The following is a 60948-nucleotide window of genomic DNA, read 5'->3' on the forward strand; positions in this document are numbered from 1 at the left end:
ACCGTAAAACAATCCCCAGCATATTCAGTTGTCAGAACATATGCTGGAACTTCCAAATGGGACTAGCTTCTATGGTCAGATGTAACTAAAAAATGAGCTTTTAGCAGCAAACACCTCAAGAGGGTTTTGTGGAACGGCAGGGATAAAAAAAAGTATGTACACAGATGAAATATCCAGAAAATTGACTGGGACTCTGTTAGAAATCTTATAATGGGCCCATGCGTCTGGATCTTCCAACTGGACGATAATCTTAAAAACAAACCTTAAAAAAACAACACAAAAAATGGGTCCACTGGGCAGTGGGCAAAAAAACAAGCTTCTGCTATCGGGCCATTCCAGTTCCCTGACCTGAACCACACATACAAAATGGAGTGCTAGGTTAACTGAAAGGAGAAGACACCGTCCATGGAGCTGGGACAACTGAAGGGTCTGGAGAGGGATTCTGGATGAAGGAATGGTCTCTGATCTCTTGTCGAGGTGATTCTCTAACCTCATCAGGCATTATAGGAGAAAACACCTATACTATATACAGTTGCATCTCAAATAATTAGAATGTCGATGAAAAAGTTAATTTATTTCAATAATTCAACTCAAATTGTGAAACTCGTGCATTTAAAATACAATTCAATGCACACAGACTGAAGTAGTTTAAGTCTTTGGTTCTTTCACTTGTGATGATTTTGGCTCACATTTAACAAAACCCACCAATTCACATCTCTAGTAATGACTAGTGAATATTTCAGTTTTTCGAGTATTGCATAGTATTTTCATGTATATGATGACATTATTAGAGATAGTCATGAGTAGGTTTAATGGTTTATTTGATTATTTCATGCCAATAAGGGGGATGAATTTTTTACCATAAATTTTTTGACTGACATAGTGTGTTCAGACCAGAAGTTGGGATGTTTAGTATGATTGTTCAGAAAGGCCTGTGATTTATAAAATAACTAAATAAAATACTAATTATAAAGCTATCACTTTAGTGGTAGGGTTGGACTGAGCCATAAATAAGGATTCATAACACAGCTGAGTAGTTTCACTATGTCCCCTTCATTAACACTGTTATGTAACTGGCTTCTACCCTGAGGGCGGGGTTGGCAGTGTCTGCTCCGGATAGATCCTAGTCGTGTCATATGAGAGTACACTCCAAATGTTTAGAATCACTGTCATCAGCAGAGGAAACCAAAGATGCAGAGAGGATCCCAGCAAAAAACATTTGTTCCCAATAGCAGAACAAGCATTAGAACAGCTAGAACAGGCATTTGTAATCTTCATACATCATCAGATACATGGTGTTTTTAAAACGGAAACTCTCTGTGAAGCTATAAGTCCAGCTGTAAATCCCAGAAAATAATGCTAAGATTTTCTTTTTTTTCTTCAGTTCTCTTATGATGTAATGGGCTTTCACTGGTGGGTTTTGAACTGCCAAAGCTGATGTAAGTTATCATACAGTTTATTTTTTTTAACACGACAAAAGAACAGCCATTGAATGAGGTATTTAAAACATAAATTGTGTGAATTATTCCTTAAGTGGACATTCATTTTTGTCCGAACATTGTGACGGCAGCTGAAGATGGAATACTAAAACATGAGGAGTTCATGCTGCACTGAAAAATTGGATCCTCGGAGAAGCGTCTGATTGCAAAGCCACAAGTCGTGTGAGAAAACTGCTCTCAGTTGCCAAACCTTAAACTTTATAAATCATCTATCAAGGATTACCAGGCCTCGTTAAATAGAGCAGAAAGGCTTGAACTCTTTACTGGAAGTGAAATCGTGTCATCTCACTGTTTTAACCAGATTCCCCTTTTCTCAGGCGGCCTCCTTAGACTTTTTTTTAAGCCAGTCTGTTGTTCTTTGAAAAATCAAAATAAATGTCTCTTTGACATTAAACATAAACAGAAGCATTCTGAAGAATTCCAAATATGAAGTCTGTAAACATTTCATTCAAATGCAGATTTTTTACTCAAGACCTAACCATAGTTAAAAGGAGTGTTTCACCGCCAAAATGGAAAAATTTGGTCATCATTTACTCCATCTTCAATTTTATTTTTTCTTCAATGAAATTTCTGGAAGTCATGGGGGACCACGCAACAGTTTGGTTACCCATATTCTTATAATGATAGTGTGTCTTTTGTGTTCAGAAGTATAAAAAAATTCATAGAGGTCATGGAACAACTTGAGAGTGAATAAAAGATCACAAATTTTTGATTTTTTGGGTGAACTAGGTCCCCCCCCTCAGCAAGTCACTGTCATGACTATATTCATATCCTTTGTAGTATAGAGACGCACAGCTCAACTCTAGTTCTTTTCTCACAAGCATCTGCATATTTATCTTTGAATGCATCCAAAATGCTGTTGCTTGAATGTCTTTAATGCTGAGAGTCTTGTTCGCTGGCTACCTGTAGCTGTTCTGGGCTAACACTATTCTCAAGGGTCTGATGCTTCACTTCTTCAGCGTCTTCTATCAAGCTGTACACCCCCAGTTCAGCCACCCTCATTGATGTATAGCCCGCACATTGATTTCTATAGCATAAGGTGGCTCTGCAGAGAAACACTGCATTGTTGCAATGGGTAAGAAAGATGGGGGCACAACGGTAAGAAAGCACTTGGGTCATTTCTGATACAGTTGTGCTGGATAATTTTTAAGATTTCTTTTAATCGTTTAAATTGAAAAAAGGTTACCGCTGAACTTTCCAGAAATCATATTTTCCAACTTCAGGTCCAAAGTTTCATTAAAAAGGATGTCAGGAAAATTAAACTGGTCAGTTTTTTGAAGGGAAAATATCCACAGTATACTGGGGACTAATCGCAACCACGAAAGTGGCAGTGACACAGCAAAAATCCCCTCATATACTATAGATATAGTGATGGCGGCGGTATGATACTCTAAACATTTTGGGTAAAATGGTCTATACTTCGAAGAGATGACACTTTTCGCCGCCAGGAAAGCGGTGAAAAATGACAACAATAACTACATTATAGCTAAATATTTAGCATTACACACTATGCTAAATCTATCCCTAGTCAAATGACTGTATTCCTATTAATATATCTACATTAGTAAGTCTATTAGCATCTACAGCAAAAAAATAGCACAGTTCAAAACGGTGGAATATAAAGATGGACAATTTCTGAGGCTTCTAAATGATCCACATGATCACAATTTTGCGTAAAAAACCTGTTTGTAAAGAATCTTTTATCATTCTTATTGATAATTTGTACTTTTTATCAATAGAAAAATGCCCACCCTCAGTTTGTGGTACACATGAAATCTGGATTTACATTAAAAGCTATCAGAATTTTATCTTACATTTTTGGCCATAAAATATACAGTGTAGATTAAAATTAGAGAACAAACCCTGCGATTTGTGGCCGTGGTGGTGGGCCACTCCTAAGGCCCTGCAATAGGAGGCTGTCCAGATGAAAGCTAAAGGGATGACAATTTTAGCCATCGCAAGAGAAGTTAGTCATTTCCAAATCTGTGACTTCTCGAATATTACAGGTTAACAATGGGGACACTGAACGGTCAATGTAATTCCCCAGAGAAGAGCAAAGCGTATGAGGAAGATAGTCAGCAATGCGGAGACTCTCAATCGGGGACAAGTGGTTCAGCACCTGCAGCTGCGAATTGCTCGCCATTGCTTCCAGTGCTGCAACCATCCGGCTAAGGCAGTGTCCGCTATCCGGCATTTTAAGAGAATTTGGACTGAAAGCCCACCTCTGCATGGTCGGACCAAGCCTCTTCATCAGCAGAAAGGAATCAAAAAGGCTAAGCTCAACCTTTGCTGAAGAGCATGTTATAGTTCACTTTAGTGATGAGAAGCAAGTTTAATTTATTTGGGTCTGAGGGGAAAAAATTGTTTGGCATCAAACTGGGGAAAGACCAAACCCGAGGAGTGTTGTAAAGAAGTCAGTGAAAGGAGGAGGGAGGGTCATGCCTTTGGGGATGTTTTCTGCAGCAGGAGTTGGGACTCTTATGCAGCAAAACATGGCATGTGGATGCAAATTTTTATCCGAACCTCCCTTCAAAGAAACATGCAGTTCCTTCGCTGCAAGCATCTCCCAATCAGCCTGCATATGTTTCATGGCAAGAAAATGGCAGCTGTTAGGTCCTGTAATTAACATCTCCTCAGCACACTGACGTTACACTGACTTTTTTTTCTCACTGTGGGAAGCAGACCCTTATCTCTTGAAACAGGAAGGATTCATTTACACAGGTAATATAGCATTAGCAGACCTCAAGAGTGAAAAACCGCCACAAAAAAGTGGAAAGGGAGAGCCACTCTGGGAATATCACTTTCTTAGTCTCTGATACAGGGAGACACAAATCATATGCTGAATTGATTGTGTTGAGGTTCCAACAGTGCTTTTTAGGATGAGGGACATGAAAATGTTCTGCCTTCTAGACTATAAATGACCAACAAAGCAGTAAATAGATTCCCAATCTTTATTGATTAGTTATCAAATGCAGGTATGAAAAAGTTGTCTCAATACTCGATTTATTACTTTGTAAAGGAGTAAGGACTCTACAGCTTGTTTGTTGACAGTTGATTCAATTGAAATTGAATTAAAACCTTTCAAAGCCTGAAGCAAGTGAAAAACACCTCACATTATGTCACGTGAAATAATGTATATGGAAATATACACGATTTTCATATCCTCGTTCTGGAAAGGTTTTGTAGTAATATCTGCTGTTGGGAGTATAACACAACCTTTACTCCATACCCGAGGCACTGGCACAGTGTTTTTTACCGCAAAGACAAGTCGGTACACAAGTACAGGTAATAATCACACTGTGACTAGTTAAATCTTGCGCTGTTAAAAATATAGGTAAAAGAACTGCTCCTCAAATGTGATGAAAACATAAAAACAAGACCTATTAAAGTCTCATTTAATACTGGAATCACTTGACAAACTGCAGAGAAGTAGTGCTGGTATCGCTTAAAATGAAATAAAAAGACTGGAAAAAAAAAACTACATCATTAAAATACATACCAATGAAAATCTGTAGAAATCCCTTTTATTGGATTTTTGGGCATTGAATAATCAGGTCATTCACTCAGGTGGAGAAGCTACGGGTTTTTCAAAATTCTAATACTATATTTAAAAAGTAATGAATGATGAATTCAATTTTAATGGCCAAACGCTGGTCTACACACAAGTCTGTTCATAAACATAAAACCTTTATTTTAAAACCTAAACACTTTAAGTACTATTTCAAACTTTAAAAACAATATAAAACAACTGGTTTGAAATCTTGTTAAGAAAAGAGCACATTATAAACAGTGAAAATACAATACAAAAGTAAAATACATTCAAATCATCCCAATCAAAGCACTGGACAAACACTTGACAGGTAAGAAATGCTGTGGTCTAACTCTTTCAGTAGTGTCTTACCAAAATTCATCTAAAAGTAAAAAAATGGAATTTAGGACAAAATCCACATCACAGTTGACAGTCAAGGTCCAGGTAATAAAGCTAAAACGGTCAGTGTAGTGTAATTGCATCATTTTGAAAAGAAAGACCACAGCAGAAAGAGCATCTAGACAGTCTGAGGGGTTAATAAGCAGCCCGGTGCTTCACTGTGACTGAGAGGAGGCTGCGAGTGTGAGGGCTTGAGGCTGAATCTGCCTTCAGCTTGAGGATGTGCTGCTGTAGATGCATGACCCAATCCTCCTGTACCGGAGAGCTGACCCTCGGAAGACCTCCTCACAAAACCTATCATCATGCACAGATGATCACTTACTGTTCTAGTCTTTTAGCGCATATTTTTATTATTTATGGACATTTCATTACAATAAATGCATTTTGACACAACTATTAGGGTTTGGAATGTGCCAAATTTATGATGTAATAGTTTGGCTAAACGTCGCCTCCGCAGAAGATCATCAACACCTGCTTCTACATCGCTGCCTGTTTAGCCCTCGCCTCAGCCATTCGCAGAGTCTACAGACACAGAAACCAAACGATAAACTTAATTTGATGAACTTTATTTTTAATGAAGTGCCAGACTTTGTTAACTACATTTTACTGTGGATTCGCTTACAAACAAGGCACAATTGACACAGGATTTTCATAAAGACTAAAACTAAAAAAAGATGCTGTGCAGTCGACTATATCGGATCAGACAGTAATCAAGTGTGTTTATTACATGGTCACCATTGCTTTGTCTGTTACTACAGATCGCTTGATATGTGCTTAACATCTATTGGTTTTTAATCTCGAACAGCAGCGTCCAATTAGGAAGGAAACATACACAACTATTAGCCAATCACAGCAGTGGGTGTTTACTTCTGAGTGTACAATCCACCATGCCTATTCAAACGGAGCATTCTGATGAGGTGGTAAAAACAGAACAGAAAGTAGCCTATTACTTCTAAATGTTTTTTAATGGAACAGGCACAAAATAAAAAACAAAGGCAGTTCATGACCCCTTTGAAGGTCTTTTTTCATTTAGAACTGCCCTTCAGAAGCAAAATAAGATACTTGATAAATGTTTCCTACAAGATAAAATCATTGTAGTTAAAATGTGTCTTTTTTTGGGAACATTTTGGACTAGTTGTGTATCAGTCCCTCAATTGTCCTCTCTGTGTAAAAAAGATCTCAAAAATCATACCGTCACTGTTGAAAATCATACCGCCACTGTTGTAAGATGCTGGAAAAGCAAAAGAATGTGCAGGATCTAAAGGATTGTTCTGAAGAAAAGTGGGCAGTTAAACTGCTCAGGACAAATAAGGGACCCATGAAAAATTATCAAAATTAAAATTAAAAAATCATCCATGTTAAGACACACAGTATAAAGAATTAAATTATGTATACTTTTGACATGTTGATTATACTTTCATTAAATTCAACTTTTTGTCTTATGGCACATATATTAACATCTATTAAAAAATACATTTCGGCTACTGAATAAGCCACTGAATAAAAAATAAAAAAAAGGTAATTGCAGTTTCTCACAATTCTGATTTTTTCCTTGCATTTGCAAGTTTACATCTCACAATTCTAAATTTTTTTTTTTTCTCAGAATTGCACGATATAGAATTTTGATTCTTTTTTTTTTAATAATGACTGACTCACCATTCCGACTTTTGAATTCTGACTTTTTTCCTCAAAACTGACAAACTCACCATTCCGACTTTTTTCTTATCTACAGTTGTAGGTATCTTTAACCCCCCTCCACATAAGCACTGCGTCCAAAAAATCAAGCATGTACAATGCTGATGATATACAACATAGGCACTGTACCCATAAAGAAACAATACTTTTTGACCAAAACATTTGTAGACCCCTGACCTAGAACCATCTGGGGTGTAGATGACAAGGTGGAAGAAAACCACCAGGTTCACTGAACACAAACTGATTAGTGGTCTGAACTCACCTGCACTTAAGGGGAGAGTTACAACTTCCTACAAGCTTTACAGGCTGGTCTCCTGGTGGTCTAGGCACCAAGGGGATGTTTCCAGCCCGAGGAAGGCTTTAAGGATCGGTTTCCCTGAACACTCCAGAGTGAGTAATAATGCTGGAGGACGCCGTCACAGCCTTAAAAATGGGCAGTGATTCTCACCATGCCTCTTAATGTTTCTATTGGTGGAAAACCAAAAAAGTAATGACAAAATTCTGCAGCCTTTGTTTAAAAAGAAAACCTTATAAGAATTTCCTTACCTCGAGGTGGTGAACGAAAGTTTAGTCACTGCTGCGGCTGTGTGGGGATCTGGATCACGGCTGTTGACGATAAGTTCTATGATGAAGCCCGGTTTTTGTGGTTTCAAGAGAGTGGCTCATCCCTGCTTGGCCTTCTATAGTTGCTTGGAGAGGCACTGGGCTCTGCCCGTGCCCCGCCGTGTCCGGCTGTGCTGACGTTTTGTGCGACCCCCGCCCCGACGGGAAGCCGGAGGGGGGAGAAGAGGAGGGAGGGGAGGGGCGTGCGGGAGGCACCAACGAGGAAGGACAAGAGACAGGGAGAGAGAGAGGAGAGCGAGAGAGAAGAGAGCGAGGAGGAGGGAGATGAGGGGGGGGTAGAGGGGGGAGACGAGATAGATAGGGAGAGTGAGAGAAGAGAGAGAGAGAGAGAGAGAAGAGAGAGATGATGAGGGGGAGAGAGAGAGCGAGAGGAGAGCTAGAGAGAGAGAGAGATATATATAGATGAGTATATAGTATATAGAGTATGTGTATATTAGATCTATATAGATGAGAGATAGAAGGATATAGTATCTAGATATATATGAGTATGATAGAGTTATGTATTTTGTATTATTTTTCCAAATTTAAGGTTAGTTCATTTGGACCCAAGGGATTGTATGGAGGATGTCAAGTTATCAAAAAATACGTTTAGTAAAATTCTTATACTAGTTATACTCACACAAACGGTTGGGACTAAATAGTGGTGAGAACTATGTAATGACAAACCACTGCAGCATGAAACTGATATTTTTGCATCGAAAGTTAAAGTTTATGCAAATAAAAAAGGTTGTTTAAAAATAACATTGTATTATCACTGAACCCACTCTGACTTTCCACCCATCCATTCTTCCTTTTTCAGTTGATTTTTTCAAATTTAAGGTTAAGTTCACTTTGGACCCAGGGATGTATGGAGTATGTCAAGTTATCAAAAATACTTTTAGTAAAATTATTAATACTAGTTTATACTCACAAACGTTTGGGACTAAATTTCATTGATAAATATGAAAATGTATGCCTACTGACAAACCATTGCAGCATGAAAACTTGATATTATTTTCATCTGAAAGTGAAAGTTTATGCAAATAAAATAAATGTTTGTTTAAAAATAACATGATATTATCACTGAAAACACTGACTTTACACACATATACATTCTTCATTTTTCAGCTGCTGATCATATACAATATGATTTTAGTTAAAAATTATTAAGTTATGATGTTTTATAAAATAACCATTCTTCAGGTCCAAACAGACCTGGAATGTGAAAACAGCATACAAATTTTAAATGCATTTATGAGGGTTAGAGTTGACATTTACCTGAGAAATTAAATTGCTTAAGATATTAAAATTAGTTTTAAGATAATATATCTTACCCTTTTTTCATGTCTTAAGTGTAAATCTAACAAACTTGACTGTGGTTTATGCTTATAACAATTCAAAGCACTTTCCTTAAAAGATAAGTAAAACAAACTGGAACTAGAATGATATCAAGTCAACAATTTCACCTGGACTCACCTTCTTAACAAAAGGCAAGTCCCCCCTCATGTAGCTTTTATGGAGCTCTGCTACCTTCCCCGGCTCCCTCTTCATCCAGGCCGCAAGGGTCTCAATAGGAGAGCCGATGACCTTCCAATCTACTCCCTGCTGCCTCAGGTGGGCTCTTGCATGGCTGGCCAGTGCCTTTCGATTCTCAAATTCAAAACCGCAGAGTTCACAGGTGGCATCTGTGGCAGAAAGGGTAAACAGTGGAGAACACAAGATATGAAACAGACATTGCACCAACCTTCAGAATAACACCTGGATGGAGTCAGCTTTGGTCAGTTTGCCCTTTGTGACTTAATTTGACTATATGTAAAATAATAATGAGAGACGCACATATGAACGTTCCTCAAAAGCCTGATGCATCATATTTGATTTTTCTGAAAAATATATGGATAATGTTGTTTCAGTCCAGCAAGTGTTCACTACGCTTATTTTAATGTTTAATTCATAAAATTCATTAGATTTCACAGCAAAAAGACAACCCTAACCCTTGTTTTTCTGCATTTTAGGAGGTTATAATGTTACTGAGAGACAAATAATCATGCAATTACAGTGTACCTGTAGACATGCTGTCTGAGGCAGGTTTCTCTGTTTCCCCTGGGGTCAGAGTTAACGTCTGAGGTGAGGATGCTGTTTTTTTCCACTGCGCTGCCGCCCCTGGTTCTGATTTGATTTGGGATGCCCGTTCAGTGCCCTCCCGCCTCATGAGCTCATACAGGGCCTCTATGGGTGGGACTTTCAGGGACCACCTTGCCTTAGCTGTCGTAGCGACCCGCGTGCGTGACAGGATAGAGCTTTTGCATGAGTATCAAACATCTCGCCGCAGTAATCACAGCATCCTAGCGGCTTTGGGCTCCTGCTTCTCAGGCTTAGGGGCTGTGGAAAGCTGGGTGACAGAAATCATCATAAGTGAACAAAAATAAAGCACATTATACTTGCTGCTGAGAGTTACAGGGTTTATGCAGGTTTTATGAAGGTACATTTAAGATGTTTTAGATCTTTTGTGACCAAGAATTAATTGAATGAACACTATGTAAAAAATGGTCTGCAAATATAAATGTTCTAGTATTAGAAGTATTAAAGTTTAAAACTGAACTTCTAACAGACCTGGCATTACGCTTAGAAAAGAAAAGAAAAATACTTAGATACAAGTTCTCTGGCATGCAAGGTATCTATTGGCAAGACTTATAACAAAGGGGAAAAAAACAGGTATCATCTACTCAAAAGGTAGCTGATATCAAAGAGAAAATGGCTTTCCCAACCCCAATTTGATTGCAGATATTTGTTCTGTTTCAATCATAAATTCACTTAATTTTATTTAGTTTCTCAGAAAACCTAAAACAAGACTTTAATCTCTTCATTTTGTATCTCGGCAAACGATTTTTTGATTTTGCTGATGTTTGGATATTTGTATTGAATTTGAATTTTTTTGTTTTGTTTTTTGGAGTGGATATAAAATTTTATGTCATGACCAAATTTATATGTGTTAAAGTCAACCGGCCATGCATTATAATTTTTTTTCTTTTTGTTTTCTCGTTATAATGACTTAATTTTCTTAGTCCAGCACGGGTTCACTACGATTATTTAATGTTTAATTCATAAAATTCATTAGATTTCACAGCAAAAAGCAACCCCTAACCTTGTTTTTCTGCCATTTTAGGAGGTTATAATGTTACTGAGAGACAAATAATCATTGCAAATTACCGTGTACTGTAGAACATGCTGTCTGAGGCAGGTTTCTCTGTTTTCCTGAGGGTCAGGAGTTAACGTCTGACGTTGAGGATGCTGTTTTTTTCCACTGCGCTGCCGCCCTGGTTGGATTTGATTGGGATGCCCGTTCAGTGGCCCTCCCGCCTAATGAGCTCATACAGGGCTCTCAATGGGTGGAACTTTCAGGGGACCACCTTGCTCCCAGCTGTCGTAAGTGACCACGTGCGTGACAGGAAGAGCTGTACGAGTATCAAACCATCTGCCGCAGTAATCCAGCATACAAACGGTTTTGGGCTCTGTTTCTCATGGTTAGGGGCTGTGGAAAGCAGGACAGAAAATCATCATAAAGTTGAACAAAATAAAAGCATTCTACTTGCTGTTGAGAGGTTACAGGGTTTATGACAGGTTTTATGCAGAAGTTACATTTAAGATGTTTTGGATCACTTTCAGACCAAGATTGAATTGAATGGAACCACGATGGCAAAATGGTCGCAAAATATGAAATGTGCTATGTTAGAGAAGTGATTTTAAAGTTTAGAAGCTGAACTTATAACAGACCATCCATTACCGTGTAAGAAAAGAAAAAGAAAAAGCCATAGGATACACAGTTCTCTGGCATGCAAGGTATCTATTGGCAGACTTATAAACAAAGGGAACAACAAGGTATCATCTGCAACAGGATCTAGAGCTATCAAGAGAACAAATGGGTTTTCCAACCCACTGACTTGAATATTTGTTCTTTGTTTCAAATAAACAAAATTCACTTAATTTTATTAGTTTCTCAGAAAACCTACAACAAGACTAATCTCTTTCATTTTGTATCTCAAGTAAACGTATTTTGATTCAAAGGATGTTTGGATATTTGTATTGAATTTGTTTTTTTTTTTTTGTTTTGTTTTTGGAGTGGATATAAAAATTTTATGTCTCATGACCAAATTTATGTATTGTAAATACCAGCTTTTAAGTTTTGCCACACAATGGAAAAATACTGCTTTCTTGCAATCTATTTCGGCTTAAAATGTTGCATCTCACACACTGAGCATCCATGTCTATAAATAGTTAAATAGATGCACGAAAGTGAGACTAAAGTAAACAAACAAACAGATGTAGAAATTATGAATTCATAGGCATATGTAAAAAAAATGTATTAGTGTAAAGTCAAATATTTAAAATATCTTACATTAATTAATTAAATAATAGCACTCCTAAAGCTAAAAAAAAATCCAGGGAAACTGAAATGTATAAACTGCATTTTTTACTGTGTCGACTGAATTAATTGCAGGAATTTGGTGCCGACAAAAACGCATAACAGAAGTGAGTTATTTTACGGCCACCGATCACAGTGATTTAACTGTGTTGGAACAGACTGTGAGGTGTTTAAAGGGCTGGGGTGGGAGTGCTTTGTGCTTAGGAGACTCTATGATAGAGATATCAACTTCCACAGGCGCGTCCTTTGTTTTGGGGACAACAGTCCTGGAGCCTTCTTGGCCTTTGGCACTTTGGGTGAGTAACTAGAGCAGGTTAGAAGGCTTGTGATGGGTTTTAGGGGATGGAGGAGAGGGGGTACAAGCAGGTGGGGTACAGAGGGGATACAGGTGGGTCCAGTGAGGGCGTCCCCAGGGACTGAGAGATCCTGCAGAGACTACCACGTTGGCCATAACCTCTCGCAGCGTGGCCATGGGACCCCCACGGGCAGGACCACTCAGTGACTCCCAGCCGGACGCTGAGGGTGATAGCGGGCATGACTGGCCAGGCTCTGACCCACTCTTCTTAAACTTCTCGTGACAGAATTCACAGTTGACATCTTTAGATGACTCACCTTTGGTGTAAGAAAGAAGAAAGTATGTCAGGACAGTTTTTTTTGTGACAGAACTGTATCTTATGGTACATTTGATAATTAAAGACTGACCAAAAAACAAAGTTTGTTAGATTTTGGATGTAAAATCATGCCTTAATTCCCCCTGTTAAGAAGTTTTAAGTTAACTGTATATTAGATACACTACTGTTCAAAAAGTTTGGGGTCTATAATTTTTTTCTAATACATTTCTAATGGATTTATTTAATCCACAAATCCGTTAAAAAACAATAATATTGTAAAAATATTAATACAATTTAAAATAACTGTGTTCTGTTGTAAAAATATGTTAGCCCCCTCTGCAGTCATTTATTTCTGATGGCAAAGCTGAAATTAACATATGAGGAATTTCTTACTCAAAGTATTCATTTCCTTTCTGGCCTCAAACTCTGGGTTGTCAGAGTACATGTATATTGTTATTGACCAAAATAAAAATTAAAAAAAATATTTTGTATAACAATTTCAAAATCAGGTTCCTTAATTTTTTGACCAACACATTTCAATAACTTTTTAATCACATTCAAAAAGAGATTTTTGTAAATTTGAAAATTTCTAGTCTTTTCTAGTTCTAGTCTTTAAAGATTTTAATTTAGTGTTATGAAGAATTAAAACTAGTGTTCCAAAAAAAATAATAAAGAGTGATTTAAATTCTGCTTTTTTGCCAAGGGGCAAGCTGCTGAAACATCTAGAGAAATCTTCTTCACTGAGGGAGGTGATTTCAATTCAGGTTTTCTCGCTGAAAGGCAATTCCTCTGAAAACATCTGTAGAAATCTTCTTCTTTTTGTTTGGGGGGAGGGGATACGAATTCTGCAGTACCACTGAGGGTGAGACGCCTGAAACATCGTGAGAAATCTTCTTCCTTCTTCTTTGAGGTAGGTTGTTTTCAATTCTACTTGGCCACTGAGTGGCATGTTCCCTGAAAAGCCAGTGAATCTTCTCTTTTTTGGCTGAAGCGGGGATTTAAATTCTACTTTGTCCTGAAGGGCAGTTTCCTGAATGTCCTGAGAAGTCCGTCTTCTTTTTGATTGAGGATGAGTTCTACGAATGGATGTCATCCTTTTAAACGACAGAGGAGCAAGAGGGGGATTTTGCTAATGGAAAGGAGGTGGCGGAGGGTGACGCGTAAACCTCAAAGTCCGACCCTTCCACCTGCCCTGGCACCTGGCCTTTTCCTTAAAGTCCTCACTCTGTATATTTTAATGGAGCATGTCCTATTGGGAGCACATTGTGGAGTCCAAATTCACACCAAAATGCCGCAGGTGAGACCCGTGCGTGGCTGGAGCGACCTTTCGGGTCTCGTAACACTCGTCCACAAAACTCACATAACCATGGACATCAATCCCTCAATGAGGAATTCAGGCCTCGTTTTTCCGGTAACAACAGCACAACACACATTTCATAGTTGATTGGAATGTTACAAGCAAGGATGTTTTCAGCATTTAGACGAGCTTGCTTTATAGAGTACAGCTAAAAGTTTGCTCGTCCAATCACATTACCAAAAACATTTTAAATACTGTTACTTACCTAAAGTTGAGATGGGGCGTCTGTTTCCTGAGGGGCCCAGAGGGGCTTGGTTGAGCCAGTGAGAGGGAGGTAGAGAGGACAGGGCATTCACTGTGAGCCTGATTATTCCAACACCGTCTTTATGATGAGACACGATTGGCTGAAGACAGGGAGTGGACAATACAATCTTCTTTTGAAGATGCTTTATGAGAGGTTTCCCTACAGCAAAAGGCGAAGAAGACTGCGACCAGATGGAGCTGCTGATCCTTTAACACAGCAATAGCAGGAAGACGAGGAAAAGGGCATATTTTTTCTTTACAAGGGTGGATATTTTTAATCGTCAGTTTGGGCCCAGCGTTCTTTTTTGAGGTTGGGGGACTTTGTTTTGTATTTTTTAACAGGGCTGACCTGTTTTTTTTTTCTCGGCTTTGGTAGAGGTCCACCTCTTTCCTCTTTTCATTAGCTGGCACAGGAGGTCTATAGGAGGCTCCACTAACTGTCGACACAGCCACTCCCAGCTGCCTGAGGACATGATAACCGGGGCATGACTGAGAGACCTCGAGCCTGGATTCAAAACTGGTCCCACAAAACTCACAACTATGGGACGAGTACTGTAAGAATGTGAGAGAGAAAGGCATATGTGATGACGCTTTTTTTTTTTCCCGCTAAAAGGGCATGCTTGTGTTTTTTTGACTGTAACATATAAGGAATCATCACGCTGATTAAAAAAAATTGTCAGTGATTTTTCAAAGGCATATTCACCCAATAATAAAGGTCAGGTCCTCATGGTTCCTCATTTTATTTTTTATGGTTAAAACTTTTTTTTTAAACTAAACTGTTTATTAGAGTGGAGGCTGGAATACACAACTTTCAAACAGATTTTTTTTTTTTACACAACACACTTGCCGATTTGGCAAATGATTTACAGAAAAAAAAAACTCGGGGGGGGGGGGGCATCATACACTAAATGGGCATGATACGTGATCCCATGCCACACAAGATTTTCAGGGTGTTTCAAACACAACAAAACAATCACACAGAAGTGGAGTTTTATCATCTGCCTGTGTGTTGGTGTACTTACAATCAGAGTCATCCATGTCTTTTATCCAAGTTCTGTCTCCGAGGGAACACTCTTTAGAAACGGTGGCAGTGCTATGGATCTGGGGTTTTGCTGTGGTCTGTCTGGTGCTGTCTTCTCCATGTGCTGGAATCCTCCTCCTGGCACTTAGAAAAACAGCTGATATAATTCAGACAAATTTATTCTATCATAATGCATCAACTTATCAGGTATTTGATAACATCTTGTCGGGTTTTTTATATATGATATGTAATATGTATGTACAATGTTTAAAGTGTAGTGATGTCTGAAAAAACATGGTCACAAAAACTTGTTAACCATTGTTACCATAAAATACAATAGTAACTAAAGATATCAGTACAATAATAGTATTACATTAGTAACCATTATTAGTGAGCGTATAGCCATCACTGTAAGAAACAATACTAAATTAAAATAAAATGAATAAAACTTAAAAGCGTCCTTATGTTGTTTGAGAAAAATATGTATTTATCTAGATTTATAAAGCAAAAATGTTTTTTTTCGGGAACTACAGTATGGCGATGTAAAAGGTCATGTTTACACTTTACTGTAACACTGGACAAGCCTTTCGTTTCCTGCTCTCGTTTAAACATTTCTATCTCTCTGTAACATTACATGGCTGAATTTCTGCACTAAATCGTTTATTTTAACGAGTATTTCTACTGAGACTTGTTAATGTTTTGTGCTGTGATGATTAAACCAAGAACAATTCCCATTTCGTTCAACCATGTATCACCCACAATGGACGCGCACACATGCAGCTAGCACGAGCTAATTACATTTATCACGCACTGCAAGTCGATTAAAACAGGTTTGGTAGTCTGCAAAGGCATAATAACATCTGGTCTGGTCGGCTACATGTCGCTAACTACATTGAAAAACGATATGTTGAAAGCAAATAATGCTCAAAATTACCTTTAAGTTGCGAGGTTTCTCTTACAGGAGAGAATGCAGGCACTTTAATCAAAACAGCACAGTCGAGCTGCAACAACCAGTCAAAATCAATCGATAGCTGATTTAGAAAACGCCACACGAGGGCGAATCACAGGGGCTGTGGCTGATGTGTTTTTTTTATACAGTCTATGGTAGTTAGAACTAGATTGTGCGCGGTTTTGCATACATAATAGCTATCGTCATTTAACTGCACTTTTAAACTGGAGATTTATTTAACATCCCTTATGTTAAAAACTCGAAGAAAAAATGTCACACAAAGAGAAAAAATGTGTCTATGAAGATACAGGTAAGCTCGCTGCAGGTGAGATCTCCTCCACAGTATTTGGTAAGCAAGATTTTCTTGTATTTTTTTAGTTAAGAATTTGTCATAGATGTAAATATAAAGTGATGTTTTTATGTATTTTTTAAACAATATATTGAGCTCTGGTTGAGACACTTTTTGTGTCCAATACTGCTACAGTAATGTAATGTCTTTGCCCTTTTGTAAAGATTTACCTGTTTGGGTGGCATTTCTTAGCAGCAATTACTGAGAATGATGCAATGATATCATAATCTTGAATTTAATTTTTTTTCTTCTCTTTCAAAAATATATATAAATATGGTTTTTGAATGAGAACTGGATTACAACTGGGAAACTGTATCCTTCAATGTGATTTATTCGCAGAATAATAAAACACCATTTAAACCAACATTTTGTAAAATGTGTATAGTGCTTGCTGTTTCCAGGAGTGGCTGTGTGTTTTCCACTTAACACATACATCCATTTGACTTTGTTGCTGTCTTTTGTTCCAGTCCATAAGGCATCATGCTTTGTATATGTAGTCCGATAAAGCATCATGCTTGCACACTTGGATGAGTGAAACTGTGGTGCTTTGGCTCTTATAAGTTGATAACTTCCCAATGGTGGGGAGACTTTTTGAAAAACTCACTCTTTATTCTGAAAAATAAAATGAAAAACCTTTTTGAAAACAGGATTTTTGTAGATACTCAACATGTAAATTATTAGTAAGAATAGATTCGTGAATAGTTACACACCGTCACAGTTCACAACATACTGTAAGAACCAACATGAATACAAATATTACCTTGGAAAGAGTATTGTCCTTGACCTCTACTTACTTTATTTTTAGGTTAGTGCCGGTGTATTGAGTTTGCCTGAGCTCAAGGTCACCTTTACAAAAATTATTACAGTAAAAAAGAAATACATTGTGATGTTATTGGCGTTGGTTTTGTTACAATTAATGCACAATATTCTTTTTTGAAAGGCTACAAACTAAATCACCTACAGGTAAAGCTTTTAAAAGTCTTATGCAGATCCCTTCCTTCTTTAATTTTGGTAATTATATTTTTTACTGCAGTAATTTATTGACATTTGTGATAATGGATTTGGTTGTACTTGTGACAGGTAGGTATCTATAAAGCCACAGTGTTATCAATGAATAAAAGAAATCTGACAAAAGCTAATATCCATGCAAAGAGGCACGATGTAAACACACCACAACCAGTGTACTTCCTGTTTTGCATCGGTAATTGATGTAAGCTTTTCTCATTCCATCATCATTAACTGCATATAGTTTGGTTCCCATCTTTTCAACAATCCAGCAAACTGCTCCTCCTGTTTAGCAGACCACGACAATAAAAAAGGTTAACTTAGGCATATTGTATGTACAAGCCCTGAATTAATGATGTACGTCTAAAAAAAATAGAAGTGAAAACCATACAGCTTACCAAAACATTCATGCGGTTCTACTGCAGCTACAGCGACATTAAGCTTTCTTTCATCTTCCTCTCTCTCTTCTTCTATGACGCCGAGTCTGCACAAACACGGAAGCAGAAAAGAGAAATGTTCCCAGTAGTCTTTTTTTTTTTTTTTTTTACAAATAAACACATTTGACCTCTTTTTTTTTTTTTTTTTACCTAAAAATTTGCGCTAGCCATCTGTTCTTCGCAGGATGGCTAACAGATTCCGAAGTTTCCTGAACCTCTACCTGTAGCTGTGTTATTCTGTTCTTGGGTCAGGGACTATGAAGTCTTCTAACCCTTTTGGCCATCTCCAGCTCACGCTCGGGTTACCTGCTCCACGCAACACGCAGCTCTCCCCCAACTCTTGCGCATGCTATGAGACAACCCAAACTCTGTCAACATACTGTGGCACTTATTACACCAGTTCCATCCTTTTATTACACAAGTTAATTCTGACAAAGCATCAAAGTAGTGGTCAAAATATTTTTACTCTATACCAGCCTGATTACACCACTGACTTTCTCATAGTGGTGATTTTTCAAATGATATTACTGTGCTTTATGAGGACACTCGATGGTCCTGAAACCAGATGCATTTAGAGTATTGCAAAATAGACCCACCCTGTCTAATGTGCTTGTCGTCCCCTCATGCTCTTGCCCTATTTTTTGATAGGGCTCGTTGCTGTTGTTTTGTTGATCCATGAGTACTTTTTTTTGCTGCTGGGCTTTTTTGGAGTGTATGGCCTATGACAAACCAGGCCAATAAGTATTTGAAAGCGCATCATTGTGAAAAATGTCTAGTAAATTTTAAACAGTCCTTAGTTACTCACGTTACTAGGTGATGAAATTTTTCCAAACAGGGATCCTGATCTTGATTGTAGTCCTCGCACTAGCGTTGGTAGCTCTTCTTTGCTTGTCTGCCTCTTTTAATGGTTGCCGTTGATGCTGATGGTCTATTGGGGGACACTACAAAGCACCGCTGCACCTGCTTCCTCTGACGTTCTTTGCCTTTGTTGAAGTGTTTGAGTCTATGGGAAGCTGCTGCATGGAGTTTTGTAATGGACTGTATCTTGGGGAGACTTCCTTTGGAGCTAAAAATATGTAGGCTTGGTGTTCCATGAATGCTGTTAGAAGACAACAGGTTAGAGGAATGTAAGTACTTTGAACAAACATTGATTTTAAAGCTAGATGCAGCTTTCTCTTCAAGGAGCCCCCCTTAGGAATTTTGTTTACATTGTAATATAATCTTACCTGCTCAACAGGAATCCGGTGAGCTTCCTGTCCAAGATACTCATGTGATCTGTGTTCAGGATTGAAGGCAAGGGATGTAGGTTGTCTATTGTGGTCCTACAAAAAAGGATGTAATTTCGCCCATGAGTACATTGTTTGAATTAATGAGAATCTCATAGTGCTCATATTAGCCCTGAAGTTTTATGTTACCTGTTTCATTACAGAGATAATATCGACCAGCAGACTGGTGAAGGACTGCTAGACGAAGGGGCAATGTCTACATAGAGCCATCAAAATCGAGCCATGGCAATTTCACTGTCTGGTCAGATACTTTCTGTAAGAATCCCTCATAGGCTCCCAGTGTGTTCTAGAAACTCATTCATAAAAAACATGTACTCTTCTTTTTTTCGCCAAAACCTGGTGGCTATTGAGATAAAATGGTTGTTGCCAAGAGCAAACCTTACAAAACCCTAATTCCATTGGGATTTATAATCAATACACAAAACTTTTTTGTAGACCTGATGTACGTTAACGATTAAGGATGAAATGGTACTTTAGAAATTGAAGGACCATAGACAGGACTTAACAAGGTGAAGTTTGCAAGGTTTTGAATGACCTTGGCTGTCAGAGTGAGGAGTACGAAGGGTGTTTGGCTCTGGATAGGATGTGGGTGAGGCCAAAGGGTGGATGGACTGAGGAATCGCTGGGCCAAAAAAGAAGAATCGTAGAAACAGAGTATGCTGATATGAGACGGTGTCCGATGTCTGTTTGACCTCTGTCCTCACAATCTGATACCCAGCTGGAAAAAAATCTCAGTCCAGCGCCGCAGGGAATGAGCGTTCATAGAAGGGAAAGAATTAAGCATTTAAAAAATAATTTTCCAGTGAAAAACTAATGACACCCCATTAGGAGTTTAGTGGACGTGGAGTATATCTAGTTACTATTATGGATAGTATATCACAACGATTCGGTCATCTTAGATGCGTTTTCTAGCAGAAAATACTTGCTCTTTGTTTTCAATATATTTTTTGGGAGGAGTGTGTTCATTTAGGTTAACTTTACTCATGCATGTCAGTTATTCCTTTATCTTTTAACAACATCTGCACATGTCTCCTTCAGATGTCTCTGGTTGATTGGTAGGTCAGAGGCCAGAACATTTCTGCGGGTCTACCTCACAGCTCTCGCCTCCACTATACACTCGTGGCTATGAAAGTCCACCTGTGGATAAAGAGGGTTAAACAGTAGGTTAGAGGTAAAATAAGATGACACATGCAGTTTTATACCAAGGGATGCAGTATTCCTTACTCAAGTGTGTCAATGAGATACGTTCTGGCCCCACCAATTTCATATATTCATCAATAGCCTTTGTGAGCCATGTATTCTCTCTGAAAATCAAGCCTCATTTTCTCCCAAGCGCTGAACTTATGCACTACCAAGATCAATTTAAGAACTCCTGCACACAATCAAAACCATTCATCATTGCAGAAATCCGAAGAGCTTATTACTTTTCCTACAGTTACTGCTGTTGCCACTCACCTTAGCTTTCCCAAATGCCTCTGGAGAACTATGAACAAGTGCACCTGCAAGTTCTTCTTTCTCCCGTACATTGAGAAGGGGTTCCAGGCTGTATGCACATGTACCACATAATTCACTGTGATATACTCTGCAAATTCCTTGTACCTCTCAATAGGCGAAAGTTGTCACAGGACATCGTGAATGTGTACCTTAACGTCGATCACACACACACCAAAAATCGCACACAGCTAACACAACATATGTGTCCCTTTGCTGAACCTTTCCCTGGGGGCTTGTAGGGAAAGATGGGATACCACTTCTCCTGCTAGGCCCGAGCCTTTTATTCTCTGCCAGATTGAAGAGTAGCCCACACGTCCAAGAGTATGCAGAGTAGCGTCATCCTTTGAAATGGCGCTTTCTTTTTTAAGGGTCTTCGTCTCTAAAGAGGTGCAGAGGTGATCTGGCTGACAGGGGGGCAAATTGTTTCAAGTTCAAAAAATTCGCCCCAGACAAATAGCTTGCACACCTCCTGAAGAACCACCACCATGGCCTGTGCCCAGCGCTGCTCCAGATCCTCCACTTCCAATCACCTGCTGGCTGTGCTGGATCCGTTGGGCGGACGTTCCCCACGGCCCGGCTACTGGTACGGAGCAAACAATGTACCATCAAGTGTGGACCTCACAATAATATCGCTTCTTTGGGGGAAGGGCTTTTGCTTCATTAACCCAAAGGCTCAGTGAGTAACTCAGTGCGTTTCACAGTTGTCCTGAAGTTTAGATATATATAAAACATCATAATTACTTGTAAAAAAGTACACAGTTAGTTAATATTTTGGTGGAACTTAAGTTGAGGATATTCAGTACCTTATTTGGGATGAGCAGCACGACGCAAGTCTTCAATCCAGCGGTCTCTTTCTGCAGCTGAACTGCACCCAAAGCAGTGGTTATTCTCTGAGTTATGAACCTTTTATGAGTCAGAGAAGGAAATGGCAAGAAAATAAGAAGATTGGTTTGGATTATGGATTGACATAAAAATCTGAAAATTGAAACATAGTTTGTACTTTTATATGCAACAGCAAGGTCTACCTGAAAACAGTACTTCTCCCCTAGAATCGAGCTGTGAACTGGCCTGATTGCCGGTAGTCTGGTCTGTACTAAGATCCAGGCTTTTTTGCCGCACTGACTGGAATGGATAGAGAGATTCTCTTGAACCAAACTTGATAGAAAGTGTGAAAGATTGGTAAACGGCATATCATATAACCCATCAGATGATTTAAGTCAGATCAGTCTTTTTTCCTATATTATAAAAATGATCCTCTACTTCCAGCAACACTTAGTCCTGCAGTATTAAGAGTTGTGTGTTCTGCTTTTTTTTCCGTTTATCATCAACCCTGCAAAAGCGTCGCTTGATTAAATTCTATCATGAGAACGAGAGAAAAGGATTGTTCATGGGAAAATACATTTATTTATACATGCATTTTTGTTCAGTCAACAGTTTCAGGTTTCTTAGAAATACTAATGTATACTCACCTTGACACCACCATCTTGGCCTTGTTATTTTGGTACCACTCTGGGGGACCACAGGATCTGGAGTTTAAGAGCTCTAAAGAGAGAATGAGAACAGTTTCTATATGTAGATGATCACTTTGATGCCACAGTATTTCCTCTTTTTCTGTAGTGAGCACTGAAGGTGGTATATCCCTTTCTTTTTTCAAATATGTTCCATAATGCAATAATTGATCATTAAAGCTTAAATGATCAAATGTATTGTGCATGTATGTCTTTCTGTTGTATTTCATTCTGGTGAGATAAAATACAGCACAAAGACAAATCTCAATGCAAATCGCAGAGTCTGAAACCAAGGCAGGAAGCATAGTCATTTCCTTCCTTCTATGTGCATCAGATCAATAATTACCAGTTTAACAGAAAAGTTAACTGCATTACTGCAGTTGAGTTCTGTTAATACAGAACAGAACCGAAATCTAGGGGCTTATTTAATTTTTGTATGTCAAAAATTAGCTTTTACTTGATCATCCGTGTGCCTTTATGAAAGCTGGAGAGCAGACAAGCAGTACCATGGAAAGGATCTGGTCCCAATTTTTGGACTTGGACATGATGGACATGATTATAGGAGGCCAACTTAGTGGCGCTTAAATAAATCAAGATTAAAAAAGCAGCAGCTGTAAAAATTAGTCATATTTGCTTGGAAGCCTATTAAAGTTTTGCTTCCGATGAAGTCCGACACTTTGCACTTTGTCATGAATTTTCAAAGCCTATGAAGTAACTAACTTGCAAAGATTGCAAAAATGCAACATTAAAAATGACAACGACTTGAAATGTATCAGCAAACTACTGCAAATAGAAATTAAGCTAGCATTTTATTGCAAATCTGCCAAGGCCAATTGTGATCCATGACCTGGTATTAAAAGTGCTAAACTTAAAAAAAATAATATAGTTGGATTAAACCCCTTTCAACATATTTCCCCACATATAGTCTTTGTAGTTGCTGATTCCGACAATATACTGGAGTCTGTGTTAAATTGGGAAACACAGTAGGATGCCTTCAACACCCAGTGTCCATCATGGTAAGGTCAACAGGCTTATTTTAGGAGTCTTTACATTGTATGCCATCTCTGAAGCCAACTTTTAGAAAACTTGACCAAAATGCTTCTAAAAGGGCCAATCCACACAGCTCAGACAAACACCAACAAACAATTAAAAACAAAACATTGTTGCCAACAGGGATAACACTGATGGCATTTGTCTGTGCGGAGTAATTGGCCTTAAACTTTCCATCACAATGTAAATACTGTCAAACTTCAGAAGGTGGATATCTTATAATGATCTTCTAAATAACCAAATCAAAAAGTGGTTATATATATATATATATATATATTATATATAGATATATATATATATATATATATATATGGAAGCACAGAAATTGGGCAAGCAACTCAGCCAACAAATAAGCGCCAGTAAATGACATTGTATTTGAAAGCACTACTCATAATATATCTTTGTGCTTTGCTAAACAACTGAATTCAGCTGAAAATTAAGATCAATGTAAACTCAGTTAACTGGATTCTGGCCATCTCCTTAGACTTGTTTTAATGCTGATTGAATTTCACATGCATTAAACGCTCCAGCAAAATGATTGGATTGAATCTTTTAAGTAGCAAAGTTAAAATTATTGTGCTTACCTAGTGCCCCGCCACATACATCCAACGCCTGAAACCCATGCTTTGGAGTAGCTCAGAATAATTTTTTTCCCCTTTCAGAACATTAGACTCACAAATGCCCTTTTATTAAGTTTTTTTTTTACTTTTAATATAAGGGTCCTACATGCTTATTTTGAGTAAAGTAGACAGCACACCCCTTCAGTCGTCCTCTGGTATGGAACCCCAGTTACGCTATGGTATCTTCAGACACTCAAGGAAGCAATTTTACAAGCATACGTACACATAAACCACATCCACAATTTCCTCTTTGAATACGTTATCTAGCTTCACTTTAGTTACTGATAGTTCGTCATTGGCTGGATAGAGACAGATGATATCTCTCATCTCTTGAAGTCATCTCCGGTTTTTAAATTGTTAGGACACAGCGAGCTCTAGGCAGTCACTTCATTCAAGTGTACTGCAGTCCCCTAAGGCATCTTCACAAGATAATGTTTCACATTTGTTCTTATGAGGCCAGTTAGGTCAACAATAAAAGTGGATCAGAAAGTTCTGAGCAAAGCTCTAGTGTCATTTGTTAGCAATGGCGCTTGGTAAGATTTCTTGCATCTAATGCAATGATATTTTTGGCTTCAATGTAAATGCAAACTCTGTGATACTGACCAGTGTGACTTCCACTGATGTTCTGGAGACTGAGGCTGGAGAGACAACTGCTGGCCCGGTTCCGTACCCTCATCAAAGGCTGAAATACAATTTAAAACATGATATATTGGCAGCATAATTTGACCTAAATTCAAATAGCATTTCCAAACTAAATGCACGGATGCGTCAAAGTCAATTTAATGGCATACATCCAATACCTTAATCTGCTAAGTATAATGTCTCATCTGTTGGCATTGTTGGATGTGCATGTTGTTCATTACCTCCTCCTCACGTGGTATAAGGATCTGTCCATCTTGAAGAAAGCAGTTGCTAATGTCCCAAACGGGAACGTCTTGTGGAGGGGGCCCAGGAGAAGCGAACAAGGCTCTTGGACCAGGGTCTCAGGATCGCACTTTTTCTTTGAGATTTTTCATAAAACGTAAAAGAGTTTACATGCAACGTTTTAATTTAAATAGCTTAGAAGCTTCAAAGACAAAACATACTTTCATGCAAGAATGAATTTGGAATGCAGTTCCAATATCATAAGAGCTTAATTAGTTAGCAGTCCTATTAACATCCAATTACATGTTTTAGGTCATTTGGGTACAAAAGAAAAAAAATCTTTCTGTGGATTCTTTACTTTGTTTATTGTTCCATCTCGCACATCCTGTTGTTGTACCCTCATTCTTTAGCGCCATTTAGTGGCATCTGCACGTACTTTTATAAGGTTAGAAAGGAAGTCTACACTCTCCAACAGTAGAGATCTTTCTAAGGAACCCTCATAATGATTTCAACTTGTGTTTTGTTTAACATTTAGCATTGAATATAAAGCTCTTACCATGCTCTGCAATGGCAGCACTCTGCAGACGTTGTCTCTTAAACTTCTGTGAAACCGTTTGCAGGTACTTCCTTATTTTACCCTTCTGTGTTGTGTCCTGGACAGTGGACCCAGATGCCTGCGCGTTGGAGGTCCCAGATGCAGAAGAGGAGGACAGGACCGTAGATAGGAGGGGATCCTGGTGGCTCTGAAAGAGCTCTGCGGAAAGGGTTTTTTCTTGAAGTTGCTGGCTTTTCCGGTTTTGGATGGGCTTTCGCTCCCTCGAGGTGCAGTCGAGCACTTTTTTCCCCTGCGTCTTCACTCAGAGCTTTGCGCCAACTCTGCATTTTATTCCATTTGTTTGAAGCCCTTTTCTCAAGCCTCTCAATAGTCCCCTGTGCCCGCTGTCTCAGGCTTGGCCCCTGTGTGCCACTTGTACGTGTTGAGTAGCTTGCCATCCTCTGGTTGCTGTGGGTCTTGATCAACCGGACTGTTCTGCTCAGGGGGACAGATCCATGTCTTCCTCAATCTGTGGTTCTGATTGCTCAGCACTCGGATCTTTGTTTGTACCCATCTTGATTCCTGCTCCGTGACCCAATTAGCACGTTTTTTCTGGGCGCAGGATGTTTCAGTGTTGCAATGCAAAGTTTGTATTTTCTTGTAGTATCTCAAAGAGTATGGATTCCTCAGCACTTACCAGTTCTAGAGGTCTTTAAACGTCTTGTATTTTCAATTTCGAGTGCTTCGGATCTCATCATCTGCTGACTTCACCTATTGGCTCGTTTCAAATGATGCAACCTTTGTGGTCCTCAGCTCTTGTAGGTATGAGGCGTTTTTTTTTTTTTTTTGTGCGTACTAATTTGCGTCCAGTATTCAGGAAGCCAGTCAGTTTGTGGGTGGGGAAATCAGGTTAGGTACGCAGGTTGAGATGAGGATATTTCCCAGACTGACCCAACTAGTGCAAAATTATAGTGCTGTGTTATTTACTTTGTTATTCCTATTTATGGAAAATCTAGAAAGCATAATATTTCATTTGATTGTTGTATTTGAGTTTGAACTAAACTGGTATGGTTGTGACTGGAAAAATTCTTATGATCACTGTAGCGTAACATGATCAAGGTTAGATTTAAAAATTTTTTTTTATTAAATATGATCAGGGTTGACAGTTTAACCTAAATAACTGCTTGTTTTGTTCAGTGACGGTTAAATTTCCTGTCAAAACAGCAGCACTTCCTGTCTCACTCTGGGCCCTGCTGTAAAAACCACTTCCTGTCGTGGTAAAGACTAAAGTAATCTTGTCAACCTTTCCCTTCAAACTGTCACACACACAAAACTCAACATGTAGGATTAGAGATCATCTTGTTTATTTTTGCAAACATATTACTCACTTACATACAGTACAGTAACACTTCAAGGTTTCATACAGACTTCCAACCAATGTACAGAGTAATGCTAATGGCCTGTTTTATGCTAATAACCTCACATTTAAATGCCAACCTTTTCCTGAACTTCTAATTATATTTAAAACTAAATGTATATTTAAAATTAAGAATACTTTTCATACTATTTAGTGGGTTTCATTGTTGTGGCTTCTAAAGCAGTCATGCACCTTAAGTCATGTCATGTCAGTGACAGTAGATGTCCTCGTTGTTACTTAAAAGGATCCGTTTCCTGTGAACAACATGTTACAGTCACAGATTAATGTGTCGTTTTGGATGACAAGTATTTCCAGCATTAAACTTTGAAATTTCCAAGTTTAGCATTCTACGTACTTTGTAGTGTTCCCAGGTTGTTATCTCAGAATACAGTGACTCCCCTGGACATTCTGTGCCTGCTACCACTTGTCTATGACCCAGAATGGTCAAAAATTCTCCTGCAGAAATCCTTTGCTCACTCCGCATTTGACCAGATGATGGTGCAGCTAGTCCATGGCATATTGGGCGGGTAAATGAGCAGTGTAGTCCCCGATAAAAGCAACACCATACCCAACACTATTGTGTCCTTTAGTATGAGCCCCTGTTGACATCCAACCTCGTCCTTCGTAGATGTAGCCATCAGACCCAACAACAAAGCTTGGAGAGACAGTCAGATGCACATAATACTTTACAAATGATACTGATTGTGATCTTTTGCATGCACTCTACTCAAAGAAAAAATAAAAATATGGAAAAATATGGTTGCATATGCGCTGATCAGTTTTTAGGAAAAAAACAAAAACCCAAAGTAGGTCAATTCAACTTTTAAACATTTTATATTTTTATGTATGTAAACATGATATCTGTTCTAAAACCAGCCACTGGTTTCTATTCTAAGGCAGGAACATAACTTGAATGTAACCTCATAAGGGACTGTTTTTTGTCGTCTTGCTAAAAATGCTCCTCACTTGAAGAACTGGAGAGACTTGACTCCTATGGCGTTTGACATTAGCATGTTGCTATGCTAACAGTTATATACACAGAATTAAGCAAGATATTACACAGTAAACACAAATGTTGTATAAAGTAATCCATTTTTAATTTAGCTATTTCCAGTATTGAATGAATTATAAGATTACCTCAGCTGCCATTTTGTGTTTATTTTTCCCCTGAGAAAATCTGAGTATGCAACTTCCCTACATTATAGTGGGCTAAAATATATGTTTAAAGAGCAGCATGTCTAAATTCACAGTATCATAAAACATTAAGCAAAAAGTTGTCTGATGAAGTGCACATTTCATTGAAATTTTACTATCGCATGGGAGAGGTTTGGCAGGTAAAACTGCTAGTGCTGGTAGGTTAATATGACAAATGTAGTACATACAGATTACAATCATGCTAAAGATTACTAAAACATATAGTTTCAATGGTTGTGAAATAAATTACTACTCAGAAAGAGAAGTACCTACTCAGTGCGTATGTGGTTTTCTGGATGCAACAAAAAAGAGTGAAACACACACAGAATGCAGTATTAATGCAATATGTACTACACAGTATGGAACAGTATGTCTACTAGTTTAAATGTAGTATGTGATTTCTTTGTATACTCTGATTTTGAAAATACATTATTATGGTTTAAAACATAATTTCTCAATATGTCTAAATGTTTATTTACTGTAGTTGTGTCATTTTTTTTTTTACAAAAATTATGTAAGTTCATTGCAAAGCATTCTGGACTAGGAACACCTACCCTTTGGAACAGCTTTCACACCACAATGCCCACCTTTGTAGGCAGCAAACTATAGGTTTAAAGGACAGAATGTATATTTGTGACAGAATCATGCTGGAGCACATGTTACCTGAACCGATGTCGTACCAGCCCCGCCCCTTCTGGTGGAAATGTTGCATTGCCTTCATATTTTTGGAACACATCTGAAGGTTTCGACAGGGTTTGCTGGGACTCGCTGTGTGGTGAATATACAGAAATGGCAGGGGTGGAGACAGAGGGTTGAGAGGAACCACGGGTGGTGCTTGCTCCCCACATACATCTTGGAATGATGGCAGGACACTCTGAAGGAGGGGTAAGCATGGAGATCGCTGGTTTAACTCCAGCGTTTGAACAGTGAGTTTTAGTTGACCAACTGGAAGTATACCTTCACTTACCCATATAACGTAGCATAAAGTCTTTCATTCCCTTTTCTATAAGACTCTCAACCCCCAGGTCCTCCTTTTTGTTGATGACTATGTAGTGCATTTGCTACTTTCTCTTTAAGCAGGTGAATAAATTTGTGATCTTTTTTAAAATTCGGTCTGCGATAGCGTCCTCTCAGATGAGTATTCAAGTCATGATCCAACTCTTCCATAGTATCTAAGTAGTAGCTCCTCAGTAGTGTGCTCAAATTTACTTCAGAGCAGTTAACAACAGAAAGATGCTTCCAAGTATGGCTCATCCATTCCACCATGGAACCAGAGCATCAGTGGCCAAGGTTGGCATGCCTGAAAGAGTAAAAACCATGGGAGCAGATACATTATCCCAACAACCATCCGGGCCAAAGCCGCTCTCAGGTGGAGTTGCATTCCCAAACTGCAGAAATGACATGCCTAAAGTACTTGGCCAGTGGGAGTAGGTAGAAACCATGAGGCTGGTTACTGTCCTCGTTAGCCCGTAGCCCATATTCAATACCTAAAAGGAGGGGAGCAAGGGCAAACCGTCGTGCCTCAGGAGTCAGAACAACTCCTCTCTCATCATGATCATTTGTTATGAAATGATGAGTGACTTTCGTCCAGGAAATTGGAGAGATTGTGTGTTTATATTCATCTGCTCTGTGATAAAGCTGTTGTTTTCATAGTGAACATCACCTCGATTGTCAGATGATCCCATAAGGTCATGTGTGAGATTGTCACTTTGGTCTGCAATTTTGCGTAGATTCGTCACTAAAGCCAGTGGACTTAGTCCTGGGTTTAAATCTTCTAAGTGTGTAACAGCAGTTGTAAAGTGCTCCATGTTCCTCAGATGAACTGCTGTAACTAAAATATATAATTACTTAAGACACAATAATTTTGCATGTGCAATTATAATCAAGCTAAAGAGGGTTTGGGGGGGTAATTGAAGCACGGTCTTAATCTCTCTGAAGACTGTACATGTGACAAAAGTATATGTGACAGTAAATTTAAGTATTAAACATATAGCATGTCTCTGCTGTCTTTTGAAATCTGGACATATCACTATGGTTGAGATGGTAGTCCAATTAAACTGTACGCATATAAGCCGAGCTGCGAACACAATACAGTTTATGGATACTTGCATGTAATTATGCAGAATTTATTGTTATTATAATAGTAAATATAAGTAACAAGTACAGCTTAATATAAAGTGTTACCAAGAGTTATGGTGTACGTACCTGGAGCTCTGAATGACTACACATATCCCAGACATGGTAATAATCCACAATGCTCCTGGTGTCATTATCAGTACTAAATGCTACGACTCAGTACTAAGTGCTTGATTTGAATACGGTGTAAGAGTATTTGTACATATGCTGAAACACTGAAGGCAGGGCACTTCTAAGCTGCTGCAATTTTACGTTAGTCAGGTGGCGATTCCATCGTGAAAAAACATGTTTTTTTGTGTTGCTTCAATAGGATTGCATGTTCGAGGTTGTACGAGTTTGTATGTTTGTACTCTGATGTGAGTAAAGGTCTTCCCCATAATCTGAATTTAACTACAAATATTGATTTTTGGATGGCAGTGGGACTGACAGATCTGCCGTTCTGTTTGTTGTGGAAGGAAGAGTTACTGGAAATAAAGGAGGTAAAGGTCATAGCTAGTAGGTGGTAGCCTATATAATGTAATAGCAAAAACAGTTAGTTGTTGCACATGTGCACACAGGTTACCTGAAGATGACTACAACTGTCTGTATTTAGTACAGCATGCGGAGCGGAGAAACGCATTTTAGCTGGATTTGTTGATTAGAAGAAATTCTTCTCTTTTTTTTAGCTGGATTTGTTTTTTTTTGCATTTTTTTAATTTTCACTATGAACAAAATAACAACTGGTAGGGTGCTACAAATACAGGTCTTCCATTTGTATCATACATTTGATGTGAGTTACATAACAGGTCCATTTCCTCCATCGTATGTTTACATTTATGTGCTTCCAGTCTCAGGTCATGGTTCATTTGCAAATATTTCTCCATGATATTCCTCCATTGGGTCCAGACTCAAAGGCTCACTTTTCAACCAATTCCTCGTTGTAACTTTCTTACATGATAAATTCTTCCCTTTTGCGGCAGCAAAGAACTTGAAATTAAAGTAGCATCAAATTTTTAGATGAAAAGTCCAAAAGCTGTTTTTGGGAAAACTTGCGTACTACTTACTGAATACTGTGCAGTATTTAGTGTATAGGGCATACTATTTTATTTTTTATTTTTTTAAACTAAGAGAAACAGTGGACATTATTCAACAAATGCTAAACAGTAGTACTGTATGTTTCATGCACACAGAATATGTGAATACTTTACTGCAGAAGTAGTAGTTGTGGTATGCCAAAGTTTTCTACCAATAATGTTTTGCTAATAATACCTACCATTGTTTTGAAAAACACCTTAACTGCTTTTCGCATGCTATTTTGTAGTTTTGATTTTATTCCTGTTTACAAGAAATTACATGCTTAGCATTTGAACTTGTTTTAGTGAGTTTTATTTAAAGGTTACTTGAGGCTTGATTGTGTGTTTTAAGGTTAAATATCTTACCAAACAAATAATTTTAGTTTGCATTTTGACATGTAAAAATGATTTAAAGACACACAATTTTTTTTTTCAGACTTTATTTCATGTGCATGTGGTTTCACAAATTAAAAGATAAAAGTAGATAAAGTGACATATCATAACCAACATCCTGTAACTTGTGCCAAGTGAAATTAATTGAAAAAGAAAATTATATATATATATTTATATAATTTCAAAAGTTCTTTTACAGGCATTTTCTGTCAATAGACATCTGTTTGACAGAATGGATTTTAATTGCTTTCATTGTGTCCATTTCGAATATTGAAGTGTTTGCTGAAGAATAAAATGAAATCCATAATTTTTTGTCTTTGTATAATACTTTTAGCAAACATTCAGAGGGAACATAAAATACTATAGAAAATGACAGAGTTTTCAAGGTACCTGACTGTATGATAAGGAAGTGAAGTTTTGCAAGAAAACATCTGAAAAAAAAGTGTCCTTCAAAATTGCGCCATAAATTTTATCAAAAAATGTCTGAGCTGTGCTGTATGCATTGCAGGAATATATAGCCCTACCAAATAAATGAGAAAGTGCAGTATATTGAGGAACAGTTATGCAGTACACAAACAGTGAACAGCCATTTACCTGCAGTTGAGACAAATTATACAACACAGATTGGTCTTTTATACCCAAGACCTGAGCGAGGGAAAATACTAGGTCTTAGGACCAACAGGTTTCATTCAGACATTTAAGAATCATTTTAAAGAAGCTGAAAAATGAATTCTGTGGGTGCTTTATAGGAATATGAGCAGATCTGCAGCTGCAACAGAAAAATTGCGGCTTGTGGTAAATGAAAAAAAACAATATTTAAAAAAATAAAACTTTTAAATCATGACTGGCCAAATGCCTGGTCAAACAGCAGTGCATTGTTGCAGTCAAACAAAACAAAATTATAATCTAAATAATGAACATTGTAAAAGAAAATTGTGTGTTTTTTGATATAAGTTTTTTTTTTAAAAGAAAAGAATGTTTGGAGCACTAGGTAAGAGGCATCTATTCATTAGATTTGGTTCCATTGTAGTCGCCCTGCATGTCCGCATCATCCTCTGCAGCATCTGAGCTTGTCAATCATTCCCCGTCTGGCTACCACCTGTGCGCCTCTGTGTACTGCTGAAGGATGATGGCTCGTTGCCTCGCCTGAAATGTTTTACAACAAATCTTAGGCGGTAAAATCACATAAGACTTTCACTGCAGGTTGCTTGGTACCTGTTACATTTGGTTAGCCCTTAAATAGCATGTTTTTGTGAAAACCATTTTTAATCCCAACTGTTCACAAAAGCCCAGGAAGAAGTTAATTAGTGATCTACCAGTCAGCAAACTGGATGGAATACGTATGGATTTTATGGAAAACCCAGGTTTGAAAAATGCTGCTTTCTTTAAAAGTATAGTATGATACTGAATAATAGTAATCACAGAGGGTTTGATTTAAAAGATTTTCAGTTCATATGTGATAAACCTACAGTAATGTGACTGTCTGCTTTTGGTTAACTGATGAATGATTGGTGTGGGAGTACTCGCAGTACAAATATGCACCTGAAAATACACCGAGATAAATCACTTCTTCACCGGGGTCCTATATAAATATTTTACCAGAATACAGCCATAAGCATCTTTTACAGTGAAAGTGGTATTAGATATCAGATTTGTAAGAGGGTTAAAGGCAGCGTTAAAACCTCATTCGTAAACAGGATAAATGAGGTTGGTTCAGAAAAATAGAACCATGCTTTGAGAGTGAAGAGGGAATATGGTCAAAATATATGCTACTCTGGGTTCTGTTGAGCTTCAGTGGAGGGATGGAAATCTCTTGAGTTTTTTTATTCATTTTTTATATTGTCATCATTTGTGTTTTGGAGATGGGGTTAGGAATGATGTGGGTACTTATCGTACCTTATGTGCATTACTCTGCAAAACCCAAGTATATGTAATAAACCATATTTCACTCTCGCAGGCAGGAAATATGTTTGTGGCAAGTAAAAGGAAAGATTTGTGAGGAGTATAATCTTCTGTGTCAACTTTTGAGCACAGAGGTACCTGCATAGTCACTGTGTGGGTTCAGGGATTGCCTCTGCAACATAGACAGAGATAGACAATCCTTCGGTTTGCAGTTTATAAAAGGAAGGGATTGGGCTTTGCTACAAGTGCTGAGAATTTGCTCAAAGCTTTTGTCTTATAAATATACAAATAATAACGGCGTTTACAAATCTTTAACGTTAGAGTGAAATAAAAGCTGACTAATTGTAACCTAGGATTAATTATTGCTAAATCACTTAAATTATGAGCTGTTGAGTTGAATCAGGTGTGTTTGAATATAGATACATCTAAAATGTGCAGTGTTGAGGGTTCTCCAGGACCAGGAATGGGAACCACTGGCCCTAAAGAGTAGTTACTGCCCAGTAGTTCAAGATTTCAGTACTTTTTGGGGTGCCGAGCCACGTCTTAGGAGCGTTATGCATACCTGAGTTTGCTCTTCAGGGAAGTAGTGACCTCACGGCTCATGGTATCATTGGCTTCTGTGGCCTCGTCCAGCTCTCTCTGAAGCTTTCTACGGGCTGCGGTGATTCGCTGGGACTCTTCCTCGCTCTCTTCCAACTGCCTCTTCAGCTGTTTAACACGAGCATTCGCCTTATCCGCCTGTGAAAGAGAAACACTTCTCAGGCCAAGTGCACACTACATTTTAGTATAGTGTATTACAAGATGATTTTTCTTTTGAATGTAGGTATAGCTGCTGTATGGCTAACCTGGTCTTTATATTGTTCTGCTTGTTTTCGTTCATCTTCCACTTGCATCATCAAATCCTTCAGCTTCTTATCCTTCTGGCGAACTGTCTTTGCTGTGTTCTGCTTATCTCTGCATTAGAAAGAAACGTCAGTTACAAACAAACGGCAGCAAACAAGACACAATCTGCGACTTAATCATGTTCTAAAAAAGTTCTGACTTTTTCAATTGGCCATCATGAGATCTACATAAACTATAAGGCTGGGTAAAAAAATATTGATATCTCGATATTAATCGATTATCATTTTTTATGGAACAATATCGATTCATAAATCCCAAGAATCGATTAGTCTAGCCTGTTTTTAGTTAATGGAGGGAAACGTTGAAGGGAACATCCAATATATCACAATAAGCATTCGCTTTGGTACTTTTAATATGAAACAAAGTCTCAGATTTCAAATTCTGTCCATTGTATTGCAGTATTTTTAAACAATAAATGGCGTTTTGGTGCTGTTTAATGGTGGAGTGACAGATCGCTGTAGCGCCTCAGTTCAACAGAGGCTGCAGCGCATAGCGCACGTGAACTAATCATCTCCTAAACATTAACACCAGCTTCAGCACAAAATAAACATGATTCATGATTAAACATCCGAAGGTAAGTTAATAGAAAGGGTACAACTTTACAAGCCGTATCCTGTCTCATGTAATCTCTCAATCTGTGTTTCAGCCGCGCAAAGACGTCAATAAAACATCTCACAAACAATGTCACGTAACGTCACATTTACCTCAGAAAAAACATATTTGGTGACCATAAACTCATTGGTCAGCAAGAAAAATAAACCGTAGAGGGGGGCAATTTGCTTAATATAAGCAGCATATAACATATTATATTTTTTACTGTTCTTCAATGTTTAATTTATGTTTGAATAAATCCATCAAGTTTTATGACAGCCACTATTGTTTATATTTAAAAAAATGAACTGAAAGTAGAAATATTATGTAATTGTAACTGTTATTATTTTAAAAACTTTATTAAGTGTAATTTTTTTAAAACAAATCAGTCAATTTTTACCTTCAATATTATAGTAATGTAGTACCAAACTGACTATATTTACAGCATTAGTGTGAGATTTTTTCCTTGAGAAAACTGAGGTTTTAGTGTACCTGATATATATCCAAAATAAGCTATATTGAATCGATTCGAATTGGTTTTAATCGAATCGAATCTAATCGTGAAATTTGTCTCAAAACCCAGCCCCAATAAACTATGCTTCAAAAGTTTGGGGTTGGTAAGTTTTTGAAATAAGTCTCTTATGCTCACCAAGGTTGGAATTTTTTTTAATTTTTTTTTTTTACAAAAAACTGCAATATTGTGTAATTTTATTATAATTTTAAAAAACAGAATTTCTATTTTTATGTTTAATATATATATTTATTTTCACAGCAGCTTTATATAAACTTTTTCCACAACTATAGAGGAAGCTATTTATGAATGAAGGAGAGATGAATACATATTTTTATCTCACAAATCTGCATTGGTTTAATTTTCTTCAAAATGTGATTTCTGACATCTTTTTGAAACTTTTTGTTCACCTTTTTGTGGTCTCTCCTTGCCACTCTTTTACCCCAGCTTGAAATTCCTTTGCTATAATAAAAGACTTGCCTGCTCTCCTGCTCAAGTTGTTCCTCCAGTTGTGCCACTTTGGCCTCAAGAGCAGTGATGGAGGACTTAAATTTGGATTTGACTTGGTTCTCCATCTCCTGGAGTTTAGCTTTCAGCTCTTTATTTCTGCCTCTCCATCAACTGTCTGGCGCTCTCCCTCGTTCTTTTGGGACGTGGTGCGTTCGGCCTGGAGCTCATTGGTAAGTTGGTCAACCTGAAGGATGAAGAAAACATTTGAGGAAATGACATGGTTTTCATACAAATTACAAAGTTCTCTGTCTCTGTAATGGCATTTTCATTCAAAATCAAAATACCTGCTGGGCACCTCTTCCTCAGCTTGTTCATTAAGCATCTCCATATTGCCCTGCTCCTCCTCCAGCTCTCTTCCTCCAGCTGACTGGATCTTCGCCTTCTAGCCGTCTCTTCTCATCAGCCAGTGCAGATCTTTGAGGTTCAGTTAAACCACATATTAGTTTCAATCAGAATGTGCTTGGAGTGATACGTTTCGGTACATAAACTGTGCTGGTATGTCTAAAAGTGAGTCATTTCACATAACTGAAATCTAGAACTACACTCTGTTCCCATACAAACACTAAAGAATGTCTACCATTAATTGTGACAGTGAACCACATGTTCCAGCGGAAGTCGATTTATCAGAGATTATAATAAATTCCACAGGATTCAAATAGTTCTATATTTTATTTGTCATACTGCACTTTCCAGATGCATTGCTGGCCAAACTCGTCAGCCCAGTTCATCTCTCTCAGCTTCAGCTTGCTTTTTAGCCCTCTCAGCTGCAGCCAATGCAGCAGACAAAATCCTACATTTAAAAGAATTTAACTGAATTCTTCAATAATAAAGATGAGACAATCATGCAAATCAATTGGCTGCAAGAGTTCACAATCTTGTTTTTTTTGTCAACTGAACCCTTGAAACTTGATTACTTAAGATCCACTTTTTAAGTAATGCAAGCATGTTTATAAGCATAATGAATTTCAAAAATATTCTCATGTTTAAAATTTATTTTGTTATCTATTGTCTTTTTTATTTTTAAAATACCAATTAGAATATCAGCTTATTTTAATTTACTTTTTCAAAATACTTTTTAAAACGTAGTTCTATATTTGTATTTATATCACTGAGCACTTGGTTGGGAAACCCTAATTTAGCCAATTCAAATAACCCAGAATTGTACTAGCTTGGAAATAATACATTTGTTTTGAATGAACAGCCACATACACACCTCTTTTTGGACAAAACTGGCTCAGTATGTTATTCATAGTAGCCTCAACTCATGCAGCTGCAGAAGCTCAGCCTCCCAAAGTCTTGGCCTTCCTCTCACTCTCTTTGGCACACTGGATAAAACTTCCCTCCCTGGCAGCTCGAGCATCATCAAGCTCTCTTTGGAAGTCTTTCATTTGAGCCTAAGTTATAAAAACACACTCAAATAATTACTAAATTACTCCATTTATAATTGGGAGTTTAATAATTTATCCAATCACAAATTTTAGTTTTCACCTGGAGCTTCCGGAGCTGTTTGATCGCCTCTTCTCGTCCCTTGTTAGATGTCTCAATCTGGCCCTCAAGGTCCTTTATGTCTCCTTCCATTTTTTTCTTGGAAGCAGCTATTGCAGTCCTTTGCTTACGCTCATCTTCGAGTTCAGTTTCCAGCTCACGCACCTGTTGGTGAAGATGTCCGTTTAAACCCATCTATACATATGGAAGTCAAAGTCTGAGTGAAGAAGCAATACTGCACCTGTTTGATCAACTGCCTCTTCTTCTCCTCCCCTTGCTCATCTCTGCCCTGGAGATCTCGCTCAAACTGGGCCTTCAGAGCCTGCATGTTGACTTCCAGACGCAGTTTGGCATCCTCTGCTGCCTGTAATTCATCCTCCAGCTCTTCCAACTGAGTCTTCATCTCTTCTACCTGAGCCTCCAGGCCACGTTTGGACTTCTCAAGCTCATGTACCTAAAATTTGAAAATGAGTTTGACTGAAATTTCTCTGACCTTAAAATTAAAGGTTTGTTTATAATTGACATTTATTTAGTGGTTTACAGTATTTGAACTTACGTTCTTGCCCACATCATCTTTGGAGCTGACCAGGTCCTCCATTTCAGCACGAAGGGCTTTATTGGCTCTTTCGAGCTCCTCACGGGCTTCTTGGGGCTTCTTCGAGAGCTCTGGCTAAAGACAGAGCCTTGGTCTCCTTCTCTCTGGCCTCGGCTTCTGCGCGATCTCGCTCATCTGCATACTTACTAGAGATGCTCTTCTCTTCAGCAAGCATCTGAAAGGAAATGGAAGAAGTGAAGATACACCCACATCCACTGGCAAAATTAATTGGTTCGGTAGACATGTAATGTTTTGAGAAGTAATAAGAAACCTGATCAAACTTCTTCTGTTTCTTCTCAAGGTTGGACACCAGCTGTCTCTGGTTGTCCAAATCCATCAGCGTGTCCTCAAGCTCTGTTGCAGTCTGTTCTTGGTCTTCTCAAGTTTGTCGTAAGCTGCTGCCTTCTCCTCAAACTGAGTATTGGCCGCCTCCAGGTCTCTCTGCAGCCGCTTCTACCCTTCTTCTAAAAGTTCTACGTTACCTGACAGCTCATCCAGCTTCTTCTTAAAGTCAGCGAGCTGTGGACACAAGGGATATTCAAGATGTAAATAATAAGGCTTTAATGGAGCAAGACCATTGATTATTCATCTTATTGTAAAGCTTACCTGAATGTTCAGTGTCGAAACTTGCCTCTCCACATTCCTCTTTGCTTCCGATTCCTCCTCAAGCTGCTCCTGAAGGGCATTACGGTCATCCTCCATTTGACGTAGTTTGGTGGAGAACTGGAGCTTTTGTCTCGTCTCTTCAGCCAACAACTCCTAAAAATGTCCGAATGCAAGTCAGCCAACAACTCAAATCCTGTTCACGTTGCTAATTTATGCTTCTGCTTTGAAGCTATAAATCAAAGAACATTACATAACATTGCACATACCTGTGTATCTTGCACTTGAGAAGTTAAGCTAGCTACATCCTTGCTAAGTTTGATGTTCTTCCCCTCTCTGCTTCATTAAGAAGGTTGGTAACACTCTCTAGTTCCACCTCGGCAGAGCAAGAAACACCGTTTAAATACAGTAACAAACATGTTGTACTGTAGGTTTTCCCAAAAGTGACATAAACATATCTAATGATAATAATCCTCTGCCATTACTCACAGTGATTTTAGAGACCCGATCCCCCAGCTCAGCTTTCTGCCTCTCGCTGTCATTGAAACGAGACTGCAGGTCAGCAAGCTGTCCTTCCACTTTCTTCCTCTTGTTTTCCACATCCTGTTTGCTTTGAGTAAGAGAACGGATCTCCACATGGAGCTCTGATGTTTCCTTCTCCAGAGCTTGCTTGGCTTTCTCCAGGTTTGACTTTACCTAAGAAGCATTTCATATATGTTTTACATTAGCACTAGGAGTTCTTCAGAATGTAAACATATGAACAGAAATAGCATTGATATTTGATATGGTTGCCTACCCTCTTGGACTGCTCCAGCTGCTCTGTAAGCTCCTCCAAAGCTTGGGTATGTTTCTGTCTCATTTCTTGCACCTGGGGCCTCATGGACACGGCTCTCCTCCTCCATGGCTTTCTTCAAAAAGAGTCACCTCCTGCTCACGTTTGGCCCTAAAAAAATATGCATTAATTATTTGTGCTATATTAAATCAATTCAATGCATGTCAGATTAAAAAGCAGATGTTTGTATCTACACAAACCTGAGCTCCTGCTGAGTGGCTGTGGTGTCCAGTGTGTCCTCCAGCTCTGATTTGAGGGCTTCAAGCTCTTCTCCCAAGTCTCTCTTGGTTTTTTCAGCCTTATTCCGGGCAGCCCGCTCTGATTCAATGATCTTCCTGAAGATCTGAGATGTGTCCTTCCAGCTCTCTGATCTTCTTCAGTGCATTGTTGTTTTTCTGAGCTGTCTCATCCTCCAATCTGAAACAGAAATGCAAAGGGATTAAAAAGGTTACTGTAGGGTTCTGTGTGAATTACAAATGAAAGTATCTTCAATATAGCTTCATTTCTAAGACGTTTGTCTGTGATGAAATAATCTACAAAAAAAATCAAAAATTAAAGATCTGTATACCGTGCCAGTGCGGCCTGAAGTTCCTCCTCTTTTTTAGCGAGCTGGGCTTTCAGATCAGCAATCTGAGCTTGAAGTTCAGCAATCTGCTCCTGAAGGTCATTTGATTCACCCTCCAACTTTCTCTTGGCTTTTTTCCAGCTCCTGTCGAGTCTTTCCTCTTTCTTCAAGCGCACTACAGATTATATATAAAAACATATTCACTTATAACGAAATTAAATGAATTAGACATAAATGTGATTTCCAGACAAACATTATCATCATGCATCAAAAGTAAATAATGACAAACCTCCAATTCTGAGATCATTGACTCATGCTTATTCTTCAGCTTTGTCAGGTTTTTGGATTTTTCTTCTTCTTCAGCAAGGTTTGAGCTAAAGTCTGCTACCCTTTCTTCTAGAAGCTTCCTTTCCTGCAAATATGAAGAGTACTTAAAATTGAAATATGTCATCTTAAAAACAAGAAGAAGAAAAATAAAATTTGTTGAAATTAACCTTCTGGCAATTTGTTGTTTTGGTCCTCCATCATCAGGATATCATCCTCTAGCTTCTTGATCTTGGCATCACAGGGAACCTTCTCCAGTTGCAACTTCTGACGAGCAGCATCTTCTTCCTCTTCAGATGTTCCTCAAGATCCTTAGAACATTATTTTAGAGACAAAGAGAGAGCCACTAAATAGAAGCATTTAAATATATCTAAGGACTGAATCTGAACAAGTGCTTGTTGCCTGTGAGATGAAAACCAATAAATGAAAACCTACTTTGATCTGTTCATGCATTTTCTTCTTTTCCAGTTGTAAGGCTGCACCACGATCCTCCTCCTCCTCCCAACCTGGCCTCATCTCATGCAAGATCTCCTCAAGTTCTTGTTTTTTGGTAGCTAACCGTACTCTCATTTCCTCCGCCTCTGCGTAGAGCTCTGTCTCAGCCTGCAGCTTTCTCCTGGAGCTGGTTCCTTTCATCCATAAGCTAAAGGATGAAAGGAATATATTGTATAATCAGTGTATGATTAATTGCTATTAAACGTAAGAGGACAAAGTAAGACTTTAGTCATACCTGTGCATGTTTCACTGAAACATCTTTTAGCTCTGTCTCAAATTTTTGGGCAGATTCTTTGGCTCTTTGGAGCTCCTCCTCCCTTCAAAACTCATCTCCTCTTCTTGGCGTGTCACCTGGAGGAGAGGCTTCACCTGTGGGTATTGATGGAAACATGTTTTAGATGAATACTAACAGAAACCCTTTAACATATTACTAAGAAACCACATTTTTGCAGGAAAATGTTTCACCTTGGTGAAGAGTCTCCACCACTGCCAGTTCCTGAGTTTCAGATAAGCAGCACAGTTCCTCTGGATCACCTTCATAGCTGTTAGCTGTTGCTGCCTCTTAGCAAAGGCCCTGCACAGAGTTTTAAATAAGAAGAACTCAAATTGCAAATTACCATTTTGAAAAAAGCTATATTTATAAACTCTACCCACTTTCTAGCTAGGAATCCCCTGGCCTGTGCCTGGAAGGCAATGATTATGACTGTGATCTTCAAGTCACGCTCCTCTTCAAGCTGGGCCAGGACTCCTGTGCGGAAGAAGATTTTGCTCTGACCAATACGGTACAGGTTTGGGGTCCAGGTCCAGGTGCTTGATCTACAGAGAAGGTTAGGTATGAATATTGGATGTCACAATTAGATACAAGTTAGCAGAGTAATGAAATAACTCTGGCAAGAATACTTTGAAAAATTCCATGAAGAAAAAAAGAGGAGTAAAACGTGATGATGAAATCATTGTTGAGACAATATAAAATGGGATGTGAGCTCGGCAGGCATCTGTCTGATCAAGTCTGATTTTGCATCTGAAACCTTCCTGACTCAAGAAATTCTTTTTGAAAAAAAGAGAAGTCTTTCTATGACATGCTTATTAACAAGATTTAATTGGATAACATCTTACCATCAGACAGCAGGCCTGCTTGCCATCCATGAAGCCCTTTTGGATAGCACTTGGTGCCAAGATCTCATATCTATATGTCAAGGTAAAATAAAAAGAACTGTATTACATCTGATAACCTGTACCATGTAATATATTCGGCACAACATAGTAAAATCACACTTGTATTGAACTGCAAATTCGAGTCCAGGAAGCAAGTGGTATTTTTTACTTTTTGAATGTTGTGAATCGTGCAATGTCATTCTGGAGATTTTTTTTTATACTATTTTTTTAACTTGATATGCAGTTAGACAAGGTCAATAAGACAGTTAGTCTCACTAAATGAAAATCTCAGTCTAAAATAATTTAAAGCTACCCACCGCTGTCTGAACTCTTGGAAGACAATTCTGTTAGGGAATCCTTGGCGGCAGATACGAATGCCCTCTAGCACAAACCATTACATCTCAAACTGTTCAAAGCACCAGGTGGGCATCCAACTTTCCCTTCCTGCCTGAAGGTGAAAAAAAAAAGTACCTTCAACATGCATATAAGACAGATATAAAACTAGACTGAAAATGATGAACCTGTGCCCAAACAGCATGGGTGGGTACCACCAATTTTAACATGGTATGCAGCAGTGAAGTGACGTACCCGCTTTCTCATGGTTAGGGATAATGCAACGGACAACAGTTTGGCTGTGTGTTGTGCAGTGTGGTCATTAGTTTGGCCAAAGACTCTTTGTTTAAAGCTGGCCCACAGTACGGAACATTTGCCCTTCTTGGTCTTAGGATGCACCAGGTGCGAAGCTGTCTGACCATTTTGGCAATGGTTTCCAATCCAAACCCTACCCCCCACGGTCAGACTGAGAAATAAAAAATATAGATATGTCAGCAATTATTTTTATCTCCATTACTCTTTTGATGCCAATACTGTGCTTTGATTAACCAAAACGAAAAAAAGATGTAGATCCGGTTTCTATTTGTGACACCAATTATTAACATACATTCAGTGGTCGCAGCTGACTGGTGGATAGTTGTATGAAATATGAGAAGCTTGTTTAGCTGATACTGACCATCCTTCCACAGATCTGCACAACATGGATTGGAGGAATTATTGAGCAGCGCGCTGTAACATTGTCATTTAAGGGGTCCATGTTCTTGGTCAGACCAAACTTATGGCATTGTAGTCCACCTAATTGAGAAAGGGTAGGTTGGGGTCATGATATATTTAAATACAGAGTGTGAAAAATTCACTAGGAATGAACTGTGCATGTCTGCATTTTTGTTAACAATCTCCACAAAATTCAAGCTGGACATGATTATCACAAACCACAATTCCGTACAGTATATTGCAGGCCTGTTCTTGAGTTCTGAATATGCCCCAGAGTCTGGATTCTTGGGTATTACATGCACATTGATGAATCACAATACTCTCCAGATGTAAATCAAATAAATATAATATTTTCCTTTAAGTCTGAACTTCAACCGTCCAGGCATAAGTGAAAGCACAGAGAATTCCGTCTTGTCCTTCAGTTGATTTAGGTTTTTTAGCAAATTGAGTATGATTAAATGAGTGTTTGTTGCAAGGTCTCCCACGGAGGAAAACATCTGTTGCCTTTGGAAAACAAACAACTCTTCATCCAGCAGAGCAGGATGCCTGGAGGATTGTTCTGTGGAGGAGTTTCAGTAAAGTGAGTTGACAGTACATTCTGTAACAATAAGACCAACCATTACTTCTACGCAAGAGAATTCCATACAAAAGTTTGCCTGTTACAGCAGAATCATTTGGTTCCTGCAAATGTACACAACACTCAAACTTACCGGCCCTTTGCAAATAAGCTCAATTGGCAAGGTTGCAAATCCAGCCAAAGTCAATAAAGTTTCCCTTCGACTGCACTTCACGCTGGTTACTCTTCCTGCTCCAGGAGGATGACATGGTGGGGTTGATTGAACAGGTGCTGAAGCTTCTCATTTGGGGTGTAGTTGGATGCACAGAGCTGCTCAAACGAATTGTCCTGAATAAAGAACAAACAGTACTGCCATTAGCCTTTAATACGTTTGCCTTAGCGTCCTTAAAATACGTGTGATCTTGTTTTTTCAATCTTAATTCATTGAAACCACACTTTTTCAGATCCTCAAAGCGCTTCGCGCAAAGCCTGCAATCCAAGATCCCAAGGAATGAGGCACCCTGACGTTTCGTCTTGTCCACGTGCCTTATTAACTCTTAGAAGAATTCAACGGAACAAACGTTTCCTACATTGGCTTTAGCTCTAAAGCTTCAATGGCAAAATCAGCCTGTAAGGGGGAAAAAAAAGTTATATGATTGTTAATACTGTACGTACTTCCCATAATGACAATCATGCAGGGGATTTACAGTTTCATCACAGATTCTGAAGCGACATTACACAAGACACAACCTATACACTCTTCTTCAACTGTTCTTTGGTTTGGGCCTTCTGCACAACCTCACGACCCCACTTTAATACGTGGTTGTCAGAATGGCTGATTGTGTGAAGTCTGTCACATTAATGCCTTGGAGATGGCACAAACTTTCTGGGCAGCTGAGAATGGGACACACGTTTCAGCAGTCATTATGAATTTATATTAGCCCTGAGAAGTCTTTAATTGGGCATTTTCCCCAATGTTTGTGGACCTGTGTTGTCTGGCAATGGTAGCCTGGTCCTGGTTTCCTCTCTTTCTTGAACTCAATGTTAACCCAACCCTGAAGCACAGTTGAGACAACTTTGAGGACATCTGACAAAAATAAATACAACTCAGGCTTATTTACTAAACTCTTAATACATATAGAAACGTTCATCTTGTTTATGGACACCATGTGTATTTTTTCACTGCTATTTAATACCGTTCTTTCTTCCAACAGTGATTGAAGCACATGATATCCATGGCCTCCATGGTTTCTTCATACATTTCATCATCCTGGGTTGCCTGGGAATCTGTGACATGGCCCAGCCGAGAGGAAGAAGAGGGGAAACGGTAGTTGTTGAAGTTTTCAAGCAAAAGCTCCTCTGCCAATAGAGAATAAAAATCCACAAGACATATAGCACACAGTACGCAGCACAGTACCGTTTATGCAAGAACTATCCCTTCATTATAATACTCAGTCTGTCTGTGTCAGTCTTAGGTTATATCCAATGAAAAACTGTCACAATATACCAATATGTTACTGACAAATTGAGTGTCTCCACCTACCACGTAATTTTCTCCCTTTGCTCCAGCTACACATGTAGTTTATAGAAGATGTGGAAAGCTCTTTCAGTTTTTGCTTGTTCTGATACAAACGAGATTTCTCAAACAGATCTGAAGTGATTTGCATTAAGGTGAAACTTTGCAGAGATAAAACTGTTTCAATTCATATTCTAATTGTATTATTAATTTCAGGATGTGCGGATTGCTCTGCCATCTGTGTCTGGCTCTCTCATTTACAAGTCACAAGGATACAGGTCTCATGTTGGCTCCAACTAATCTATGAACCTGTCACATCAAAGTTATATGCGGATGGAATTTGCCCTGTAAAGACAATTTTTTTGATGAAACCAGTAATTAATTCAACGTCTTGGTTGATGATTGGGGGACAGGCCGTTGTGTGGGGAATCTGCTATAATTACGATCAAGCACGATCTTCGCAAACTTACAAATCGGGAAGAGTTGTCATGGTCATTCTTGATGGTCTTGGCATTACAAAGGCCTCTAGAATGGATTGGCCTGCAGTAGTTGCTTTTGCCAGCTCACCTACGGTTACCAGGGGTAGAAAGTAATGAGGAATCATTCCATTAGCAAAAACAAGTGAAAACACCAAGAAAAAAGGAAGAGAAAAAAGGAGAATGGGACAGAGCCAGAGAGATTGGGAATATAAAAGAAAAAAACAAGACGATGCACAAATAAAAAGTCAGAAGGACAGCTAACAAAAAGGCACTCTTTAGAGTACAATGCAACTTAATAATTTATAAATGTTTTGCAGGACGAAAAAAATTGGCGAAACTGTAATACATTTAGCCACAAAAATAATCGTGGATGTGTGCTTAAAGATACAAGTACCTTAAAATCTCAGTTGCACAAAAACAAGTTAGGTCATGTCCATTTATTTGGGGCATAATCCCCTATATCCAAAAGAATGCGGTTCTGTTTCCAGATGCCAAATCTTATGCAGTTGAAGAAAGAAAAAGCCCTGCCAGCATGTCCACATTATACAAGGTTTATCAAGAGGGATTTGGTTTTGGCGGTCATAATAAGCATGTAGCGGAAAGGGACATATAAATGGGGTTCGGGTTCATGACATGGATATCTCGTGAATAGAATCTTCAAGCGTTCACTTCAAACAGGACAAACGTACTCAGTGGGTATGCAACCCCGAGTCCGTAGAGAGCATTATTGCTGCTTTTGAGTCACAAAGCCTCTCGTTTCAGTTGACCACATAATTGAATTCTCATTTTGAGACTTAAAAAAGGCAGAAAATGGTTTTCAACCGTTGGACAAAAACTTTCGATTTTTTTTTGTCTTTCTTACTGAGCATCAAAAAAAAGAAACTATCTAGACCCAAAAAGAAGATACTACCAGAGATAACCAGCCTTGCCGCTCACTCTGACGAAGGGGAAAGAGATCGCTGATAGCTTCAGATACTGACAAAGAAAAATAAAGTAAACTAGAAAAGAAACAGAAGAAGTGACATTTAGAATGATGGAGACAGAGAGATTGTTGGGAAGAAAGAGGACAGAGTTGGTAGACTGTATCAACATTCATAAAGCACTTGGCTGAATTTGGCAGATTCTTTCAGTGGTCTCAGGGTAAAATCATATCAGCTAACAGATGACAGCTTCATTGGTCCACAGAGTGCCAGTCAGAGTATGTGAGTGGTATGGAATGGAAGAGGAATGTGCAGCGGAGTTGCGTTATATTTGAACTCAAAACATTCGTGTTTTCTCTTGCGCTCCATCGCAAAATATAACAAGTTTAAAAAATAGCCCATAGTGCAATTAAATGTCAGCAAGAAATCAATGCGTTTTAAACAAATTTTATAGACTATTAAGCACTCAAAAGAAAAGAAAGATGGAAAAGACAAAAATGAAAAATGTTTAGTAAAAATTCATGACGAATGATGCAGTTTAGGGGACTTTAAAGTGTGGGCTAAGGGGCATTTACACAACATTGTTTTCAACTAAAACCATAAACCTTTTTATTCTTTTTAGTCATTCATTCAGTTTTGGGGGCCTAAAAATATGCTAAGTTTTGAAACAAAGACACGTTGTGTTTCTTTACAAAGTGAATCTACAACTACTGGCTTGGCGTACATAATACAGCATTTTTGTGGATCCGTGTGAATGTGTTTGTGTACAGATGGTAATGAAACAAACAAACATAAGGAAAAAAACTATTTTTTTTTAATGCATCGTTGTCGTGTAAATGTACCATAAATGTTCATTTTACATTAAACTAAAGTCTAATCTTCCAGATCCGTAGTCTATTCAAACTTTCAAACACACATACAATGGACCATCGTTTTGAATCAATGTTCATGAAGTTAGAAAAAATAATTAGAGAATACAGTAGGAAAAATAATTGGGTGCAAACTCTTGAGGTTTCATATCAATACCAGTCAGTGGAGAAATGAACAAGCTTATGAAGGAAATAAAGAATATCTGTCGTTTATCTACTCCATCTACATACTCTGGATGTTCTCTCCTCACTCAAATACACCTTACTTTATTTAAGTTCTTTCCACCTAAAAGAAAAAAACACCAATAATTTCAACTTTGAACTTTTCAGAGCCCAAATAAATACTTATAAATAGGATATCAGAAGAAGTGTTTAGTAAATTTCAAAGTAGTGCATTCAAATGTAACGAAACAACTTTAGGAACCAAAAACATAACTATTATGGGCATACCTTAAGCTCATATGCATGGCAGTTATACGCCAAATGTTCTAAAACCAGCTATAATGTGTACATATATTTTGGTTTCCTTGCATATCTCTCAGATCGCACAGTAAGTACACATTAGCACAGATCTACACTGAGATGGTGTTTTTATTCCTTATGCACACACATATGAAGCTTGACAGATGATGCACATTAACCTGTGGTAGATTAATAAGTGATAATGGAAAAATGAGAAAAGGATATGACTGTCAATAACTATAAAAGCTATACGATTGGCATGCACACACACTGTGCTCCAGACAGATTAGCTCAATGCCAGGCATCCGCCTGGCAAAGAAAAAGTTAACTACATCTCAGATGGGGGAATGGTACCAATAATGATCTAACGGGCATAATCTTGATTTTACATTATTTTTATATAATGATTTTTTTTAAACATCATGCGAACACTGGAGCTCTTTGGCACATTGTCTACAACATTTAAACAGTAGCCATAATGGGTGGTTTTGTTTAGAGGTGGTCCCTCCATGTAAGACTTGTCTAATGTCACTCTTTCAGTGAGAAACTCAAGCATGCAAACTCTCAAACCCACACAAGAAGTTTTACACAATCCTTTTTTACTCACATAGGCAAACTGTTGTCCTGTATGTTGCTATTTGAGGAAATTCATTAAGGAAATTCGTCATTAGATAAGTGTAAACTAAGAGCATTCTGTTGCATTCACTGGTTTCTCTTCTTTTAGCAAATGTACAACAAGTCTTGATTTCCTTATGGGATACAAATGGCTCAACAGCATATAATCCAAAACATATTTTACGCATCAGGTAAAATAAAAAGCCAGTACAAGAGCCAGCATAATCTTTGTGATAAATGGAATATGATATCAAAACATTAAAGACTGAAAGGAATGTTCTTATCTGTTCAAAAGTTTGACCTTTGCACATCATTACTTAGTAATTTAAAAGGATTCAGAATGTCAGACTTTGATTCAAAAAGAATGAGGTCAAAGTAAGGACAGAGGTTATCAAAAAGAGACAGGAGGTTATCAAAGAGAGAAAGAAGAACTTTTCAGACTATTTGTACCATAGCGCTTTGTTTCTTTTTCTTGCCTTTGTGGGACGGCGCTACCACAGCCAAATACTGGATGACTTTTCTTAAAGGGTGTTTTCATGTTTTTCCCAGCACCTGATTCGCCACTAGGAAGAAAGCAACAGTGAATGACAAAACTGTGTTCTTTCATTCAATAATACCTATGATCAAAATACCAGTTTTTTTGCAAGGCATCAAAAGAACAGCATTACAGTTTTAAATTTGATGTTTTTTTGAGTTTTTTTGAAAGGAATGAATAGAAATGTTGTATACTTATAAATATAAGTATTAGGTGTCTTGACACTAACTGGCACTATATTTGCTGTGTACAGAGGTCATGTATTTTTTCAGCTTGTCCACCTTATTTATGACCATCAACAGAGGAAAAGTAATGGCAGTGAATACAAAACACATGAACAGAGATACCAAGAAAATTATAAATCATTAGGAGAAAATTTGTTTGAAATAAATGGTTTTTGACATCTCTCATGTTCAGCAAGGCTGCATTTATTTAAAAAACCCCAGTAAAATAGCAATATTGTGAAATATTATTACAATTTAAAATAACTGTTGTCTGTTTTCTGACATTTTCAGCATCATTACTCCAGTCTTCAGTGTCACATGGTTCTTCATAAATCATTCTAGTATGCTGATTTGCTGCTCAAGAAATGTTTCTTATAATTAAAGTTGACAACATTTGTGCTGCTTAATATTTTTGTGGAAACTGTGATTGTGAAGTTCAAAACAACAGCATTTATTTTAAATATTTTTTTGTAATAATTTAAGTCTTCACTGTTACTTTTGATTGATTTTTTTGAATTATCATCTATAATTTACCTTGTTGTAAGGGGTTACAGTGCACTATTGCCCTTCTATGATGAGGAAATGAAAGAGATATGAGCTAGAACCTTCATTCTGACAAGCTTTAACATTTCCATATTAGGAAAATGAGGCTGGGATCCACAGGCCCGGCCTGCAGCCCAAGCGGCTGGTCTTTGGCAGGGCAGCGGATGCCCTCAGATCAGTTCACTCAAAACACTCCTCCAATCCACATATAAAGCCATTTTATGGCGGCACTTTACGCTGCCTTGTTATGCTAGAGCAAGTGTTTTTGACCTTTATGAAAGTATAGTAAAATGCAATACTGGTTATAGCGTTACATAGCCATAGCCAAATGGTGATTGAAGTACTGCCGACTATTCTCCATACGCACGCAGATGCAGGATAAGATGTATGCAGGAAAACACGTGTGATTTTTAATAGAGCCTCAGGATCGTCTGCTTTTTTTAACAATCCGTGTGTTTTAACAGTTATAACAGTACATTTTAATAATAAAATCATTCCTCCGTCTCTCAAAAAGACTCTTTGAGAGCAGCTCCTCACAAAAAAAAAAAGGTCAGCCGATGCGCCAAGTGGAAACATCTGATATCATTAGAGAATTCTGCTGCCCTAGACCAGAGCAGTTTACCCTCCAGCAAAAGTTCTAAATGCCCCACTCGCAGTTCCGTATTCCCACCACTAAGAGGAAGTTTTGGCGGGACCTTATCAAATGCGTGACCTCCAACAATGACACATCCGAATCAACACCATTTTATGTTAACGATCCTCATATTTCACAAGCTAGTTTTATTACCACACAAATGTTAAAACAATGATATCGCCATTGAACCATCATTTTATTAGATCTTTTCATGCTAGAGAAACAGTTATCGTTTCGCATGTTTTTTTCAATGTTTTCTCAGGACAGGCGTGCCTAGAGATGCGCAAACCAATTATGCCCAGTGTGATGACTAAAAAACAAAACATAAAGGAGCCAAAGAATTAGATTTAGAATTCAGCGAACAGAGGGCATATTTTTTTTTTGTTTTTTTTTTTTTTTTTACCCTGTGCGTACACTGAATCGGAGGAGGCCGTGACCGTAGGAGTTCATCGCCCTGTTCCCACTGTAATAGTAGAAGGAGTGCTTTGCAACTGACCACATTTTAATTGTTAAATATTAGTATTAGAAGAGGCTTTAGACTTGAGGGATTTGATCATTAGTCTTAAATTCATCAAAAACTGCCTTTACTTTTTTCAGGAATGTAAACCAGTAACCCCTCTGACGCAGATGGAAATGCCCCCTGCTCTAAACCACTGTCAGGATGACATTGATCATTTTTTTTTTTTAAATCATTATAGGAGCTCTCAATTTTTTATTTTTTTCTTTTTTTTTTTTTTTGATTAAATGCTGTGGTTTACAGAAAATGCAAGATAAAAAACATTTCAAATTGCATTTTTATTTTGTTTTGTTATTGTTTTGTACAAGCCCACCTTCAAAAATGAAGACTTAATACAAGACACTGATGGGTACTCAAATGTCTTTAGACTCTCAAGGTACTTCTAAAACAGGGTTGCCAGTTATTTCTATTTAGTCAATCAAGTTTAGCTTGTTACTATCTTCTATCGATTTAGCTAATGTGTGTTAGCCCATCATCCCTTATGAAATAAATCTGGTTTTATGTGCTTTGGTTTTATTGTAGTATAACCATGCGTTAATTTTCGTAAGGGATAAGAATATTGTCAGCTGCTAATGTATGACAATTTCTTGAATTAAAGCAAACCGAGAGTATTTAGATATTTAATTAATCATGGGACGTTCATTTTTGCATCCAGTAAATTTCAAGACTTATATGCTTATTCAATTAGGATATAACGTATATAAGTGTTGCTGAAGGGTCTGAGACATATGATTAGCTGGTTTAATGCTCTAGACATTGATGAGGTATGCTTATGAATATGAGCGTGTGTTATTGATGTCTATTTCATTCCTGTAGTTTCACCGAAACACAAAAATTTTAAGTTCATTCTGCCCAGCCCACTGCGACGTCCTGGTGCAGAAGCAAGGACTTTAAGAATACTAATAAGTTTTAATTTTATATTGTTCTTTACGTTCCCATGAACTCAAGGACACTTTATAAGCTGAGACTATCAGCTAGGGATACTTCTTAGACTAACTGCAATTATTTTAGCGCAGCAAATTATAAACAATGAAAAAATGAACAGTGCAACAGAATAAGACGGGTCATCTCGCATATGTAGAAAGACAGGACATGACATTACAAAGCGCAAAGAAAACTGTCAGGCTGGTGCTCATAGAAACCGCACGACAACATCCATGAAATACATTACGCGGCTGCTTATAAGCCTAAGGCGGGAAACGCTTCGTGAAAGTAAAACTAAACTGGTCTATGTATGAATACCAGCTTTTATTACAGCAAATCCATATAATTGCCACCATAATTCTCTAATAATCTCTTGATTTGATGTGGAAGAAGCAAATTTACTCCACTCTTCTCTTGAGAGAGAGCAACACAATAAAATCCTTACTGAGGTCAACAAATGGGATAATCCATTGATTCATTCTGCTCACAATTAGAAAACCATCTCAGATGACCTACGGCTCCATTTAAGCGTTTTTTAATCCTAACCGTACCACCAATGGATTGTTTAAAAAGCGCGAACAAAAAAAAAAAAAAAACATATTAACTGCGATAATATATTACAAGAAGTGATATGATTTTAAGGTGAAAACAAAATATGATCCTCCTTGAACAATTCTAATACAATGAATTTTATACTTCAACTTTAAATAGGCAGGAGCTTGGTGTCTATTTCCCTAGATTCTGGAGGTATGGGTTCGCGAACGCCAAACCAGCTAATCAGTCTGAATGTCTGAGCCTCGACTGGATTACAGCTCAAGCACTATTAGAACGTCTTCTGTCTGTAAACACAGCTGATCTGCACTATTGGTCATTTTGGATATCGACTTCAACTAGGGCCAGGTTTCCACCGTACAGCATGAAGTCTGTTCCCGTCTCTGTGTCTTCCTAACTTAAGCACAAATCGAGGCATTCAGCACACAGAATACCACATCTAAACATGCCATTGGGGAAACTGCACTCACAGCAAGGAGAGTTGAATGAAAACAAGATGCGCAGGTATTGTTTATCCCAGCTAGTAGAAAGTATATACAACAAGAATCGATAGATTCAAATACAAAATATTTATTATCCTAAGTTAGAACCTACATAGCCCGGCTATAATATCTTTTCTTTATTTCAAATGGAAACCAGTTTTAATTACACACGGCTGTGAATTAAAAAAAAAACAACAACGGAAAAAAACGGCATATGTAAGCAATGTAGACACATACGTGAATTGAACCTATGCAAAAAACCCATCTTCCTTAGTCTACTGTTGCATAGTTTTCGACAAAGCCATGCCTCTTTCACACGAATCACACATCATGTTCTCCACCCACAGTGAAAAAAAAAAAAGGTCGGCTGTTGTGTGTCCTGGCCTCCACCCCAAGTGCCACCTGCTAGCTCAGAGAGTGAAATCTGCATTCTCATGCACCCTTCCCTATAGGCTGTTTTTGTGTTGCGTTGCAGATATCGTCTTATGTAGACATAATTTTCCAAAGCTAAGGTCAAGACTATTCGGCGTTTGCTTTCAATTTTTGACAATTATACAATCCTGCTCATACCAAATAAAAATGCGCGACTTCTGTAATGTAGCATATTGTTCTGGTTCGTTATTAAAATGCAGTGGTTCTGGCAACTGTTTCATGCAATCTGATTCATATAAAGGCCACAAGTCAGGGACAAACTGTAAAACCCGACAGAATCCTTAAAGGGATCAGTATGATAGCATGCCCTAACTAGAACCTTATTTTGTACTAACGCGAATTTGGTGTATATGAAATGTGTGTATGCAGTTTAAGGTAAAAAAAAAACACATGATTTTCCACATACTTTGCTAAGTATTGTTTCTGCCTTCTGGAAAACATCGATTGTTACAAGGCGTGACACGCTCCTCATAAAAAGCGAGGTTGGCTGTGATTGGCCAGTCATCCAGAGCGTTGTGCTGTGATGGTCCCTGAAATGCCTCAAGCGTGCTTATGGAAAAATGCTTACAACTCTTTAACATGGGGAGTATAGCCTCTTAACATATTATTGATGCCTTTATAAAGAGTATCTCTTTGGATTTGCAGACTTGAGTATTTGAACCAACTATTAAGTATGCCTTCTTTATTGCCCCAAGGCCTATGTAAAACTCCCAAGCGAATAGCGAAAATTTAAAATCGACATCATATGACCCCTTAAAAAAAAAAAAAACGATAAAGGCATTTTGGTTCAAACCTAGCCCAGCCACTATACTAAATAATCGAAAAACAATTGTCACTTATTTTGTCTATTACATCCATTATGGCTTTTTTTTTTTTGTAAAATTTCCTGAGTTCAGATTACGACAAGTGCTACACCAGCTCGGTCAACGCATGGAGAGACCTTGATGAGACTTAAAGAGAGATCAGGAGTACGCCTTAGCAGGGAATGTAGAATAACTGACGCTCATGGACCCTGATCATGCCTGCGATTTTAACTCATCATCGCCCTCGCAACAGGATATAGATACTCCCTCTTAAACATGTTAAAGATGTCTTGTCATGTAGGTGTTTAGGTATGCTCATAAGCTGACCGACTAATTTTTAGGCTGTCGAACAAGAAACGTTATAAGCAGTCTATCATACAGACAGGGAAATGAGTCGGCCATGATGAACTACAACATGCCATTGTGCCAATGATCTGTCAAGGAATGTACAGCGACGCGAGACAGTGATTCGTGCAGGGGGGATTTTTTTTTTGGGTTCTTCTTTACCCTCCCCTACTTGTCTTCAAGTAAAACCGTGTAATGAGCAGGTGAACTTAGCAGCAATTACTCGTGAGGAACAGCGTGACAATGCATATTCATGTTGTGCTCTTGTGAAAGCAATTTTTTGCAAGTTTCACATTAGATAACGGTATTTCTGAGCATATTCCACTGCCAAACATTGCAGAGAGGTTTTGTTCACTTATCTTTTCTGTCATCTGACTCCAGTTCATTAACATGAGCGCCTGATGTATAAACAAATTTCATTAGCAACACAACAACTACACTGAAGTGTAAAACATCTTGCGGATATTCTTCTTTTCATTTAGCACCTCATTTCACTCTATAATACAGCTTCAAAACCTCTGTGACGGTAACAGCAGCTTTTTAAAATCATTTGAAAGTTTAAAAAGTGTTAAAATGGCATTGGATGTGTGACCTGCTGACACATGTGTGCATTCGCGTTCCTCTCACCAATGACTGACCTGGAATATGAGTTGTCACACTTTCAACAAACAAAATTTCAACCAAACACGAAGGACATTCAAAGAGCGCACTGATATATGGAGAGATCCTACACTTTTCTGTTGCCAATTAGTAAAATAAAAATGCCTTTGGTTATGCACTTGAGTTTGAAGTTTCAAAGACAATGGCTATTGTGAAATCCAAACATTGAGATCTTGTAAAGAGAAGAGAATGAAGTCCAGCAGCCAGGCCTCACCTTGCATCATGTTCCTGTAAGCATTGTCCGTGATGGTTAGTAGATATAACAGGGGAGGTCCCTCGTGGCGCTTTTTTTGGCCTTTGTACATTTCAATGATCTTCTCGGAGTAGATTGGCAGCATTTTATAGGGGTTCACCACCACGCAAAACAGCCCGGAGTATGTCTGAAGAAAGATAACATGCTTGGTTTTCCACTGTATATGAAGTGTTATGAATCCATCAAGTAAAGAACAACAAAGAGACACGGCGGCAGCCCAGTAACGAGCCCGTACAATGTGTCGTAAAATATACATTTAAGGAAGTTTGGTTGTGAGTCTGTATAATTTAACTCAAAATATTTGACAGCTGAGGTGATACATATTCCATTTAAAAGACAAAAAATTAGCTTAACTAATGGTTTGTTACCGAGTGCAAAAATAGTTTGAAGGCCTGTGGAAGTTGTATAAACCCCTCAACCTTGGGAAATGCATAGTTCCTCTTTCTTAGCTTTAGCACTTGTAAATCCCATGATTATTAGCATTTTTAACCTAAAACTTGTCAGTGCATTTTTCTTTTTGCACTGGTTTGGGCCACTATGAGTCATTAAGACCTAATGCATCTGTGTAAAGTGCATACTTGGTATAAATTGTTATAGCATTAATTTATATTTAAAATAGAATTTCAACGCACTATGGCATACTCACATAGATGAGTCCAGAGAAGTATCTTTTCCCTCAGGTTATTGAGAACAGATGCTTCATTCAGGCAGGTCAGTCTGCCCATAGCCTCCACCTTGCTGAATTTGGGTGGGTTCATCTTCTGGATGTCATCCTTGTTGACTGTGTTTTTTATTTTCCATTGTCATCATCAGCTCCACCAGCTACCTCATCGCCACGTTCCGCTTTGATGCTGCAGCCGACTCAAAACCATGTGTTTTTCAGATCGATGGGATCCATACCAGCTTTTTGGGCTGACCAATCTGCCTGGGCCAACAGGGCTGTTAATGAAGTCTCTGTCCGTGAAAAGGAACTTCTCGTCCTCATCTCAGGGTCTTTTTTGTCATCTTGGTGCTGGGTTTATGACAAACTCTAGAATTTAAGAGAAAAACAGATTTTTTAAACAAGGTTTTTTTTGTTTTTTGTTTTTACAAAATTCTCTGACTTGTATGACCCTACAGCAATACTAATAATAATTTTAAACATTATTGGCCACAATATTAGATCTGTTCAATAGACTTTAATTAAATACCATGTGTTCTAAAGGTGGAAAACTATTCAAGGCAGGCTGTAACACCATTGAGGTCTCCCCAAACAATTAGGAATGGCCAATTTAAGTTACATTTTAATTGACTTTTTTTTTTTTTTTTTTTTTTTAACATTTCTGATGGCTAATTGTTGCCTTCATTATTCTTAAAGTTTAGTTATTGTAATGGCCAATCAACTCAAAGAAGGTGGAGCTTTACTGTTCACAGAACCGGGGCGTTAATTTCACAACAGTGCTTTCAGTAGAGTGCAAGGTAAGATTGTAATTAACTCAAATTTCGTCGATTTGAATTATAAAATTTATGCTGTCATTTACATGATCCATTTAATACAGGACTGAAATGTGACGGGACAAGAATTTTTTTGTTTTGCGTTTTTTAAAAGGTGCTGTATGTAAGATTTTGACTCTACTAAAGCATAAAAAAAATACCATAATGTGTTTGCAGATATGTTAAGAAACTGGCTAAGTTAACATACTTGTTTATCTGAAAAACAATGCTATAATCAGTTATTCTCCTTTGAAAAAATGTTCATTTCCGGGCCGGAATGACGGTCTTTGTTTTGGTTTGTGAAGCCTGCCCACTAGCCAGTTTACCCAATTGTATTTCAGCATCCAGGGTTACCAAGTCTGAGGAGGAGGAGCCGGGTGAAAAAAACCCTCTCCAACATTTTGAATTTGGACTGCAATACCTAGTTCAACCACTCTGTGTCAATTCTACATACAGCACCTTTAACATATTAGGCATACAAATAAGATTGAATTGATGCATATTGTAAAATAAAAGTATTATTTGCAAACATTTCAACCAAATTAATTTACAAAAATTCCATTTTCAACATATTCAAGCATACAAATAAAATTGAATAGGTGCATATTTTAAAATAAAAGTAATTATTTGCAAACATATCAAACAAATTACTTTACAAAAAATTATTTTTGTCTTTTTTACTGTTCTTCTTTCTTTCATTAATCCTCTAAATCCATTTAAACCCTTTACTTACTCAATTCCTTAAAAAAAAGTCCATTACCACTTGGGTCTTAAATACACACACATCCACACCACACACACACACACGCACACACACACACACACACACACACACACACACACACATACATTGGGGTCTCCCACAATGTTCAAGGCCTATCATGGAATATGCAACATCAACCAACATCATCATTCATGGATGAAATTTTAGTTCTGGTTGGAATTCATTAACAATATTGTATAGTGTAGCTTTTGCAGAGATTCACCAAAGCAAACCCAAAATGATTCGTTAACAAACACTGCAGAGGTCACGGGAGGAGGGGGGGCACCACTATTATCACCTTTAGATGTGAAAGGGTAAGAAAAAATGCTTGGGAAATATAAAATAATATTATCAGTATTGATTAAACAACCACTCAGTCTGGCCAAAAACTGTATGGGCATCCCAATGGGCTAAACATATATAATCATTGTGATAATCTCCACAGCAAAAATGCTGTTTTTTTTCTTGTTCTTGTGGAGCTACAGCTGTGGTCCCGTATTGTGATGACCATATAAGGGCTGCCTTCAAGTCAGTGGAGGCTCTGTCGACCTAAAACAGCAGAAGCAAGTGATACTCCCAAACAAAGCCCTTATAGGGAATAGTATGCCCTCAAGCCGGACTCGCAGTTTACTCCAAAATGATAAACATTAGGCAGCGGACAGTCAGAGGCTGGAGGGGGTCCTGATTTTCCTGCCACTTTCCCCCACCCTTCCCCTTCCTCTGGTGGGCTGATATAGGGAAGTTTTACACAAAGTATTTTCAAGTACAGTAGAGTTGGCAAACAGCAGGTGCAGCTTCATGCAGCAACAGAGCTTTAAAAGCAATTTGGGGACACAATTCCAAAGCTACGCCTTAGATATGGAACCAATTTCCTCTGCACATTTATAACTATCCATTGTTTGTACATTCACATTGTATTGTCCAATTTTGGTGGTGATGGGGGGCTCAGCAAAAACAGGAAAATATTTTACCCACCTACATTACTTTCTAGCATAAGATAAGTCATTAAAAAATAAAAAAAAAAAAAACTTCTTACTGACAACCAGCACCAAAGTCATTTTACTCTTTTTACCTCAAACAAAAATTTGCAGATATCTAAAACCAAAGTGTTGAATGTTGGGAATCTGCATTATTTTTGTCCAAAAAAAAGCCGACAAAATCGTGACAACTCGTTCTGTTGAAAACACAACGAATGAAATGGTAATTTTAATGGCCTATAATCGTTTGGGGGGCGGGAGACAAACAAACAACATTTTTCTATGATAAGCTGATTTAATTAAATGATGGAATTTCCTGTGTGTCCTGTACATAGATTCACAGCACTTCTTTTCGGAAGTTCTTTCATTTCAGCACTTGAAGCATCATTGCGCTTTCACTGAGGTTTTTAGGATCAGCAGTTTATACTCCAAATGTACAGTCCAAAATCCATAAACTGCATTGTTTTGTAAAGTTGAGGCTAATGTTTTATTTCAAAGAAATTCAGCTTTTTTGACATGACAGAAGTTAAAAGGTAGCACGAATGGCCTTGGCCTGTGTTCAATTGGGCCTGAAGCCCAGTAAGATCATGTGACCATGTGTGATGCGGATGGATTTTGTCGACCCCTGGTCCTGTGAAAGGTTTTTCACCTCTCTTCTCTACTCCCTCCTCATCCTTTTCTCATTCCAACCATATGGTTTACTTTTTCTCATGAGCAGCTGTGTCATTTCAGTGTCTTATATTAACAGTTTTATTGAGATGGACGTTCATTCAAGGTCAACAGCTCAAGCTTTAAAGCTGTTGCAATGGACAATATATACTGAATATCATGCTCCTAGATTCGTCTCATTAAACATCATTTTGCCATTAATGACCATAAAGACTTTCTTTGTAACCAAAACATGTTGACTCCATTATAAGACTGGATAAACTAATTTACTACTGAAGCTCCAAGTAAACTGGTAAAAACTAGCCAAGTCTACTAAATCTTCCCAGTAAAACTGCTTTAAACTTCCTTGTTCTGCCAAGCCTGATTAAACCCAACTTCTGCCTCATGCACACAACAACCTTTTACTTTCACTAGAAAGATTAAAAGCTGTCAGAAATTTATCCAAAGTATTAAAATAGTTTGTGATTATGCCTACACAGCTAATTCACACTGTAATGAAAATTCAATTAATTTTTTATTTCACTTGTATGCCAGCTTCTAAAACCATTTTTTTTTTTTTTTTTTTTTTTTTTTTTTTTTTTTTTTTTTTTTTTTTTTTTTTTTTTTTTGTGGAACAAAAGTTTGCTTTGCATTGTAAAATCCGGGAAATTGAGTTTGTATGGCAACTTTTATAATATCTGTATAGTGTTTTTTGCATTCGTTTTTAAAGCTTACCGGCACTTTATTAAAATGCAGCCAGATTATTTCTCTATTAAACCCTGCACAGAGAAAGAAAACGGTCAAAAAGGTTTATAAGTACATGATGTGAAGTTTTTCAGCACCCCACATGCATGACTGCAGAATACATCTTTAGAATGTTTATGGTTACTGATCAAGGATCAATGACAACATACTATACGTACTGAATTGAGTGGAATACTTCCCCTATTTACTTCATCTTGATATTTGTTTCTAGACTTTTCTCACATATTGTCTACGCTATAGTTGTCTGTGCATGTCACACTACAACGAGAAGACAGTCAGTTTGACACCTGTCTGTCTGTTTCACCACAACGTTCAGCAGAAACTGCATTTGACAACCATAATTTGGAGAACAGGCCAAACTCTTTGGTTTTGTCCATGCTCACTGACTTCTCTCATTCTACGCGCTTTCCTCAACCATTTCCTATGACAGACTGCTGAAGTCAAGCTTTTGCAATGAAAGAGCGGATAGAAAGACATGCTTTCTATCTTATTAACATCTCATGAGATACTCTATAATGGTGTTTTGACTAGATTGGTTAGCAGATGCCTGATTTGTTGAAAGCCGTTGCTCTGTGCAACAAGGTTATCATTTAATTCTGTTAATTGAATAAAAAGTAATTCTGTCATAGTTTACTCATCCTCATCCTCATCTTCCAAACTTTCCAAAAAAGTTATTTTTCCAGTGCGAGCACAGATGACAGAATGACAGTCACCATTTACTTTTAACTGTATAGAAAACGAGAGTGCAATGAAAGCGAATGGTGACTGAGTGACTAAGTCCACTAACATCCTGACATGTCCTTTTGGTTTGCTTCAC

The 60948-nt window shown here is 38.0% G+C and overlaps 3 pseudogenes; all 3 read right to left on the reverse strand.

Moving 5' to 3' along the window:
* Positions 1–12449: 12449 nt before the first annotated feature.
* LOC122144238 lies at positions 12450–21384 on the reverse strand (annotated as a pseudogene).
* A 5610-nt stretch (positions 21385–26994) lies between these two features.
* On the reverse strand, positions 26995–30451 carry LOC122144239 (annotated as a pseudogene).
* A 2164-nt stretch (positions 30452–32615) lies between these two features.
* Positions 32616–60508, reverse strand: LOC122134599 (annotated as a pseudogene).
* Between the last annotated feature and the right edge of the window lie 440 nt (positions 60509–60948).

This window comes from Cyprinus carpio, unplaced genomic scaffold, assembly GCF_018340385.1.
Source record: "Cyprinus carpio isolate SPL01 unplaced genomic scaffold, ASM1834038v1 S000006625, whole genome shotgun sequence".
NCBI classification, from domain to species: domain Eukaryota; kingdom Metazoa; phylum Chordata; class Actinopteri; order Cypriniformes; family Cyprinidae; genus Cyprinus; species Cyprinus carpio.